At 43.6% G+C, this 72,089-nt stretch overlaps 2 protein-coding genes across 3 annotated transcripts; both read right to left on the bottom strand.

The window, feature by feature from the left end:
• Positions 1-49,497: 49,497 nt before the first annotated feature.
• LOC123401419 (vicilin-like seed storage protein At2g18540) lies at positions 49,498-50,097 on the bottom strand. The gene has a single exon (XM_045095217.1). It carries the CDS (start codon positions 50,095-50,097, stop codon positions 49,669-49,671), a length of 429 nt encoding a protein of 142 aa, XP_044951152.1. The 3' UTR covers positions 49,498-49,668.
• A 2,819-nt stretch (positions 50,098-52,916) lies between these two features.
• Positions 52,917-56,085, bottom strand: LOC123401418 (zinc finger-containing ubiquitin peptidase 1). Of its 2 annotated transcripts, none has more exons than XM_045095215.1 (8): positions 55,879-56,085; positions 55,633-55,725; positions 55,388-55,484; positions 54,316-55,106; positions 54,068-54,182; positions 53,569-53,664; positions 53,389-53,492; positions 52,917-53,297 (listed from the first exon to the last, which is right to left on the bottom strand). In XM_045095215.1, the coding sequence occupies exons 2-7, from the start codon at positions 55,686-55,688 to the stop codon at positions 53,409-53,411; spliced, it is 1,239 nt and encodes a 412-aa protein (XP_044951150.1). In that variant the 5' UTR covers positions 55,689-55,725; positions 55,879-56,085; the 3' UTR covers positions 52,917-53,297; positions 53,389-53,408. The 2 variants fall into 2 exon arrangements, with proteins under 2 accessions (XP_044951150.1, XP_044951151.1); XM_045095216.1 differs by having other exon boundaries at positions 52,917-53,292.
• Positions 56,086-72,089: the final 16,004 nt, after the last annotated feature.

The raw sequence follows: 72,089 nt of genomic DNA, 5'->3' as shown, positions 1-72,089 counted from the left end.
TATAGCCCTCCGGATCGAGCCAAACTTCGGTAAAGAGACGAGGTCTGAAGAGAAGGTTGTGCATGGATGGAAAGTTCACAATCACAGTACTCGCGGCCGATGGCCTACCGATCAAACCAAGCTGACCAAGGACGCATTTTCTGCTCAGTGCGGAGCTATTTTTAGGGACAACATCCCTATCAGCGTAAAGCAATAGAAAAAGCCTAAGGGCGACGACGTCCCTGAAGGTGATTATGCCACCGATAGGCAGAAAGATGATCTTTGGACCGCGCTGAAGGCAAATTTCACCATACTGCCAGAGGAAGATCCGAATAAGCCAGTTATAGAGCCACTTGTCAAGGCGTGTGCTCTTAAGAAGATGGCACATCTATTCGGGAAGTGGAAGAATGACTTGAAATCAATGTTTGTCGACAAAGGGAAGACTACAGAATTTGTTGGCCGATTTGAGAAGATAAGAGATCACTGGCCCGTATTTGTGGCCTACAAGTCATCGGAGAAGAGTAAGAAAATGTCAGAGAGAAACAAGAATAATGCCGCAAAGAAGCAGTATCACCATCACACGGGGTCAGGTGGCTACCTCAAAGCCCGGTCGTTCTGGGACAAAGCTGAGAATGACCTGATTGCTAAAGGGGTCCAACCACAGACATTGAACTGGCAAGACCGTTCAAGGACTTGGTTCTTCGGCGTTGGGGGAACTTTGGACCCTGAAACAGGGAAGTGTCGTTGGATGGACGAGCAACTTGCAATATCCACGATCAAGCTTCAGAAGTACATCGCCGCAGCGCAGGAAGGGACATTCATTCCAGACAGAGAGAATAACGAGCTGACTGAGGCCCTAGGGAATGCTGAGCACCCTGGACGAACACGCGGCACACCAGGCTCCGTTCCGTGGAAGTTTGGGTTTCCTAACACAAGTGGTTACAGAAGTCGAGAGAGAAAGGAAAGCGGAGCTGAGCGACATGCAGCAGATCAAGGCAAGACTGCAAAAGCTAGAGGAACTTGAGAGCCAGCGAGCTGCCGGCCAACCATCTCAGCGGCACAAAGCTACCCTAGAAGGTACCCCACCATCTCGGCGGAGAAGCAGCGTGGCTTTCATGGAGCCCGTTCAACATGACTTCACGGCTCCTAGCTACCCCATGGATACTATTACGGAGGCTCAACGTTGCGAGCTTATGCTGAAATGTCGAAACCTCACTTTCAAGGCGGTTGTCGGCTCTGTTGAACCTCCTCAACCCAACGGAACTTTTCACTGCCTTCCGATTCCATATGGCTATGCTGTTGTGATGGTGGATCAAGTAACGGAGGAATTTGAGCAGCTCGAGCTTGACCACCCTACAGGTGAAGGGGAGATTCAGCTGGTTCACGCTGTGGGAAGTACATGTCTATAGCAGAAGGAGTGCATCAAGCTTCTAAACTGGACAGCTCCGCCTCCTCCACCTCCTCCGACGAGTCAGGGCACTCCACCTCCTCCCCCTCCTCCTCCTCCTCCTCCTCCTCCCCCGGCGAGTGATCAGGGCACTCCGCCTCCTTCTCCAGCTCCTCCGACGTGTGAGGGCACTTCGCCTCCTCCTTCGCCTACTCTGACGCGTCAGAGCAGTCCGCATCCTCCTCCGCCTCGTCGGCAACGTCGGAAGACAACCGCCCCCATTAAAAAAACCCAGCTCCGGCCAGATGCTGACGCGTGGATGCCATGTTGTCCCGGTTGGTATGACCAACCGGGACTAAAGAACCTCCTGCCCGGGCTACCCGCAGAGGCCACGTGAAGACCCTTCGGTCCCAGTTAGTAAGAGAATCGGGACTAACGGTTATGGGATTTAGTTCTGACCCTTCACTAGTGGGTACAGGGCCGATAGCCCCGACCCGTAAGGGGCTTTAGTCCCGGTTCACCAACCGGGACTAAAGGGGCGGGACTAAAGGCCTAACCTTTTCGTCCCGGCCCTCTTACACGCCGGGACTAAAGGTGCTCTACGTGGGCGCCTCGTAGCGCCCCAGGGGCAGGCCCTTTAGTCCCGGCTCGTTACACGGACCGGGACTCACGATTTTCAGATTTTGCTGCTTTTTGGCTTTTTTTTGAATGAAATTATTTTTGGGTTTTAGGGTTTAGGTGTTCAGGAGATTAACGTGATGCCTCGTTTTGTGTTCGGGAATTAGTTTTCATATAATTTAAAATAGAAATAATTATGCATATATATATAAGATTAACTCATCTTACAAGCAATCATATACAATTATATGGAGATCTGAATTATCGGGACTAGAGCCCGTCTATTCGATTACATGGACGAACATCAGTAATGGCCCTTAGCTACACTAAATCGTCCTTTGTCTTCTATAGCTTCCGTCCTCAGAAATCCCGCAAGCTCCTCTGCAACAGCAATCGCGCGTTGCTCTGGTAGGACCTTCGTCCTCATGGCCTCATGCTATATAAGAAGAGGAGATGAATATGAATATCAATCATGATAACAAAGAATGACGGGTAAAAATAGAGGTGTGAATGTTCATTGCTTACGTCGAATCTTTGCTCCTTGAACTCAGAGGTAAACGTGCGAATGGTCTCGCAAACATAGTATCCGCATAGATGCGTTCCCCGTGGCTGCTGGTCGCACTTTACGAGAATGGAATATATATAATCAAAATAATAATCTAGCATCATAAATGTATTGAAAATTAATAGAAGTATATCATACTACTACTTACCTGAGCCGCTCTAAAGGTCAGCTTCTCAGGAAAGTTACCGGGAGTCACGCACTTGAACCGATTCCAAACCCTGCCCGACAAGGATAATGATTTGCTAAGTTTTTCATTAATTGATATATCAGAAAATCATCGAAAGAGACCGATAGAGCGCAAGAATGATTAAAATTACACTTGGAGCATGTCCTGCAGGCTTTGGAACTGTTCCAAGGGTCTCGATAATGGGTCGAAGGCATCAACTATTCCCTTATCAATTTGAATGTCCAACAGAATCCAATGGAAGCTGCACATGTATATATATATGTGTGTGTGTGTGTGTGTGAGTAACTTATCAATTACACTTATAAGTGAATGGACACAACAGAGTAAAGACCCTCACCTGAAGTTGTATGGAAACAGTATGTGGTCACAGAAATTTTGATCTCTTAGAAACCTTAGAAGGTTTTCCTCCGTCTCCTTGGGATAATTAGTTAGCGTCGCTATATGTATTTTATCTGGATCAATAAACCCAATATTTATGATGCGCTTACTTTTCCACTCCAGAATCTTCATTCTGCATAATAGAGTACAAGTTATATATAGACAATGAATTGAAATAACTAAACAAGTTATATGTAGACAACGAATTGAAAAACTTACAGACAATAGCAACTCATAAGCGATTTGTCGAGGGCGTCACCATTGTACATCTGGAAGAGTTCATCAAAGTCGATATGGATTTCTTCGGAGCGGTCGTAGTACTCCTGTGGGACACTCAGCACGATCATCGTTCTCCCATTCTTTGATTCACTTAAGTACCATTTATGCAAGTAACGCTTATTTGTTGGGAGATCATCTTTGCTGACCAAAGGCTCTCCCATGACAAACTGTGGCTTAGGGGCTACCACAGCCTTGGGTATCCTGTCGTCTTGGGAATTAGCCAGCAAATTTTCAACCGAGATACCACATTCATCCGCCAACTCCTTTGCGTTTTCAAAAGCTTGCCCCTGCACCGGAGGGGGAACATTCTCGGTTAACACCTTATGGGGTGGGATCGACTGTTTGTCCTGTTGTCCAAGCTGAGGAACGTCTGATTTTTTCTTGCTTGTAGTTGAACTTGATTTGCTCCCACTTGCACTTGCATGTGACTTGCTCTTTTTCACTTCCTTCTGCAATGTGCGTGTATAGTCATCAGGCTTATAGTGTAAGTCATACTGTGATGGAGTGGTTATGAAGTATTTTGCCCATGCTATGTTCTTCCCGGTGTATTTCGGGCGGGGCTCGGGTTCCTTCCTTTTCATCTGCGCCTCATGTTGTTCCTTTGCTATCCTGGCGTTTTCCTCGGGGGTACAATCATAAGGTCTGATAGGAAGATTAGCATGAGGTACCTTTGGGAGGGGCGACAGTTTGCGCTTTGGGAAGCTCCGTCGCTTAGAAATCATCGACGAAGCGTTCTTGCTGGCACGCTTCCGCTTAGTATCATGTGCGGGCGGCGGCGAAGACGGACGACCCAAGTCCGGCGGCGGTGATCGAGATGGACTCGTGTTGTGCTGGCCGACGTCATGTGGAGGGCTTGGAGGTAATGGAGGTGTAGGTGACCTGCGACGACTCAGAGGCGGTGTTGTCCTTGGGGCCGAGCCTGGAAGCTTGATGTAGTTCTTGTCCCATAGGATGACTCCACCCAGTACTTCTCCGAGTGTCCTCTCATCTTCGGGTCCAGCTATGTCGAGCTCCATATCATTAAACCCCGTCATGATTTCATCTACCCCGACTTTAGCAAAGCCAGCTGGAATCTAACGGCCATGCCAGCGTGCATCAGGGCCAGAAGGTAAAGCTTGTCCGACGGCCACCTTCATGGATATGTTCTTGAATTTCTGATGGAGTGCACATGATGTTGACTCCTTGATTCCATCCACGGGGTAGCCGGGACCGCCCTCTATCATTCTTCGTTCATCGTCGGGCGGGGCATCAGATTCAGCCACGCTGCTTTTCCGCTTAGATGGGGCGCCGGTAATATCAACTGCAGGATCTTCCTGGCGCGGTACTCCTCTAAGCTCATCAATCTGCTTCTGTTGCTCGTTAATCCTGGCAAGCAACTGGTTGAACTTGTCATTCTCCTCATCCTGCTGCCGCTTCTTTGCTCTCTCTCGGCTTCTGTAAGTGTCTTGGTCTCTGGCAAACCCAAGCCACCACGGGTAAGAAGGACCGAAGCCTCGCGTTCGTCCTCCATGTTCGTCATTACCGAGGACCAGTGTGAGCAAATCTTTCTCTCTATCTGCAGTGAACTATCTTCTTCCCTTCTTAATTTCTTTCACTATCCTTTTCCAATTCTCCCTGGGTATCCTAAGATTGTCATTGCAGATGAGGTCCCCTGTTGTTTCGTCGTACGACCCATCATGCGCAAGGAAACAATTTCTTGCTCTCAATTCCCAATCATCACGGAGTGGTTCAGGTACGACGCTTTTATCTATCAGATCTTGCTCTTCCTTATCCCACTTTGGGATGGCAGTCTCATAGCCCCCTAGCCCCAGCTTGTGGTGATATATCTTCTTGTCGGCATTTATCTTGTTCTTTTCTGATAATGCCTGGGCATCTTCAAAATCCTTGTACTCTTGAAATGCCTTCTAGTGATTCGCCTACTTGGCTAGATACCCCTCGAATACTGGCACTTTCTGTGTCTTCAGATAGTTTTTCCATAGCTTCTTCTTCCAGCTACGGAACAGTTCGGCCATCTTCTTCAGAGTCCACTGCTTGACTTTGGCCCTCAGTTTGTCTGCGGCGTCTTCATTCTCACATTCTGGCAGGTTGAAATGTGACATGAGATCATTCCAAAGATTATCTTTGTACCTTTCGGCGACATAGTCACTATCGGCTGCCCCTTTGCGCTTGTTCCACTCCCGAACGTTGATCGGGACGTGATCCCTAACGAGAACTCCGCATTGCTTCTTGAATGTGTCAGCAACATTCTTTGGAAGCTTGGGTTCGCCCGTAGGAAATATCACCTCAAACGTGTAATGCGTCCGTGCATCCAACTTTCTAGTCGGGCCTCGTTTCGTAGTTTTGCTCGATGTGGAGGCCTAAGAGGGAGAAACATTTGTCAAATGAATGTATATGTATACAATATAGAGCTATCTCCAATATTTTTCACATATTACAAGTGATTGTCGAACTTCATATGTATACCTTGCCGGACTTCTCCTCTTCACCGGCTTCTCCATCAGTGGAGCTATCACCTTCTCCGTCATTGGACCTATCTCCTGCCCCATCGGCTTCATCTTCGTGTCTCTCTACCTCCATTCCAACGTCTTGGTTTAGATATAACGACGGAGATTCAGCTGGTTCAACGTCGGGTCCGTCTTTGATTATATCTTCCGGAAGTTCTTCCTCTTCGAGGTTCCTGATATGTGGATCCATAGTTATGCAAAAAATGGATTCTCTTAACCTTTGTACCAAAAACCAAAGTAGGAGTACTTTTCCAATTTGAGACTCCTAGATTTCTGCATAGTATTCAAAGTAGGAGTAAATTTCCAATTTGAGCATTCACTAAGCAAAACCAAATCGTAAAATAAAGCAGTATTCAAATTAGCATGCATTCAATTATAAGCTAATACATCATCACTTTTGTCCGTACATCGTCGAATATTATCATTAATACTCCTCGAATACTATCATACATATAGCATCACTAATACATCTAGAACCGTAGCGCCCGACGGGTATCGGCGCAGGCGGTGGACACCCAAAGAGAAGGAACCATCACAGGATCATAGCTCCAGTGAGAACCCCGAAGAACCTGCCAGGTATGCTCGAACCTGCCCTCCAACGCAACCATGTAGCGATAGACGTGCTCATCCTCCTCGCTGACACGGTGACGTACCACCTCCGCGGTGTCTGGAAGCCTCGGCACCCTCACTGTCCCACGCGACCGCCACCAAACAAGGATCGGGTCAACGACGGGCTGACTCCTCACCAACCTACGCCCTCCGGAAGGTAGCACCTCCCAATACCAGCCGGGCGGAGCCCAGTCCCGGACAGGGCCCCTCTGATCAAGCAGGTGTCCTCCGCCGAGTCGATGACGAGGATGCGGGATAGGCATCGTAAAATGAACTAAAAAAATAAACTAGTTCTATTAATTTTCTTGCTAAAAATAAACTATTAACACTTAAGCATATACAATAGCAAAATTAAACTATTAACACTATAGTAAAATTCCTCCTCTCCTTATACACTATACACTATATACACTATACACTTAAGCATATACACTATACAATATACACTTTTTCTTCTTTTATTCTCCTCCTCTTCTTATTTTCATTTTTCCTAATCTTATTTTCTTATTTTTGTTCATATTTCTTCTTCTTGTAACCCTAACCTAATTCTAAATATTACTAACCCTAATAATCTAGCACAAACCTAATAACAATAGGAATAAAATGACAAAAAAATCTTTTCTTTTTCTTCTTTTCTTCTCCTTTTTCTTCCTTTATTCTTCTTTTTCTTCTTCTCTTCTTCTTTTTCTTATTTTCTTCTATACTGGCCGGAGTGTTGGGGAGGAGGGGGCGGGGCGCTTACTGGCCGGAGTGTTGGCGAGGAGGACGGCGCGACGGCGAGGAGGACGACGCGACGGCGAGGAGGACGGCGCGGTGGCAAGGAGGACGGCGAGGAGGACGGCGCGACGGCGAGGAGGACGGCGCGGTGGCGAGGAGGACGGCCGACGGCGAGCAGGACGGCGGACAGCCTGACGGTGTCGGTTACGTTCGTCGCTGTGCCGCGCCGGGCAGGACAACGAGAGGAATGGACGAATTGGGTTGGAAATTTTTGAAGTCCCGCTTATATAGGTGGATCTATAGACCCGGTGCGTGGCTCGAGCCGGGACTAAAGACCCCCTTAATCCCGGGTGGAGCCACGCCTCGGGACTAAAGGCCTCTTTTCGGGCAGACCAAGAGGCGGGAAGCAGGGGGTCTTTAGTCCCGGTGCGTGGCTCCAGCCGGGACTAAAGGGTGTCTTTAGTCCCAGGGCGTGGCTCCATCCGGGACTAAAGCCCCTCCTCGGCTGCACGATAAATTTAGTCCCACCTCGCCCAGCGAGGGGGACTACCACCTGTTTATAAGCCCCGTCGCACCTTCTCCATCGAGCTCCTCTCTAAAGCAGGCTTACGGGCCTAAACTTACTGAAAATTGAAACTATATTCGAAATTGTGCATAAAATTCAATCTGAATTCAAAGAGAATTCAGGTCGAATTTTGTCCACGATTTCTCATATAGTTTCAATTTTTTTTTCATAATTAATAATTTTGACTATGCAAACTATTATCTATTTTGTTATTTTCAATTAAAAACTATGTTTATTAAAAATTCTTTTTGCATATTTGAGAATTTGACAAAACTATGATAATGAAAAGTGTTTCAAATTGAATAAATAATGCAAAAATATTTTTTATTTTCATAATTAATAATTTTGACTATCCAAACTATTATCTATTTTGTTATTTTGACTTAATTTGTTATATTTCGTGCATTTACTTATTTTTTTTGAGCTAGTTGACCCTGAAATTGAAAAGCACTACAAATGAACTCTACAAATGTTGAAAGTTGGCATGCTATCATAATTTCACCCACATAGCATGTGTTAAAAAGTTGAGAGGGCTACGACAAAGCCTGGATGCAGTTCGTGTACAAAACTGACAATCTCTCTCGAAGTAGCACGGTTTCGAACGAGAACTCATCTCTTATAAAGGGATTCATTTTTTTTAACTTATTTGAACTCCATACTTTTTGTGTGTTCAAAATGCACCATTCAAAGGCACATCACAAAATTTCAAAAATTTCTGACTTAATTTGTTATATTTCGTGCATTTACTTATTTTTTTGAGCTAGTTGACCCTGAAATTGAAAAGCACTACAAATGAACTCTGGAAATGTTGAAAGTTGGCATGCTATCATCGTTTCACCCATATAGCACGTGTTAAAAAGTTGAGAGGGCTACGACAAAGACTGGATGCAGTTCGTGTACAAAACTGACAATCTCTCTCGAAGTAGCAGGGTTTCGAACGAGAACTCATCTCTTACAAAGGGATTTCATTTTTTTAAACTTATTTGAACTCCATACTTTTTGTGTGTTCAAAATGCACCATTCAAAGGCACATCACAAAATTTCAACAATTTCTGACTTCATTTGTTATATTTCGTGCATTTACTTATTTTTTTTGAGCTAGTTGACCCTGAAATTGAAAAGGACTACAAATGAACTCTCAAAATGTTGAGAGTTGGCATGCTATCATCATTTCACCCACATAGCATTTGTTAAAAAGTTGAGAGGGCTACGACAAAGACTGGATGCAGTTCGTGTACAAAACTGACAATCTCTCTCGAAGTAGCAGGGTTTCGATCGAGAACTCATCTCTTACAAGGGATTTCATTTTTTTAAACTTATTTGAACTCCATACTTTTTGTGTGTTCAAAATGCACCATTCAAATGCACATCACAAAATTTCAACAATTTCTGACTTAATTTGTTATATTTCATGCATTTACTTATTTTTTTGAGCTAGTTGACCCTGAAATTGAAAAGCACTACAAATGAACTCTCCAAATGTTGAAAGTTGGCATGCAATCATCATTTCACCCACATAGCATGTGTTAAAAAGTTGAGAGGGCTACGACAAAGACTGGATGCAGTTCGTGTACAAAACTGACAATCTGTCTCGAAGTAGCAGGGTTTCGAACGAGAACTCATCTCTTACAAGGGATTTCATTTTTTTTAAACTTATTTTAACTCCATACTTTTTGTGTGTTCAAAATGCACCATTCAAAGGCACATCACCAAATTTCAACAATTTCTGACTTCATTTGTTATATTTCGTGCATTTACTTATTTTTTTGAGCTAGTTTACGCTGAAATTGAAAAGCACTACAAATGAACTCTCGAAATGTTGAAAGTTGGCATGCTATCACCATTTCACCCACATAGCATTTGTTAAAAAGTTAAGAGGGCTACGACAAAGACTGGATGCAGTTCGTGTACAAAACTGACAATCTCTCTTGAAGTAGCAGGGTTTCGAACGAGAACTCATCTCTTAAAAGGGATTTCATTTTTTCTAAACTTATTTGAACTCCATACTTTTTGTGTGTTCAAAATGCACCATTCAAAGGCACATCACAAAATTTCAACAATTTCTGACTTCATTTGTGATATATCGTGCATTTACTTATTTTTTTGAGCTAGTTGACCCTGAAATTGAAAAGGACTACAAATGCACTCTGGAAATGTTGAAAGTTGGCATGCTATCATAATTTCACCCACATAGCATTTGTTAAAAAGTTGAGAGGGCTACGACAAAGACTAGATGCAGTTCGTGTACAAAATTGACAATCTCTCTCGAAGTAGCACGGTTTCGAACGAGAACTCATCTCTTACAAGGGATTTCATTTTTTTAAACTTATTTGAACTCCATACTTTTTGTATGTTCAAAATGCACCATTCAAAGGCACATCACAAATTTCAACAATTTCTGACTTAATTTGTTATATTTCGTGCATTTACTTTTTTTTTTTGAGCTAGTTGACCCTGAAATTGAAAAGCACTACAAATGAACTCTACAAATGTTGAAAGTTGGCATGCTATCATCATTTCACCCACATAGCATGTGTTAAAAAGTTGAGAGGGCTACGACAAAGACTGGATGCAGTTTTTGTACAAAACAGACAATCTCTCTCGAAGTAGGAGGGTTTCAAACGAGAACTCATCTCTTACAAGGGATTTCATTTTTTTTAAACTTATTTTAACTCCATACTTTTTGTGTGTTCAAAATGCACCATTCAAAGGCACATCACAAAATTTCAACAATTTCTCACTTAATTTGTTATATTTCGTGCATTTACTTATTTTTTTGAGCTAGTTGACCCTGAAATTGAAAAGCACTACAAATGAACTCTGCAAATGTTGAAAGTTGGCATGCTATCATCATTTCACCCACATAGCATGTGTTAAAAAGTTGAGAGGGCTACGACAAAGACTGGATGCAGTTCGGGTACAAAACTGACAATCTCTCTCGAAGTAGCAGGGTTTCGAACGAGAACTCATCTCTTACAAAGGGATTTCATTTTTTTAAAACTTATTTCAACCCCATACTTTTTGTGTGTTCAAAATGCACCATTCAAAGGCACATCACAAAATTAAAACAATTTCTGACTTCATTTGTTATATTTCGTGCATTTACTTATTTTTTTTTAGCTAGTTGACCCTGAAATTGAAAAGCACTACAAATGAACTCTGAAAATGTTGAAAGTTGGCATGCTATCATTATTTCACCCACATAGCATGTGTTAAAAAGTTGAGAGGGCTACGACAAAGACTGGATGCAGTTCGTGTACAAAACTGACAATCTCTCTCGAAGTAGCAGGGTTTCGAACGAGAACTCATCTCTTACAAGGGATTTCATTTTTTTTAAACTTATTTTAACTCCATACTTTTTGTGTGTTGAAAATTCACCATTCAAAGGCACATCACAAAATTTCAAAAATTTCTGACTTAATTTGTTATATTTCGTGCATTTACTTATTTTTTTGAGCTAGTTGACCCTGAAATTGAAAAGCACTACAAATGAACTCTGCAAATGTTGAAAGTTGGCATGCTATCATCATTTCACCCACATAGCATGTGTTAAGAAGTTGAGAGGGCTACGACAAAGAATGGATGCAGTTCGTGTACAAAATTGACAATCTCTCTCGAAGTAGCAGGGTTTCGAACGAGAACTCATCTCTTACAAAGGGATTTCATTTTTTTAAACTTATTTGAACTCCATACTTTTTGTGTGTTCAAAATGCACCATTGAAAGGCACATCACAAAATTTCAACAATTTCTGACTTCATTTGTTATATTTCGTGCATTTACCTTTTTTTTGAGCTAGTTGACCCTGAAATTGAAAAGGACTACAAATGAACTCTGAAAATGTTGAGAGTTGGCATGCTATCATCATTTCACCCACATAGCATTTGTTAAAAAGTTGAGAGGGCTACGACAAAGACTGGATGCAGTTCGTGTACAAAACTGACAATCTCTCTCGAAGTAGCAGGGTTTCGAACGAGAACTCATCTCTTACAACGGATTTCATTTTTTTAAAACTTATTTGAACTCCATACTTTTTGTATGTTCAAAATGCAACATTCAAAGGCACATCACAAAATTTCAACAATTTCTGACTTAATTTGTTATATTTCGTGCATTTACTTATTTTTATGAGCTAGTTGACCCTGAAATTGAAAAGCACTACAAATGAACTCTGAAAATGTTGAAAGTTGGCATGCTATCATAATTTCACCCACATAGCATGTGTTAAAAAGTTGAGAGGGCTACGACAAAGATTGGATGCAGTTCGTGTACAAAACTGACAATCTCTCTCGAAGTAGCACGGTTTCGAACGAGAACTCATCTCTTACAAGGGATTTCATTTTTTTAAACTTATTTTAACTCCATACTTTTTGTGTGTTCAAAATGCACCATTCAAAGGCACATCACAAAATTTCAACAATTTCTCACTTAATTTGTTATATTTCGTGCATTTACTTATTTTTTTTGAGCTAGTTGACCCTGAAATTGAAAAGCACTACAAATGAACTCTGCAAATGTTGAAAGTTGGCATGCTATCCCACATAGCATGTGTTAAAAAGTTGAGAGGGCTACGACAAAGACTGGATGCAGTTCGTGTACAAAACTGACAATCTCTCTCGAAGTAGCAGGGTTTCGAACGAGAACTCATCTCTTACAAAGGGATTTCATTTTTTAAAACTTATTTGAACTCCATACTTTTTGTGTGTTCAAAATGCACGATTCAAAGGCACATCACAAAATTTAAACAATTTCTGACTTCATTTGTTATATTTCGTGCATTTACTTATTTTTTTGAGCTAGTTGACCCTGAAATTGAAAAGAACTACAAATGAACTCTGAAAATTTTGAAAGTTGGCATGCTATCATCATTTCACCCACATAGCATGTGTTAAAAAGTTGAGAGGGCTACGAGAAACACTGGATGCAGTTCGTGTACAAAACTGACAATCTCTCGCGAAGTAGTAGGGTTTCGAACGAGAACTCATCTCTTACAAGGGATTTCATTTTTTTAAAACTTATTTGAACTCCATACTTTTTGTGTGTTCAAAATGCACCATTCAAAGGCACATCACAAAATTTCAAAAAGTTCTGACTTAATTTGTTATATTTCGTGCATTTACTTTTTTTTTGAGCTAGTTGACCCTGAAATTGAAAAGCACTACAAATGAACTCTGGAAATGTTGAAAGTTGGCATGATATCATCATTTCACCCACATAGCATGTGTTAAAAAGTTGAGAGGGCTACTAGAAAGACTGGATGCAGTTCGTGTACAAAACTGACAATCTCTCTCGAAGTAGCAGTGTTTCGAACGAGAACTCATCTCTTACAAAGGGATTTCATTTTTTAAACTTATTTGAACTCCATACTTTTTGTGTGTTCAAAATGCACCATTCAAAGGCACATCACAAAATTTCAACAATTTCTGACTTCATTTGTTATATTTCGTGCATTTACTTTTTTTTTGAGCAAGTTGACCCTGAAATTGAAAAGGACTACTAATGAACTCTGAAAATGTTGAGAGTTGGCATCCTATCATCATTTCACCCACATAGCATTTGTTAAAAAGTTGAGAGGGCTACGACAAAGACTGGATGCAGTTCGTGTACAAAACTGACAATCTCTCTCGAAGTAGCAGGGTTTCGAACGAGAACTCATCTCTTACAAGGGATTTCATTTTTTTAAAACTTATTTGAACTCCATACTTTTTGTGTGTTCAAAATGCACCTTTCAAAGGCACATCACAAAATTTCAACAATTTCTGACTTAATTTGCTATATTTCGTGCATTTACTTAATTTTTTTGAGCTAGTTGACCCTGAAATTGAAAAGCACTACAAATGAACTCTGCAAATGTTGAAAGTTGGCATGCTATCATCATTTCACCCACATAGCATGTCTTAAAAACTTGAGAGGGCTACGACAAAGACTGGATGAAGTTCGTGTACAAAACTGACAATCTCTCTCGAAGTAGCAGGGTTTCGAACGAGAACTCATCTCTTACAAGGGATTTCATTTTTTAAAACTTATTTGAACTCCATACTTTTTGTGTGTTCAAAATGCACCACTCAAAGGCACATCACAAAATTTCAACAATTTCTGACTTCATTTGTTATATTTCGTGCATTTACTTATTATTTTTGAGCTAGTTGACCCTGAAATTGAAAAGGACTACAAATGAACTCTGGAAATGTTGAAAGTTGGCATGCTATCATAATTTCACCCACATAGAATTTGTTAAAAAGTTGAGAGGGCTACGACAAAGACTGGATGCAGTTCGTGTACAAAATTGACAATCTCTCTCGAAGTAGGAGGGTTTCGAACGAGAACTCATCACTTACAAGGGATTTCATTTTTTAAAACTTATTTGAACTCCATACTTTTTGTGTGTTCAAAATGCATCATTCAAAGACACATCACAAAATTTCAACAATTTCTGACTTAATTTGTTATATTTCGTGCATTTACTTATTTTTTTTGAGCTAGTTGACCCTGAAATTGAAAAGCACTACAAATGAACTCTGCAAATGTTGAAAGCTGGCATGCTATCATCATTTCACCCACATAGCATGTGTTAAAAAGTTGAGAGGGCTACGACAAAGACTGGATGCAGTTCATGTACAAAACTGACAATCTCTCTCGAAGTAGCAGGGTTTTGAACGAGAACTCATCTCTTACAAGGGATTTCAAATTTTTTTAAACTTATTTTAACTCCATACTTTTTGTGTGTTCAAAATTTACCATTCAAAGGCACATCACAAAATTTCAACAATTTCTGACTTAATTTGTTATATTTCGTGCATTTACTTGTTTTTTTGAGCTAGTTGACCCTGAAATTGAAAAGTAGTATAAATGAACTCTGCAAATGTTAAAAGTTGGCATGCTATCATCATTTCACCCACATAGCATGTGTTAAAAAGTTGAGAGGGCTACGACAAAGACTGGATGCAGTTCGTGTACAAAACTGACAATCTCTCTCGAAGTAGCAGGGTTTCGAACAAGAACTCATCTCTTACAAAAGGGATTTCATTTTTTTAAACTTATTTGAACTCCATAATTTTTGTGTGTTCAAAATGCACCATTCAAAGGCACATCACAAAATTTCAACAATTTCTGACTTAATTTGTTATATTTCGTGCTTTTCTTAATATTTTTGAGCTAGTTGACCCTGAAATCGAAAAGCACTACAAATGAACTCTGCAAATGTTGAAAGTTGGCATGCTATCATCATTTCACCCACATAGCATGTGTTAAAAAGTTGAGAGGGCTACGACAAAGACTGGATGTAATTCGTGTACAAAACTAACAATCTCTCTCGAAGTAGCAGGGTTTCGAACGAGAACTCATCTCTTACAAAGGGATTTCATTTTTTTTAAACTTATTTGAACTCCATACTTTTTGTGTGTTCAAAATGCACCATTCAAAGGCACATCACAAAATTTAAACAATTTCTGACTTCATTTGTTATATTTCGTGCATTTACTTTTTTTTTGAGCTAGTTGACCCTGAAATTGAAAAGGACTACAAATGAACTCTGAAAATTTCGAAAGTTGGCATGCTATCATCATTTCACCCACATAGCATTTGTTAAAAAGTTGAGAGGGCTACGACAAAGACTGGATGCAGTTCGTGTACAAAACTGACAATCTCTCTCGAAGTAGCAGGGTTTCGAACGAGAACTCATCTCTTACAAGGGATTTCATTTTTTTTAAACTTATTTGAACTCCATACTTTTTGTGTGTTCAAAATGCACCATTCAAAGGCACATCACAAAGGGATTTCTTCTTCTCTCATATATGGTGGACACTAGCTCACCTGATTTTTCAACCGTCGATGATGGTCGCTACTCCTACTTCCCCTAGTGCATAACCAATATCTAGCACAAGGAGAAGAAGGAGAAGTGATTGTTTTAATCAAAAACAGATTTGTTACAAAAGGGATTTCATTTTTTGAACTTATTTGAACTGAAGACTTTTTGTATATATATGTGGTCGAAATGCATGATATCATGAAGTTAGAAAGGGCTAAACCATTCAAAAGTAGCAAATGAAGTTAGAAAGGGCTAAACCATTCAAATTTGGAAACTATAATGGCACAAACAGAAACTAGACATATATAAATTGGTCCAAGAAGTACATGATACTAGTCCAAACTATACATAATAATAGCTAGAATAGATATATATACAAGTGTTCGACGTTAAGAACACTACTCGTCTGAATCATCTGAATCAGAATGTCCACCTTCCTCGAGGGGATATAGGTGACGCTAGCCATAGTTGACGAGTCGAATCCTGCGGTACAACTCGTATGAAACATATGCATCTTTTGTTGCATACTCTATGTTGATATCATCAAGTGGGCCCTTCTCCCAAAGTCTGTGCTGAGACCTTGGGAAACTAGTCTTCATATCAGCATATGAATCGTCGATCAAGGCAACTGCCATACGAGCCATCGAAGTCCTGTCATGTTGAAGCTTGAATATCGTTTGGATATCAACGAGGCAACCAGCTGGTATCTCAATACCGAAGTTGTACCTCATCTTCAGCCTGTCGTTCCTTATGTCAACGGAAGCAAAAGTGACGCCGCTGCGAAGGAACTCCATGAGTCCTGGACAATGCTTGTCACTCCTGCAACAGAAACAAATTAAAATGGACCAAATGTTACATACTGCTGCAATAAGAAAACATGTTTCACTACAACTAAAGAGAAACTTATCTTTAGGATTCATATAGCACATATGCAATGGAACCTAGAGATATATTATGAACCTACTGCTGCAATAAGGAAACATGCTTCACTACAACTATTTGAAGGGAACCAACTATGATAGAAACAAATAAACTTATACGTGGAATTCACTATGATAGATTATGGACATTATGCATAATATGCAAACAAAAGAAAGCTTGTTAACTAGTAAATCCAAACTACAAACTAAGTCTTATCGGATTGACAAAATTCGATCCAATGTGAATTATAAATGAATACAAATAAATCAAATGTACTCCACACATACTACACTACTAAATCAAATGTACTACACTACTAAACTAAATGTACAAATACACAAAATCAAATGTACTACACTACTAAATCAAATGTACTACACTACTAAATCAAATGTATTCCACACATACTACACTACTAAATCAAATGTACAAATACACAAAATCTACTACGCTACTTAATCAGATACACAAATACACAAAATCCATGTGAACGTGGGAGTAGTGACCCTAGGGGAGGGATTATGTTGGATCAAAGAAAGCCTCAAAACTTACTTCGCCCATTGGAAGATCAAGACATGGGTTGCGAAGCATATTTGGATGACGGCGACACCACGTTGATCGGCCGTGTACTCCAGATCAAGCCCGAAGAACTTCTCATGATCCGGTGCGTGGTTAAATCATCGTTCCTTCAACTGTTGAAGGAAAAACGGCACCTCCGTGCTCAGGTTCGTGTACACGACAAGGAGCTTCGTCGCGCCATGCGCGGCCACCTCACGAAAGATAGTTGGCATGGTGGAAGAAGAGAAGGGAAGAAGAGAGGAGAAGAACAGAGAGGGCGACTCGAGAAAGAAGAAGAACAGAGAGGGCGACGCGAGAGAGAAGAAGAACAGAGAGGGCGACGCGAGAGAGAAGAAGAACAGAGAAATGGCGACTGTACGCTTCGGTTCGTGGTTTTCATCGCCCGAAACGACGCGGGATGCAAACCGTTTGGGCCATTAATTCCGGGTTGAGCCACCAACCGGGACTAAAGAGGTATACCAAACGGTTGCCACCACTACGGCAGGCCACGTGTTAGGCTTTTAGTCCCGGGTTCAACCACCAACCGGGACTAAAGAGGTACGCCAACGGTTGCCCCACTACGGCAGGCTACGTGTTAGTCCTTTAGTCCCGGGTTGAGCCACCAACCGAGACTAAAGAGGTATACCAACCGCCGCCACAACCACGGCATGCCACGTGTTAGGCCTTTAGTCCCGGGTTGAGCCATCAACCGGGACTAAAGGGGGATACGAACAGTTGCCATCACCACCGCCCGCCGCGTAGCCCTTTAGTCCCGGTTTGGGACACGAACCGGGACTAAAGGCTCCTTACGGTCCGGGACTAAAGCCTCGAGGGAGGCATTGAGAATTGGGGCGACGTGGCCGGGCCTTTAGTCCCGGCCCAGAGGCACTCCGGGACTAAATGGTCCAGGCCAAAGACCCGTTTTCTACTTGTGCTTTAGGTCCGGTTCCAGAACCGAGGCTAATTAGAAAAGTTTGGAATATAGGTGCATATAATGAGAAATAATGGACAATTCGACTCTCTTTTCAACTTTCCCCATCACACATACACAATACTCTCTCATATATAGTGCAGCTTTTGATGTGGAGTCAGATCCATCGACAGAGATGAATCTTGAGAATCCGTTACGAAGAAGTAGTCGGATTTTCAACCACGTTTCCACATGAGTGTCTGATATATCTTTTTTTGAAAATTTAGTGAGGGATGTTCGATGCTCCACCTCCTCGAGTGCGCTGGCATCCGCGACTGCCTCTCCCAGCTCCACCTCCTCGAGTGCGCCGGCATCCTCCCCACAGACCTCCTCGTCGACCAAGAGCAGCGAGGCCATGTCGCTTCGAGCACCACTGGTACAGCATCGATCCTCCTGCGTCATGATTTTTGTTTGGATTATCCCAAGTAGATTGCTCTCGAAATTGATTAATCACCTTCGGGTCCAGCGGAGCTGAATTTGCTCAACTGTCATTATGATTATATGCGACCAACTGATGCATTATTTCTTCAGAAATACTCGTATGTTCAATGATTGTTATTGTAGTTATGTGCATACATCGTAGTTCATGTATTGTGTTTTTGTGCAGGTGTTTGGTCGAGCCTCTGGTCCAGTTTGTCAGCCCTTGGAGCTTGCTAGAGGACTTGTCAATGAATGCGAGTTGGAGCTTACCTCGCCATCTTCCACTTGCTGCACATTTCTTCTTTCCATCACTAGCAGGGGAGGGCTTTGTGTTTGTGCTGTGCGAAAGGAAGCGTACTTCACTTTCTCTCATATTGGTATCAAGGATGAATTATCAAAACTATATCGCAAGTGCAGCGGCGACCGCTAAGTGACCTCTGTGCTCGACCTTGCCGATGGTTGCAGCCCTCAACCACCATCTCCCCTCCCTGCCGTATCAGGTTTTACAGACCCGGCCCTGCCCCAGCGGTCTCATAACTGGCTGGGCTGGATCATGGGCCTGTTATTCCTCTTGCTTTTGGCAGCAGCTGTGAGTGCTTTTCTCATCCTAGTAAGAAGGCGTAGGGAGGCGTTGCTGAGGCGTAGTCCGAGGCGTCCTATGGTCGGTCGGGGGGTATCATTGGCATGACCAGCATCCCAGTTCAGCAGCATGAAAATGAGCAGAATTCTCTCCTGCATAACAACTTGGCACTGCTACTGCCACCTCCTGCTGCACCGCTTCTACCCAATGCAGGTATAAGTCTTATATTTTCCTTTACACAAAACAAGAGCGCACTAGTTCCTTGTATAATTTCTTTGTCCTGTCGCATTGATTAGATATTCAAATCCTGATTTTCCTTGTTCAGATGGCTTGTCTTGCAGGTACATCCAACGCCGTGCCCGGACCTCATGCTCATGCTGGCCGGACGGATGCCCCTGGCAGCATCTTGCTTCGTCGTCCTGTACCCAATGCAGGTATAAGTCTTATCTCTTCTTTTACACAAAACAAGAGCGCACTAGTTCCTTGTATAATTTCGTTGGCGTGTCGCATTGGTCAGATATTCAAATCCTGATTTTCCTTGTTCGCATGGCTTGTCTTGCAGGTGCATCCAGCGCTGTGCCAGGACCCGAGGCTCGTGCTGGCCAGACAGAGATACATGGCACCACCAGCTGGGCGGCCCATCAGGGACCGGAAGCCCAACCCGCGCGTGACCGGGTCGCCGTGGGTGCAGTGAAACCCAAGCACACCTCGTCACCAGGCTTGATATTTGCTCTTAAACCTCGAGTAAAACAACGCAGGAGATTTTTCAGTCAACATTTGCACTGCTTGATGCACTGTAGTTTCAAAAAATCTATCAGCTACCATATCGCAGAACTGATTCATGTACTGTAGCCTACTGATTACTTTGTGCTTCATGAAGCTGTACTCCAGCTTGATATACTGCTTGAGGATTTCGTGAGTGAGCCACATAGATGTCTGTTTGATCTGGTCTGTTTGATCTGGTTTCTGTTTGTTTGGGGCAGATAATGGGGTTGTGTCCGGGGCTTTATTGGGGTGCGTTGGTCGTGCGGTTGCTAACAGACTACCTGGTTGTGTCCGGTGCCAAGTCTGTTCTCACCGCCACCGCCACTTTTCATATCACGATGCCCGCTCCTCCCAAAGTGGATCCTAGGCGATCTGGACAAGATTTCGGGAGGTTTTTTGTGGTAAAAAGAGGACCTAGGACAACCGTTTGGTGCCCATTCTCTGGTCAACTGAAAGACGGTCTGTTGAAGCAGTTGGGTGGACTCGATATCCCTGAGCTTGAGAGATTTGGGCGTGTGTTAAGGTTGTGCTGTTCATGGATCCAATGGACTAGCCCAGAATGGCTTTAGATGGGAACTCATCTTCCATGCGACAAAGTGGACATGGACCTTTTACGGGCATGCACAACCATCACCATCGGGAATGGGACAAGGCGTTGTTCTAGCACGACAACTGGAGCAGAAAGGGCCCCCTGAATGCCCTGGCACCGGAGCTCTACAAATCGCTTCAAGGAATAACATGAGGTCCAGCAGGCGTTAAAATGCAGCGCGCGCGAGCAGCCGAGCCGGTGCTTGTCATGTGTTGCATTTTTGACCTATTTTAAACACAAAATGAATTTCAAACATCAAAACAAAGACATGTCATAATTTAAATCACACAAACAAGTTCATGATGACACAAAAAGTTCATTGCCACAAAATCATCCAACCAAGTTCATGCCCACTAGTTCAAATTCATGCCCACGTCAAGCCTCGTCCTCGTCTTCATCTTCATCTTCCTCTTCCTCCGATTAATCATCTGAAGCGGATTCTTCCTCCTCCTCTTCATGGGTGTTGGCAAGATCATGCGAAGGTGTTGGCACACCGGAAGACATGCCGTCCATGGCGCCCGAAGGTGCTCCCATGCCTCCCATGAGAGACGCAAAACTCATACCTCCCATGCCGCCAATGCCGCCCGGAGGTGCTCCGAAGCCATCCATGCCTCCCATGCCGCTAATGCCACCGCCTCCCATGCCGCCAATGCCGCCCGGAGGTGCTTCGAAGCCATCCATGCCTCCCATGCCACCCATGCCACCGCCACCCATGCTGCCAATGCCGCCCGGAGGTGCTCCGAAGTGAGCTCGCCGGCACTTCGGGAGCCGCCCCGGCTGTCACACGCCCTGCAGGTCTCTTTGTCGACGGCTTGGAGGAGCCGGAGCCGTCCGCCGCCTTGTTCTTTTTCCCGGAAACCTTACCCTTCTTCGTCCGCTCCACATTTGAGAGCTGCAAGAGGGGGGCACGTGGGTTCACGGCGGACGCCGGCGCGAGGCCACCCGCCGCCAAGGTCATCCCTGGCGGCATGAAAAGGCCGTGCGCGACGCTGACACGAGGCCATCCGCCGCCAAGGTCATCCCTGGTGGCATGAAAAGGCCGTGCGCGACGCCGGTGCTTGGAGGAGCGGTGGCGGCGGCGAAGCCAAAGCTCCCAGCGCTAGGGTTTGTGGCGGCGGTAACGACGACGGCCGCAACGGAGGAGTCGCGGCTGTAGGAAGGGGTCAAGGGGAATCCGCCGGCGGGGGCGTCCATCGGGCAGTTCGCCGCCGGCGGCGCGTGGCGGGGCGAAGGTGACGCAGTGGGGGCGATAGTTGAGAGAGTTGCGCCAGCGCTCGAGTGTGCAGCGCGCCGAAGCGGAAGCACCAAATAAGCGGCGCGTGATGCCGATTCCGACCGCGCGTTGTACTCTTTATGCAGCGCGAACGTTTATCGCGCGACCGTGAAGCAATTTTTTTTGTTGCGCGCGCTAAAAACGTGATTTTTGCAGCGCAACACTATTTTAACGCGGCTGTTCGAGATGCGTGGTGAAAACTGGATCGGTGCGTTAGCTTTTTGAACATGTCGCCCTTTGGGCTAGGATCAGCTAGTTGCACCTCTCGTTGTACTCTTCTGAGTCTGCGTACGTGACCCAATGCCATGGTTCACACCCCAAGCTCGAGACGCCAAAGATCCGGTCCGCTCACGCTTAGCCCAAGTGCAAGTTCTTCGCTTGGCTCGTTTTACATGAGAGAATCCTCACGGCCGATATGTTGGCTATTCATGGCTGGCCACACGACCCAAGATGCTAGCTTTGTCTTTGGGAAACAGTGACCCATCCCTACAAGGACTGCCCCTTTCTAGTCGCCGTCTGGACACACGAGGACTTGCCATTCTCTCCGGCTGATGGGATGATTTGATCGTAAAGGAGGCAAAGAAGGGCCACAATCGTGGCAGCGGTAGGCTAATCTATACCTTGTGGAACATTTGAAAGGAGAGAAACATACGCATTTTTACGATTCCCGCATGACACACTATGAGGTGGTGATGCTGGCCTTCGACGATATCAAGCAAGGAGAGAGGGTGTTTGGCATTGTCACATCCCTAGCTTTAGTATGCACTAGGGTTATATTTGTGCTTGCATCATGTTTAATGTTTTTTTAAACCTGAAATGGGGATGACCAAAACCCTAGCACTATTTTGAATTCGAACTGGTTCAACCAAAATATTTTTTCAATGAACCCAAAGTGGCCTTTGAAAATGTTCATCAACTCAACAAAAATGTGGAAACATCAACCAGTGGCGACGCACATTTTCCCTGTCATTTATGTTTGTTGAAATAAACCAATAAGTATTTGAATTGGAGTGATAAAATACTATAAATAAATTATAGCACCAACAAATTTGAAAGCTGGCCAGGGCCTTTGGAATAATTCTTTAGTGCCCAGAAAAAAGTTTCAGATTTTACAAAATTATTTAGTGCCTAAACTAAATCAAAACAAACTACAGAAAATAGAAAACACAAAGATTTTAAAAGGGAAAAGGCAGAAACCTTATCTGAGGCCTAGGAGTTGGCCCAGCCCATCTGGCCCGTGGCTAGTCATCCCTTATCTCTGCGAGAAGGCAGAGGCGAGGGAGAGCACGACGCAAGGCGCCCGTGGGCGCGTCACGCCACCTCCTGCCTCCTTGCTCGCCGCTAGAGGCGCCCGTGGGCTATGTCCCACATGGGCTGGTTGCACCATTCCCCAAGGCACATGTCGTTTAACTCTAGAGATAAGATCTTATCTCTAAATTTAAAGGGTTGAATCTAGAGATAAGATGTTATCTTCATGTTTAAATGGTTTTCTCCCTTGTGGCCGGCCCTAGGAGGGTTTTGGAAGCCCTCCTCTGCCCTCTAGCCTATATATAGATGGTATAGGTGCATGGGGGCATCCAACCCTTCACCCTTGGCCATTGGCTCTCCCAACTCCTCTCACATTTCTTCGATACGCTCTTGCCGAAGCCCTACCAGAATTCCGCTGACACCACCACCACCACGCCATCGTGTTGGTTCAGATCCCTTCTACCTATTCTCCCTCTCTTGATGGATCAATAAGGAGGATACGTCACCGAGGATGAAGCACCATATTTCATTTCTAAACTTTATAGTCGTACTCACTTGGCAACCCCAGATCCATGTTCCGACTCTTAGTATTTAGTCTAACCAAGTGTGATGCTCGATATATTCTATCAATGAAAATCAGGGTGTGTCTACTAAGTTATAAATAAAAAGTTCAGTTTGACAATTTGCCTTTTCTACACACACCAAACTGAGTAGGTGCAAAAGAGTTTTATCTTTGTGATGATAACTAATTTTTGTGTAAGAGAAGGTACCATCTATAAGCTTGGGTATGATACTGATATCTTCAAGCATGTATGTAGACTCATTAGCTTTTTTGTATTACTAAATAATGGATGTATATTTTTTGAAAGTATAAAAATGCCCAACAAACATACCTGTTTTGTTACTAGCGCTAAAGGCCCATGTTGGTCTGGCCCCAACCAAGTTGTATAAGGGTAGGTAACGTCAATTTGATATCTAGATGTCCACAAGTTCCAAGTGATTGATTCATTCATTATAATGCCCCATGACTTTAAACTAATTTACAATACTGCTAATGTTGGTATATGTGTAGTCTTATATCCTTATACTATCTGGTTAAGATTTTTGTAGGGCACAATTTGCAGGATATTGAAGTAAATGACACCTTATTGCTCCCCGCTACCCTACACACCGCGGATTGCACTGACAACTCATCCCTACGTGAGAGACTCCCTAAGCCGCAAGAAGAACACCCCTCAACACCAAGCGACTCGACAAGGACACGGGCATCCTTTCCTGTGAGCAACCATCAATCTCCCACTATGTGCTTATATTCCACCATTGTGAATGATATAGTTCTACTGATTTCATTGCCTCCCCATGGATGGTTTTTACATGTCAGAGATGAAGAATCATCATGCAGCTGCATCTTCGTAAGGATCATTGGAACATTCCCTGTTTAAAGACCAAATGAGCATAATATATCTAGAGTTAGTTATTTTTTTCTGAAACTTTGCAAAACTTATTGTTGCAAGTTCATTGGCGACAACCAAGGGTTCATGCTCCAGACTGACGGCTTCTTGCTGCGATTCGCCTGCTGAAGTAGGGGAGATCAGGGTGGCTAAATCCTTTTTGCATGGTGTGGAAGGTTGTTGATTATTCCAACATTCATTTTTATGCAAGAGTAAATCATGTGTGGTACTCCCTCCGTTCCTAAATATAAGTCTTTTTAGATATTCCACTACAGACTATATACAGAGCAAAATGAGTGAATCTATACTCTAAAATACATCTATATACATCTGTATGTAGTCTATAGTGAAATCTCTTAAAAGACTTATATTTAGGAACAGAGAGAGTACTTGACTATAATGATTGTTTCCAACATTCTAAGAGTTGAGCACATGCATTTATGTATCTGAATTTTATATATTGGGAAGTTTTTTAAGTGCAGTTACCAATCACCTGTCTCATTTAGCTGTCCAGTTTGTGTCTATGTTCTATTATACTCAAGACACTATGTCAGCGCGTGCATTTCTAGCTCTACTTGAAGGCATCTCACTACAACCATCTCATTTTCCATTCAAGCTGTATTAATAGTTCAACATGTCACCAAACAAAATCTTTCCGTGGTCACAATATATACTTACATTTTAAATTATGTTTTGAACAAAGTTAGTTCAGTCAGGATGACAAATATGCAATGGCGGTGACGCATGGCTCTTGGCTGATATTGCTTGGTTGTGGCGTGATGTAGTGGGTACACTAGGGATGCCAGAAAACGCTCTCTACAGGCATTGCACTCCATATATATGTCCGGCAAGATGTTCACACCAAAGATAGATTGCAATAAAAAGGAAAATATTGCCACATGGACATGACCCGATCAAAACCACGTTGAGTCACCATGATTCTGCTTCAATTTACTGCAACGTGCAAGTTGCACGGATTTGAAGTTGAGGACTAACAATAGACTTTTCTCTTCATTTTCATACGAGCGTGATCCAATTTTGGTTGATTTTGAAGTTCGTCGGAAGGAAGTCAGAGGGATGGAAGGGTCTCACCGGAGGGCTACCACACTATCTATCGTTGAGAATTGGGGGGGGGGGGCATGATGGTGGTGCAACTTTGCCGGAAAAAATCTTCGTCCGGGGTTAGAGGTATGGCCGGGGGAGTATGACAGTGGACCGCGGTTGGGGGGAGGACGATGCGGCGAGGTTACAAGGGAGCACCACCGGCCGCGGTGGCGGAAGCAGGAAGCTAGGACCACGGCGACGCGGCGGATCAAAAGAAGAAGAGGAGGGGCTGGAGGTTTAGGAAGATGATCATGTCGTCCATTTCTCCTCAAATGGCCTAAACCAAATTGACTAACCATAAAAATATATTCAGGTGTTTGTCATCTAGCTACACCTATTCTTAATGGACCAACATTTGACGTGCAATATTTGACGTGCAACGTGCAAGCTTACTAGTAACTAGAAGGGACCAGAACATTCTTAAACTGGGTGAGCGACCTTATTGACCCCAATAGAAATCATTGGGATGTGAATCTAGTAAGGTAGAACTTTTGGCAAGTGGATGTTCAAAGGATTCTTGCTACCCCTTTATCGTCTTCTAACATGCAAGACTTCATTGCTTGAGACCTGACTCGTACGAATACCTTCTCTGTGTGTTCAGCATATTATGCAGAATCGGAGGGCCAATATGGCCAAATGCTAAACATAGGCCATCAAGCATTTGGTGTCAAACCACATTCAATTTGGGTTAAAATCTGGGGTCTCAAAGTGCCCGCAAAGGTTAAAATATTTCTTTGAAGAACTATGCATAATATTATTCCTTGTCGGGCTGCCCTGGCAAACCGTCATACCAAAGTGAGTAGGCAATGCCCAGTCTGTAAGATTGAAGCGAAAGACATTAAGCATCTCCTCTTCAAGTGTAGCCGAGCTAAGCCCGTTTGACAAGCACTGGCATACATGACTTAGGCCCTATTTGTTTCATAAGTCTTAGGACTTTTTTAAGTCCCAACTTATAAGTCATAAGTCCCTACCTGTTTGTTTACAGGGACTTATAAATCCCGAGTCCCTACATGTTTGTTTACACGGACTTATAAGTCCATGTTGCACCTAATAATACACTTGTTCACGTAACCCTTGTTCATACAAATGAATTGCAGAATTAAGAGAAAAAGGGCATCTGCTCCTCCTCATCGTCAGCCATGGCGGGACAGTACACACGCAGGCGAGGCGGGCAGAGGCGAGTGGCACAGGCGGCCGATGCGGGCCAGAACACATGTGGCCGAGGCGAGGTGGGAAAGGAGACAGGCAGGGCGGCGGCTACTCCAGCAAACACACGCGGCGGGCGAGGCGAGGCAGAGCCGGGGGAAGAAGACACGCAGCCGAGGCGACGCGGGAAAGGAGCGAGCGGGGCGGCGGCTACTCCAGCGATGCGGGGCGGTGGGGCGGCGGCGACTGGAGCCTGGGAGCGACGCGGGTAGGGCGGTGGGGCGGCGGCCAGTTGGAGCGATGCGGGCGAACGAGCCTGGAGCGACGCGGGGTAGGTCCGGCCCGGAATAAGTCCCAATAAGCTCCTCCTTGAGAGTCTTATTTGATAAGTCCCAAATCACCACAATAAGTCCCAATAAGTCCCTCGTGTTTGGTTTAGATGGGACTTATAGAGACTTTTTTAAGTCCCTAAACCAATAAGTCCCTAGAAACAAACACCCTCTTAATTGAGAAATCGTGTTTCGTCCATCGTCCAGGGGCAAAATTGACAAAAATGACCCCTGGGGGGAAAGAACTCACGGAGTGACCCCTCGGGGAAAATATGTCACCCGGCTGACCCTTTTGTGTGGCGCCCGACACCTAGGCGCCACACTACACTGTGTGACGCCTAGCCGTTCGGCACCACACCCCCCGACTGTTGGGGAACGTCGCATGGGAAACAAAAAATTTCCTACGCGCACGAAGACCTATCATGGTGATGTCCATCTACGAGAGGGGATGTGTGATCTACGTACCCTTGTAGACCGTACAGCAGAAGCGTTAGTGAACGCGGTTGATGTAGTGTAACGTCCTCATGTCCCTCGATCCGCCCCGCGAACCGTCCCGCGATCAGTCCCACGATCTAGTGCCGAACGGACGGCACCTCCGCGTTCAGCACACGTACAGCCCGACGATGATCTCGGCCTTCTTGATCCATCAAGAGAGACGGAGAGGTAGAAGAGTTCTCCGGCAGCGTGACGGTGCTCCGGAGGTTGGTGATGATCTTGTCTCAGCAGGGCTCCGCCCGAGCTCCGCAGAAACGCGATCTAGAGGTAAAACCGTGAAGATATGTGGTCGGGCTGCCGTGGCAAAGTTGTCTCAAATCAGCCCTAAAACCCCACTATATATAGGAGGGAGGGAGGGGAGGAGGCAGCCTCAAAACCTAAAGGTTTGGCCGAAATTGGAGGTGGAGGAGTCCTACTCCTATCCTACTTGGAGTAGGATTCCACCTTCCCACTTGGAAACTCCTTCCACCTTGTGTTTTTTCCTTCTCAAACCTTATGGGCCTTAGTGGGAACTTATTCCAGCCCACCAGGGGCTGTTTTATCTCTTACCATAGCCCATGAGACCCCTTGGAGCGTGACACCCCTCCTGATGGTCCCCGTCACCCCTCCCGGCACTCCCGGTACACTACCGATGAGCCCGAAACTTTTCGGGTAATGCCCGAAAACTTTCCGGTAACCAAATGAGGTCATCCTATATATCAATCTTCGTTTCCGGACCATTCCGGAAACCCTCGTGACGTCCGTGATCTCATCCGGGACTCCGAACAACATTCGGTAACCAACCATATAACTCAAATACGCATAAAACAACGTCGATACTTAAGTGTGCAGACCCTGCGGGTTCGAGAACTATGTAGACATGACCCGAGAGACTCCTCGGTCAATATCCAATAGCGGGACCTGGATGCCCATATTGGATCCTACATATTCTGCGAAGATCTTATCGTTTGAACCTCAGTGCCACGGATTCATATAATCCCGTATGTCATTCCCTTTGTCCTTCGGTATGTTACTTGCCCGAGATTCGATCGTCAGTATCCGCATACCTATTTCAATCTCGTTTACCGGCAAGTCTCTTTACTCGTTGTGTAATACAAGATCCCGCAACTTACACTAAGTCACATTGCTTGCAAGGCTTGTGTGTGATGTTGTATTACCGAGTGGGCCCTGAGATACCTCTCCGTCACACGGAGTGACAAATCCTAGTATCGATCCATACTAACTCAACGAACACCTTCGGAGATACCTGTAGAGCATCTTTATAGTCACCCAGTTACATTGCGACGTTTGATACACACAAAGCATTCCTCCGGTGTCCGTGAGTTATATGATCTCATGGTCATAGGAACAAATACTTGACACGCAGAAAACAGTAGCAACAAAATGACACGATCAACATGCTACGTCTATTAGTTTGGGTCTAGTCCATCACATGATTCTCCTAATGATGTGATCCCGTTATCAAGTGACAACACTTGCCTATGGCCAGGAAACCTTGACCATGTTTGATCAACGAGCTAGTCAACTAGAGGCTTACTAGGGACAGTGTTTTGTCTATGTATCCACACAAGTATTGTGTTTCCAATCAATACAATTATAGCATGGATAATAAACGATTATCATGAACTAAGAAATATAATAATAACTAATTTATTATTGCCTCTAGGGCATATTTCCAACAGTCTCCCACTTGCACTAGAGTCAATAATCTAGTTCACATCACCATGTGATTCCAATGAATCCAACACCCATATAGTTATGGGGTCTGATCACGTCTTGTTCGTGAGAGAGGTTTTAGTCAACGGTTCTGAAACTTTCAGATCCGTGTGTTCTTTACAAATCTTTATGTCATCTTATAGATGCTGCTACTACGTGCTATTCGGAAATGCTCCAAATATCTACTCTACTATACGAATCCGTTTCACTACTCATAGTTATTCGGATTAGTGTCAAAGCTTGCATCGACGTAACCTTTTACGACGAACTCTTTAACCACCTCCATAATCGAGAAAAAATTCCTTAGTCCATTAGTTACTAAGGATAAATTTTGACCGCTGCTAGTGATTCAATCATGGATCACTCTCTGTACCTCTCAACAGACTTTGAGTCAAGGCACACATCAGGTGCGGTACACAACATGGCAGACTTTAGATTCTACGGCTAAGGCATAGAAGACGACCTTCGTCTATTCTCTTTATTCTGCCGTGGTCGGGTTTTGAGTCTTACTCAAATTCATACCTTACAACGCAACCAAGAACTCCTTCTTTGCTGATCTATTTTGAACTCTTTCAAAAACTTGTCAAGGCATGCATCTTGTTGAAAATTCCATTAAGCGTTTTTTTGATCTATCTCCATAGATCTTTGATGCTCAACGTTCAAGTAGCTCAATCCGGGTATTCCTTTGAAAAACTCCTTTCAAACAACCTTGTATGCTTTACAGAAATTCTACATTACTTCTGATCCATAATATGTCAACCACATATACTTATCAGAAATTCTATAGTGCTCCCACTCACTTCTTTGGAAATACAAGTTTCTCATAAACCTTGTACAAACCCAAAATCTTTGATCATCTCATAAAAGTGTATATTCCAACTCCGAGATGCTTGCACCAGTCCATTGAAGGATCACTGGAGCTTGCATACTTGCTAGTATCTTTAGGATCGACAAAACCTTCTGGTTGTATCACATACAATGTTTGCTCAAGGAAACCATCGATAAAACAATGTTTGGACATCCTACGTGCAATATTTCATAAATAATGCATCAACAACTAACATAATTCTAACAGACCTTTAGCATCGCTACGAGTGAGAAAGTCTCATCATAGTCAACTGTTTGATCTTGTCGAAAACATCTTTGCGACAAGTCGAGCCTTTGTTAATAGTGACTTATCACCATCATCGTATGTCTTCTTTTAAAGATCCATCTTTACTCAATAGTCCTCTGACCATCAAGTAGTTCTTCCAAAGTCTACACTTTGTTTTCATACATGGATCCTCTCTCGGATTTCATGGCCTCCAGCCATTTGTCGGAATCCGGGCCCACAATTGCTTCCATAACTCGTAGGTTCACTGTTGCTCAACAACATGACCTCCAGGACAGGGTTACCGTACCACTCTGTAGTAGTACGCGACCTTGTCAACCTACGAGGCTTGTAGTAACTTGATCCGATGCTCGATGATCACCATCATCAGCTTTCACTTCAATTGGTGTAGGCGCCACAGGAACAACTTCCTGTGCCCTGCTACACACTGGTCGAAGTGATGGTTCAATAACCTCATCAAGTTCTACCACCCTCCCACTCAATTCTTTCGAGAGAAACCTTTCCTCGAGAAAGGATCCGTTTCTAGAAACAAACACTTTGCTTTCGGATCTGAGATAGGAGATGTACCAAACTGTTTTGGATATCCTATGAAGATGCATTTATCCGCTCTGGGTTCGAGCTTATCAGACTGAAACTTTTTCACATAAGTGTCGAAGACCCAAACTTTCAAGAAACGACAGTTTAGATTTCTCTAAACCTCAGTCTATACTGTGTCATCTCAACGGAAATACGTGGTGCCCTATTTAGAGTGAATGCGGTTGTCTCTAATGCTTAACCCATAAACGATAGTGGTATTTCGATAAGAGACATCATGGTATGCACCATACCAAATAGTGTGTGGCTATGACGTCCAGACACATCATCACACTATGATGTTCGAGGTGGCATGAACTGCGAAACAATTTCCACATTGTCTTAACTGCGTACCAAAACTCGTAACTCAGATATTCATTTCTATGATCATATCGTAGACCGTTTGTCCTCTTGTTACGACGAACTTCACTCCGAAACAGAATTGAACTTTTCAATATTTCAGACTTGTGATTCATTAAGTAAATACTCCTGTATCTACTCAAATCGTCAGTGAAGTAAGAACATAATGATATCCACTGCGTGCCTCGGCACCCATTGGACTGCATACATCAAAATGTATCACTTCCAACAAGTTACTATCTTGTTTCATCTCAATAAAAACAAGGCCTTGCTCATGTAGTATGATTTGCATGTCACTAGTGATTCAAAATCAAGTGAGTATAAATATCCATCAGCATGGAGCCTCTTCATGCAATTTATACCAACATGACTCAAGCGACAGTGCCATAAGTAAGTGGTACTATCATCATTACCTCGTATCTTTTGGCACCAGTATCATGAACATGTGTAACACTACGATCGAGATTCAATAAACCATTGAAGGTGATTATTCAAGAAAATAGAGTAACCATTATTCTCTTTAAATGAATAATCGTATTGCAATAAACACGATCCAATCAAGTTCATGCTTAACGCAAGCACCAAATAACAATTATTTAGGTTTAACACCAATCCCGATGGTAGAGGGAGCGTGCGAAGTTTGATCATATCAACCTTGGAAACACTTCCAACACGTATCGTCACCTCGCCTTTAGCTAGTCTCCATTTATGCCGTAGCTTTCATTTCGTGTTACTAATCACTTAGCAATCGAACCGGTATCCAATACCCTCATGCTACTAGGAGTACTAGTAAAGTACACATCAACATCATGTATATCAAATATACTTCTTTCGACTTTTGCCAGCCTTCTTATCTACCAAGTATCTAGAGTTGCTCCGCCTCAGTGACTATTCCCCTCATTACAGAAGCACTTAGTCTCGGGTTTGGGTTTAATCTTGGGTCTCTTCATTAGTGCAGCAACTGTTTTGCCGTTTCACGAAGTATCTCTTCTAGCCCTTGCCTTTCTTGAAACTTAGTGGTTTTACAAACCATCAACTATTGATGCTCCTTCTTGATTTCTACTTTCGCAATGTCAAACATCGCGAATCGCTCAAGGATCATTGTATCTATCCTTGATATGTTATAGTTCACCACGAAGCTCTCACAGCTTGGTGGCAGTGACTTTGGAGAACCATCACTATCTCATCTGGAAGATTAACTCCCACTTGATTCAAGTGATTATCGTACTCAGACAATCTGAGCACACGCTCAACGATTGAGCTTTTCTCCTTTACTTTGTGGACAAAGAATCTTGTTGGAGGTCTTGTACCTCTTAACAAGGGCACAAGCATGAAATCACAATTTCATCTCTTTAGAACATCACTTATGTTCCGCGACGTTTCAAAACGTTTTCGGCGCCTTGCTTCTAAGCCATTAAGTACTTTGTACTGAACTATCGTGCAGTCATCAGAAACGTGTATGTCGGATGATCACAGCATCCACAGACGACGCTCGAGGTGCAGCACACCGAGTGGTGCATTAAGGACATAAGTCTTCTGCGCAGCAACGAGGACAATCCTCGGTTTTACAGACTTAGTCTGCAAAGTTTGCTACTATCAACTTTCAACTAAATTTTCTCTAGAAACATATAAAAACAGTAGAGCTATAGCGCAAGCTACATCGTAGTTCGCAAAGACCATTAGACTATGTTCATGACAATTAGTTCAATTAATCATATTACTTAAGAACTCCCACTCAAAAAGTACATCTCTCTAGTCATTTGAGTGGTACATGATCCAAATCCACTATCTCAAGTCCGATCATCACGTGGGTCGAGAATAGTTTCAGTGGTAAGCATCTCTATGCTAATCATATCAACTATATGATTCATGCTCGACCTTTCGGTCTCATGTGTTCCGAGGCCATGTCTGCACATGCTAGGCTCGTCAAGCTTAACCCGAGTGTTCTGCGTGCGCAACTGTTTTGCACCCGTTGTATGTGAACGTTGAGTCTATCACACCCGATCATCACGTGGTGTCTCGAAACGAAGAACTGTCGCAACGGTGCACAGTCGGGGAGAACACAATTTCGTCTTGAAATTTTAGTGAGAGATCACCTCATAATGCTACCGTCGTTCTAAGCAAAATAAGGTGCATAAAAGGATTAACATCACATGCAATTCATAAGTGACATAATATGGCCATCATCATGTGCTTCTTGATCTCCATCACCAAAGCACCGGCACAATCTTCTTGTCACCGGCGCCACACCATGATCTCCATCAACGTGTCGCCATCGGGGTTGTCGTGCTACTCATGCTATTACTACTAAAGCTACATCCTAGCAAAATAGTAAACGCATCTGCAAGCACAAACGTTAGTTTAAAGACAACCCTATGGCTCCTGCCGGTTGCCGTACCATCGACGTGCAAGTCGATATTAACTATTACAACATGATCATCTCATACATCCAATATATCACATCACATCGTTGGCCATATCACATCACAAGCATACCCTGCAAAAACAAGTTAGACGTCCTCTAATTTTGTTGTTGCATGTTTTACGTGGTGACCATGGGTATCTAGTAGGATCGCATCTTACTTACGCAAACACCACAACGGAGATATATGAGTTGCTATTTAACCTCATCCAAGGACCTCCTCGGTCAAATCCGATTCAACTAAAGTTGGAGAAACTGACACCAGCCAGTCATCTTTGAGCAACGGAGTTACTCGTAGCGATGAAACCAGTCTCTCGTAAGCGTACGAGTAATGTCGGTCCGAGCCGCTTCGATCCAACAATACCGCGGAATCAAGAAAAGACTAAGGAGGGCAGCAAAACGCATATCACCGCCCACAAAAACTTTTGTGTTCTACTCGAGAAGACATCTACGCATGAACCTAGCTCATGATGCCACTGTTGGGGAACGTCGCATGGGAAACAAAAATTTTCCTACGCGCACGAAGACCTATCATGGTGATGTCCATCTACGAGAGGGGATGTGTGATCTACGTACCCTGGTAGACCGTACAGCAGAAGCGTTAGTGAACGCGATTGATGTAGTGGAACGTCCTCACGTCCCTCGATCCGTCCCGCGAACCGTCCCGCGATCAGTCCCACGATCTAGTGCCGAACGGACGGCACCTCCGTGTTCAGCACACGTACAGCCTGACGATGATCTCGGCCTTGTCAACCTTCAGATCTGGTGATTTCTTCCTTGGATTGACCCCCCAAGGTTGGCTACTAGGTAATCTCTTCTGTTTCCCATCCTTCTATCCAAGTGGAATAGGTTTTTGTTGAGTAGATTGATTTGAGTAGTTAGGATATGAATTCTTAGGATTTGACTAGTTAGGATATGAGTTCTTAGGATTTGAGTAGTTAGGATATGAGTAGATTCATATTAGTAGTTAGTATTAATAGTTAGTATATGACTAGATTGATATGAGTAGTTAGGATATTAGTTCTTAGGATTTTAGTAGTTAGTATATGAGTAGATTCATATGAGTTCTTAGGATTTGAGTAGTTAGGATATGAGTAGATTCATATGAGTTCTTAGGATTTGAGTAGTTAGGATATGAGTAGATTCATATGAGTTCTTAGGATTTGAATAATATGTAGATGAGTGGATTAGTAGATGAGTAATTTTTTGAATATGAGTATTTTGGTGATTTGTAGGATGGTGTGGCTTCTGAATAATGTTTATCACGTTGAACACCGGGCCTATTTCATGTCGGAGAAGAAAATGGTAAGTAGATCATATGATAAAAAAACATGTATTTAATAAGCACTTGAAAATGTAATAAGCACTTGATATCACTTACTCCTATCTGTTTGCAGGAGCTTACGCCCTTGAAGATCCGGTCTCATGGGGCATCGTCTGTAATGCAGTACGATGAGCGGTACACCCCATACATCGAGATGACAGGACTCCTTCCATTCATTCAGCTTGTGAGTCGGTCAACGCCCAATCTGAACGCTGCAGCAGTCACAACACTTATTGATCGTTGGAGGCCGGAGACACATAGTTTTCACCTCCGGATCGGAGAGATGACAGTTACTCTTGAAGATGTTTCCATGATCACCGCACTTCCGATCGAGGGGAAGCCTCTTTGTATGAGCACTGATTCCGAGGGATGGTGGCAACAAATGGAGGCCCTTATTGGTATGTCGCCGCAGGAGCCGGAGGTACAAGATGGAGGGAAGAAAGATAGAGTCCCGGCCGGCGCTCCTTTCACTTGGATTGCCGCGAACTTTGCTCATTGTCCTGAGGACGCAGATGACGAGGTGATCCAGAGGTATGCTCGCGTGTACATGTGGTACGTCATCTCTAGGACTATCTTTGCTGACGGCACTGGCAAGAATGCTCCATGGATGTGGCTGAAGGCGTTGACTGTTTTCGACAACAAGTTCAGTTGGGGCTCGGCCGCACTCGCTTACTTGTATCGGGAGGTAATAAATTGTTAATATTAAGTACTCTCTGTTATCTTTTTCTGCTAAACTGATGCATGTTTGTTGTTACTTGTAGTTGGACGATGCTTGTCGCAGGACCACAAAGGACGGTGGAGTTGGTGGTTGTATGCTCCTACTTTCAGTATGGAGCTGGGAACGCCTACCTGTTGGACGCCCTAAAAGCTCAAAGTGGAATACCTGAGATGACCACGGCAACCCTGTACGGCTTCCTACATGGGCTTACAAGTGGGACTTGGTATCGGAGGTGGCAAGCGAAGTGAACCTATTGTACAAGCAATACACCAACGAGATGGATTCGCTTACCCCCGAGCAGGTAAGATGGTTTCAGAGTTGACTTCCAGCTTTTATGTTGTGAGTAAAATGAATTGTGCCTTTTATGTTGTGTTGTAGGTGGAATGGCAGCCATATGGTGTCGGGCCAAACTTTGGTGATGCACACACGTTCGAGCTCAATCCACTATGCCTGCAGGAAAAACATATTTGGCTAATGTGTTGTCCCCTTATATGCAATTGGGCGGTTGAGTTTCATCTCCCGCATCGTGTGATGCATCAATTTGGGTTGTTTCAGCCACACCCGCAGGAGTGGGTGGACACGGACACACAACTTCACAGGTAACAAAATCATGCACAATAAAGAAGTACTGATTAGTTTTGTTCTTAGTGTTGAGCGAGCTACTGATGGGTTTTGTTAAAAGCACACTAGTAGAAAACGGGCCTTTGGCCTGGACCATTTAGTCCCGGAGTGCCTTTGGGCCGGGACTAAAGGCCCGGCCACGTCGCCCCAATTCTCAATGCCTCCCTCGAGGCTTTAGTCCCGGGCCGTAAGGAGCCTTTAGTCCCGGTTCGTGTCCCAAACCGGGACTAAAGGGCTACGCGGCGGGCGGTGGTGGTGGCAACCGTTCGTATCCCCCTTTAGTCCCGGTTGGTGGCTCAACCCGGGACTAAAGGCCTAACACGTGGCATGCCGTGGTTGTAGTGGCGGTTGGTATACCTCTTTAGTCCCGGTTGGTGGCTCAACCCGGGACTAAAGGACTAACACGTGGCCTGCCGTAGTGGGGCGACCGTTGGCGTGCCTCTTTAGTCCCGGTTGGTGGTTGAACCCGGGACTAAAAGCCTAACGCGTGGCCTGCCGTAGTGCTGGCAACCGTTTGGTATACCTTTATAGTCCCGGTTGTTGGCTCAACCCGGGATTAATGTCCCAAACGGTTTGCATCTCGCGTCGTTTCGGGCGATGAAAAGCACGAACCGAAGCGTACAGTCGCCATTTCTCTGTTCTTCTTCTCTCTCGCGTCGCCCTCTCTGTTCTTCTTCTCTCTCGCGTTGCCCTCTCTATTCTTCTCCTCTCTTCTTCCCTTCTCTTCTTCCATCATGCCAACTATCTTTCGTGAGGTGGCCGCGCATGGCGCGACGAAGCTCCTTGTCGTGTACATGAACCTGAGCACGGAGGTGCCGTTTTTCCTTCAACAGTTGAAGGAACGATGGTTTAACCACGCACCGGATCATGAGAAGTTCTTCAGGCTTGATCTGGAGTACACGGCCGATCAACGTGGTGTCGCCGTCATCCAAATATGCTTCGCAACCCATGTCTTGATCTTCCAATGGGCGAAGTAAGTTTTGAGGCTTTCTTTGATCCAAGATAATCCCTCCCCTAGGGTCACTACTCCCACGTTCACATGGATTTTGTGTAATTGTGTATCTGATTAAGTAGCGTAGTAGATTTTGTGTATTTGTACATTTGATTTAGTAGTGTAGTATGTGTGGAATACATTTGATTTAGTAGTGTAGTACATTTGATTTAGTAGTGTAGTACATTTGATTTAGTAGTGGAATACATTTGATTTAGTAGTGTAGTACATTTGATTTTGTGTATAATTCACATTGGATCGAATTTTGTCAATCCGATAAGACTTAGTTTGTAGTTTGGATTTACTAGTTAACAAGCTTTCTTTTGTTTGCATATTATGCATAATGTCCATAATCTATCATAGTGAATTCCACGTATAAGTTTATTTGTTTCTATCATAGTTGGTTCCCTTCAAATAGTTGTAGTGAAGCATGTTTCCTTATGCAGCAGTAGGTTCATAATCTATCTCTAGGTTCCATTGCATATGTGTTATATGAATCCTAAAGATAAGTTTCTCTTTAGTTGTAGTGAAACATGTTTTCTTATTGCAGCAGTATGTAACATTTGGTCCATTTTAATTTGTTTCTGTTGCAGGAGTGACAAGCATTGTCCAGGACTCATGGAGTTCCTTTGCAGCGGCGTCACTTTTGCTTCCGTTGACATAAGGAACGACAGGCTGAAGATGAGGCACAACTTCGGTATTGAGATACCAGCTGGTTGCCTGGTTGATATCCAAACGATATTCAAGCTTCAACATGACAGGACTTCGATGGCTCGTATGGCAGTTGCCTTGATCGACGATTCATATGCTGATATGAAGATCAGTTTCCCAAGGTCTCAGCACAGACTTTGGGAGAAGGGCCCACTTGATGATATCAACATTGAGTATGCAGCAAAAGATGCATATGTTTCATACGAGTTGTACCGTAGGATTCGACTCGTCAACTATGGCCAGCGTCACCTATATCCCCTCGAGGAAGGTGGACATTCTGATTCAGATGATTCAGACGAGTAGTGTTCTTAACGTCGAACACTTGTATATATATCTATTGTAGCTATTATTATGTACTGTTTGGACTAGTATCATGTACTTCTTGGACCAATTTATATATGTCTAGTTTCTGTTTGTGCCATTATAGTTTCCAAATTTGAATGGTTTAGCCCTTTCTAACTTCATTTGCTACCTTTGACTGGTTTAGCCCTTTCCAACTTCATGGTATCATGCATTTCGACCACATATATATACAAAAAGTCTTCAGTTCAAATAAGTTCAAAAAATGAAATTCCTTTTGTAACAGATCTGTTTTTGATTAAAACAATCACTTCTCCTTCTTCTCCTTGTGCTAGATATTGGTTATGCACTAGGGGAAGTAGGAGTAGCGACCATCATCGACGGTTGAAAAATCAGGTGAGCTAGTGTCCACCATATATGAGAGAAGAAGAAATCCCTTTGTGATGTGCCTTTGAATGGTGCATTTTGAACACACAAAAAGTATGGAGTTCAAATAAGTTTTAAAAAAAGAAATCCCTTGTAAGAGATGAGTTCTCGTTCGAAACCCTGCTACTTCGAGACAGCTTATCAGTTTTGTACACGAACTGCATTCAGTCTTTGTCGTAGCCCTCTCAACTTTTTAACAAATGCTATGTGGGTGAAATGATAATAGCATGCCAACTTTCAACATTTTCAGAGTTCATTTGTAGTCCTTTTCAATTTCAGGGTCAACTAGCTCAAAAAAATAAGTAAATGCACGAAATATAAGAAATGAAGTCAGAAATTGTTGAAATTTTGTGATGTGCCTTTGAATGGTGCATTTTGAACACACAAAAAGTATGGAGTTCAAATAAGTTTAAAAAAATGAAATCCCTTTGTAAGAGATGAGTTCTCGTTCGAAACCCTGCTACTTCGAGAGAGATTGTCAGTTTTGTACACGAACTGCATCCAGTCTTTGTCGTAGCCCTCTCAACTTTTTAACACATGCTATCTGGGTGAAATGATGATAGCATGCCAAATTTCAACATATCCAGAGTTCATTTGTAGTGCTTTTCAATTTCAGGGTCAACTAGCTCAAAAACAATAAGTAAATGCACGAAATATAACAAATTATGTCAGAAATTGTTGAACTTTTGTGATGTGCTTTGAATGGTGCATTTTGAACACACAAAAAGTATGGAGTTTAAATAAGTTTAAAAAAATGAAATCCCTTTGTAAGAGATGAGTTCTCGTTCGAAACCCTGCTACTTTGAGATTGTCAGTTTTGTACACGAACTGCATCCAGTCTTTTTCGTAGCCCTCTCAACTTTTTAACACATGCTATGTGGGTGAAATGATGATAGCATGCCAACTTTCAACATTTTCAGAGTTCATTTGTAGTGCTTTTCAATTTCAGGGTCAACTAGCTCAAAAAAATAAGTAAATGCACGAAATATAACAAATTAAGTCAAAATAACAAAATAGATAATAGTTTGGATAGTCAAAATTATTAATTATGAAAATAAAAAATAGTTTTGCATTATTTATTCAATTTGAAACACTTTTCATTATCATAGTTTTGTCAAATTCTCAAATATGCAAAAAGAATTTTTAATAAACATAGTTTTTAATTGAAAATAACAAAATAGATAATGGTTTGGATAGTCAAAATTATTAATTATGAAAATAAAAAATAGTTTTGCATTATTTATTCAATTTGAAACACTTTTCATTATCATAGTTTTGTCAAATTCTCAAATATGCAAAAAGAATTTTTAATAAACATAGTTTTTAATTGAAAATAACAAAATAGATAATAGTTTGGATAGTCAAAATTATTAATTCTGAAAATAAAAAAAATTGAAACTATATGAGAAATCGTGGACAAAATTCGACCTGAATTCTCTTTGAATTCAGATTGAATTTTATCCACAATTTCGAATATAGTTTCAATTTTCAGTAAGTTTAGGCCCGTAAGCCTGCTTTAGAGAGGAGCTCGATGGAGAAGCTGCGACGGGGCTTATAAACAGGTGTTAGTCCCCCTCGCTGGGCGAGGTGGGACTAAATTTATCGTGCAGCCGAGGTGGGGCTTTAGCCCCGGATGGAGCCACGTCCCGGGAGTAAAGACACCCTTTAGTCCCGGCTGGAGCCACGCACCGGGACTAAAGACCCCCTGCTTCCCGCCTCTTGGTCTGCCCGAAAAGAGGCCTTTAGTCCCGGGGTGTGGCTCCACCCGGGACTAAAGGGGGTCTTTAGTCCCGGCTCGAGCCACGCACCGGGACTATAGATCCACCTATATAAGCGGGACTTTGAAAATTTCCAACCCAATTCGTCCATTCCTCTCGTTCTCCTGCCCGGCGCGGCACAGCGACGAACGTAACCGACGCCGTCAGGCTGCCCGCCGTCCTGCTCGTCGTCGACCATCCTCCTCGCCGCCGCGCCGTCCTCCTCGCCGCCGCGCCGTCCTCCTCGCCGCCGCGCCGTCCTCCTCGCCACCGCGCCGTCCTCCTAGCCGTCGCGCCATGCTCCTTGCCGTCGCGCCGTCCTCCTCGCCCACACTCCGGCTAGTAAGCCCCCCGCCCCCTCCTCCACAACACTCCGGCCAGTATAGAAGAAAAGAAGAAAAAGGAGAAGAGAAGAAGAAAAAGAAGAAGAATGGAAGAAAAAGGAGAAGAAAAGAAGAAAAAGAAAAGATTTTTTTGTCATTTAATTCCTATTGTTATTAGGTTTGTGCTAGATTATTAGGGTTAGTAATATTTAGAATTAGGTTAGGGTTACAAGAAGAAGAAATATGAACAAAAATAAGAAAATAAGATTAGGAAAAATGAAAATAAGAAGAGGAGGAGAAGAAAAGAAGAAAAAGTGTATATTGTATAGTGTATATGCTTAAGTGTATAGTGTATATAGTGTATAGTGTATAAGGAGAGGAGGAATTTTGCTATAGTGTTAATAGTTTAATTTTGATATTGTATATGCTTAAGTGTTAATAGTTTATTTTTAGCAAGAAAATTAATAGAACTAGTTTATTTTTTTAGTTCATTTTACGATGCCTATCCCGCATCCTCGTCATCGACTCGGCGGAGGACACCTGCTTGATCAGAGGGGCCCTGTCCGGGACTGGGCTCCGCCCGGCTGGTATTGGGAGGTGCTACCTTCCGGGGGGCGTAGGTTGGTGAGGAGCCAGCCCGTCGTTGACCCGATCCTTGTTTGGTGGCGGTCGCGTGTGCCAGTGAGGGTGCCGAGGCTTTCGGACACCGCGGAGGTGGTACGTCACCGTGTCAGCGAGGAGGATGAGCACGTCCGTCGCTACATGGTTGAGTTGGAGGGCAGGTTCGAGCATACCTGGCAGGTTCTTCGGGGATCTCACTAGAGCTATGATCCTATGATGGTTCCTTCTCTTTGGGTGTCCACCGCCCGCGCCGATACCCGTCGGGCGCTACGGTTCTAGATGTATTAGTGATGCTATATGTATGATAGTATTCGAGGAGTATTAGTGATAATATTCGACGATGTACGGACAAAAGTGATGATGTATTAGCTTATAATTGAATGCATGCTAATTTGAATACTACTTTATTTTACGATTTGGTTTTGCTTATTGAATGCTCCTACTTTGAATACTCCACATATCAGGAACCTCGAAGAGGAAGAACTTCTCAAAGATATAATCAAAGACGGCCCCGACGTTGAACCAGCTGAATCTCTGTCGTCATATCTAAACCAGGACGTTGGAATGGAGGTCGAGCGACACGAAGATGAAGCCGATGGGGCAGGAGATAGGTCCAATGACGGAGAAGGTGATAGCTCCACTGATGGAGAAGCCGGTGAAGAGGAGAAGTCCGGCGAGGTATACATATGAAGTTCGACAATCACTTGTAATATGTGAAAAATATTGGAGATAGCTCTATATTGTATACATATACATTCATTTGACGAATGTTTCTCCCTCTTAGGCCTCCACATCGAGCAAAACTACGAAACGAGGCCCGACTAGAAAGTTGGATGCACGGACGCATTACACATTTGAGGTGATATTTCCTACGGGCGAACCCAAGCTTCCTAAGAATGCTGCTCACACATTCAAGAAGCAATGCGGAGTTCTCGTTAGGGATCACGTCTCGATCAGCGTTCGGGAGTGGAACAAGCGCAAAGGGGCAGCCGATAGTGACTATGTCGCCGAAAGGTACAAAGATAATCTTTGGAATGATCTCATGTCACATTTCAACCTGCCAGAATGTGAGAATGAAGACGCCGCAGACAAACTGAGGGCCAAAGTCAAGCAGTGGACTCTGAAGAAGATGGCCGAACTGTTCCGTAGCTGGAAGAAGAAGCTATGGAAAAACTATCTGAAGACACAGAAAGTGCCAGTATTCGAGGGGTATCTAGCCAAGCAGGCGAATCACTGGAAGGCATTTCAAGAGTACAAGGAGTCAGAAGATGCCCAGGCATTATCAGAAAAGAACAAGATAAATGCCGACAAGAAGAAATATCACCACAAGCTCGGGCCAGGGGGCTATGAGACTGCCATCCCAAAGTGGGATAAGAAAGAGCAAGATCTGATAGATAAAGGCGTCGTACCTGAACCACTCCGTGATGATTGGGAATTGAGAGCAAGAAATTGGTTCCTTGCGCATGATGGGTCATACGATGAAACAACAGGGGACCTCATCTGCAATGACAATCTTAAGATACCCAGGGAGAATTGGAAAAGGATAGTGAAAGAAATTAAGGAGGGAAGAAGAAAGTTCACTGCAGATAGAGAGAAAGATTTGCTCACACTGGTCCTCGGCAATGACGAACATGGAGGACGAACGCGAGGCTTCGGTCCTTCTTACCCGTGGTGGCTTGGGTTTGCCAGAGACCAAGACACTTACAGAAGCCGAGAGAGAGCAAAGAAGCGGCAGCAGGATGAGGAGAATGACAAGTTCAACCAGTTGCTTGCCAGGATTAACGAGCAACAGAAGCAGATTGATGAGCTTAGAGGAGTACCGCGCCAGGAAGATCCTGCAGTTGATATTACCGGCGCCCCATCTAAGCGGAAAAGCAGCGTGGCTGAATCTGAGGCCCCGCCCGACGATGAACGAAGAATGATAGAGGGCGGTCCCGGCTACCCCGTGGATGGAATCAAGGAGTCAACATCATGTGAACTCCATCAGAAATTCAAGAACATATCCATGAAGGTGGCCGTCGGACAAGCTTTACCTTCTGGCCCTGATGCACGCTGGCATGGCCGTTAGATTCCAGCTGGCTTTGCTAAAGTCGAGGTGGACGAAATCATGACGGGGTTTAATGATATGGAGCTCGACATAGCTGGACCCGAAGATGAGAGGACACTCGGAGAAGTACTAGGTGGAGTCATCCTATGGGACAAGAACTACATCAAGCTTCCAGGCTCGGCCCCAAGGACAACACCGCCTCCGAGTCGTCGCAGGTCACCCACACATCCATTACCTCCAAGCCCTCCACATGACGTCGGCCAGCACAACACGAGTCCATCTCGATCACCGCCGCCGGACTTGGGTCGTCCGTCTTCGCCGCCGCCCGCACATGATACTAAGCGGAAGCGTGCCAGCAAGAACGCTTCGTCGATGATTTCTAAGCGACGGAGCTCCCCAAAGCGCAAATTGTCGCCCCTCCCAAAGGTACCTCATGCTAATCTTCCTATCAGACCTTATGATCGTACCCCCGAGGAAAACGCCAGGATAGCAAAGGAACAACATGAGGCGCAGATGAAAAGGAAGGAACCCGAGCCCCGCCCGAAATACACCGAGAAGAACATAGCATGGGCAAAAGACTTCATAACCACTCCATCACAGTATGACTTACACTATAAGCCTGATGACTATACACGCACATTGCAGAAGGAAGTGAAAAAGAGCAAGTCACATGCAAGTGCAAGTGGGAGCAAATCAAGTTCAACTACAAGCAAGAAAAAATCAGACGTTCCTCAGCTTGGACAATAGGCCAAACAGTCGATCCCACCCCTCAAGGTGTTAACCGAGAATGTTTCCCCTCCGGTGCAGGGGCAAGCTTTTGAAAACGCAAAGGAGTTGGCGGATGAATGTGGTATCTCGGTTGAAAATTTGCTGGCTAATTCCCAAGACGACAGGATACCCAAGGCTGTGGTAGCCCCTAAGCCACAGTTTTTCATGGGAGAGCCTTTGGTCAACAAAGATGATCTCCCAACAAATATGCGTTACTTGCATAAATGGTACTTAAGTGAATCAAAGAATGGGAGAACGATGATCGTGCTGAGTGTCCCACAGGAGTACTACGGCCGCTCCGAAGAAATCCATATCGACTTTGATGAACTCTTCCAGATGTACAATGGCGACGCCCTCGACAAATTGCTTATGAGTTGCTATTGTCTGTAAGTTTTTCAATTCGTTGTCTACATATAACTTGTTTAGTTATTTCAATTCATTGTCTATATATAACTTGTACTCTATTATGCAGAATGAAGATTCTGGAGTGTAAAAGTAAGCGCATCATAAATATTGGATTTATTGATCCAGATAAAATACATATAGCGACGCTAACTAATTATCCCAAGGAGACGGAGGAAAACCTTCTAAGGTTTCTAAGAGATCAAAATTTCTGTGAGCACATACTGTTTCCATACAACTTCAGGTGAGGGTCTTTACTCTGTTGTGTCCATTCATTTATAAGTGTAATTGATAAGTTACTCACACATATATATATATATACATGTGCAGCTTTCATTGGATTCTGTTGGACATTCAAATTGATAAGGGAATAGTTGATGCCTTCGACCCATTATCGAGACCCTTGGAACAGTTCCAAAGCCTGCAGGACATGCTCCAAGTGTAATTTTAATCATTCTTGCGGTCTATCGGTCTCTTTCGATGATTTTCTGATATATCAATTAATGAAAAACTTAGCAAATCATTATCCTTGTCGGGCAGGGTTTGGAATCGGTTCAAGTGCGTGACTCCCGGTAACTTTCCTGAGAAGCTGACCTTTAGAGCGGCTCAGGTAAGTAGTAGTATGATATACTTCTATTAATTTTCAATACATTTATGATGCTAGATTATTATTTTAATTATATATATTCCATTCTCGTAAAGTGCGACCAGCAGCCACGGGGAACACATCTATGCGGATACTATGTTTGCGGGACCATTCGCACGTTTACCTCTGAGTTCAAGGAGCAAAGATTCGACGTAAGCAATGAACATTCACACCTCTATTTTTACCCGTCATTCTTTGTTATCATGATTGATATTCATATTCATCTCCTCTTCTTATATAGCACGAGGCCATGAGGACGAAGGTCCTACCAGAGCAACGCGCGATTGCTGTTGCAGAGGAGCTTGCGGGATTTCTGAGGACGGAAGCTATAGAAGACAAAGGACGATTTAGTGTAGATAAGGACCATTACTGATGTTCGTCCATGCTATCGAATAGACGGGCTCTAGTCCCGATAATTCAGATCTCCATATAATTGTATATGATCGCTTGTAAGATGAGTTAATCTTATATATATATGCATAATTATTTCTATTTTAAATTATATGAAAACTAATTCCCGAACACAAAACGAGGCATCACGTTAATCTCCTGAACACCTAAACCCTAAAACCCAAAAATAATTTCATTCAAAAAAAAGCCAAAAAGCAGCAAAATCTGAAAATCTTGAGTCCCGGTCCGTGTAACGAGCCGGGACTAAAGGGCCTGCCCCTGGGGCGCTACGAGGCGCCCACGTGGAGCACCTTTAGTCCCGGCGTGTAAGAGGGCCGGGACAAAAAGGTTAGGCCTTTAGTCCCGCCCCTTTAGTCCCGGTTGGTGAACCGGGACTAAAGCCCCTTACGGACCGGGGCTATAGGCCCTATCCCCACTAGTGGCAGGTTGGATAGGAGGAGGCAGCGAAAGATCAAGGATTGGCATAAGCATCATAAGAACTATGTCATTATGTTCGAGCAAAGTGTGCAGGCAGCTTCGAGTGCGCAACGAACCCAGCAGCGCCAGCATTGTCCGCTTGCGTTCAACAACTACCTAGGATGGTTTCAGGAGAGTACTCGTGTCGAGATTTGTCCGCCGGCTTACGAGGAGGACATATTGGAAGAACCCACTGAGTACGATGCACTTGCCCAAGGCGATTACAACAAGTTAATTCGCGAAGGGTACCAAACTTCCTTCGCCCCTGTCCTGAACTTTGTGGTAAGTATGCTCACCTATGTTAAGTATGAATGCTAGTACACCTATTCACTTGCATGCCATTGTCTTGTGATCATAGCGCAAAGAGGTCAAGAAACAAGTTGATGAGTCCGAAGATATTCTAGAGAAGACACGTGGAGGAAAAAAGGGAGAATCTGCACTTCGTCTTTTCATAAAGGTGTTGTGTCATCATTATTATTTTGCCCACGAATGCAACATACGGTACCTTATATATGTCATTTATATTTGAATCTAACAGGAACAGGGCAAGAAGTTACGGCGCCTATCCAACATTTTAGGTTGTCGTGATCCTGAATATGTTTCACCTTCGAGATCCGGTTCATCCGAAAGAAATACTCTAGACGATTCAGCTTCTTCGGGCGCTCGTATGGACGATGGTGGCATTACCTCAGAAGCTAATACCCAAAGAAATACTGTAGAGGATGATGTTGACACTCCAGAGGTATGACATAGCCATAAAACATTGTGCACTTTGAACCTTCAACTTTGAACTTTCAACCTTCATATGTATTAGGTTGCAGATGGGATGACGTTGAAGGCTTTCCAACGCTCCGCTTACATGTTGAAGCCTATAAAGGAATTTAGGCGGTACTCACCGGATGATTATGCGAAAGGAAAGAACCCGGTCGCCGGGGCTCTCGTTTGTCAAGGATGAGAAGCATGGAGGATGAGGATGAGGATGACGATGACGATGAGTCGGATGACCCGAAGCAATTTGTAGTTTCGAGAAGAAAGAAGCTAGTTTCTAAGAGGGGACGAGGCGCCAAGATGTGAACCGGAGCCATTTGGAGTTTTCAATCATTTGCACTTGTTGGTGTTGCACTTGTGTTGTGAACCATTTTACTTTTGTTGTGAACCATTTGGAGTTGTGAACTTGTGTTGTTGGTGTTGATGTTGCACTTGTGAACAATCATTTGCACTTGTTGGTGTTGCACTTCTGTTGTTTGTGTTGCACATATGTTTTAAATTTCTGTCAAAATATATGCTATCAAAATGTTGTATTGCTGTCAAAATTCAGCTTCCAGCAGGTTTTCACATGTGTGGCGCCTAAGCCTTAGGCGCCACACATGTGCAACGTCTAAGCCTTAGGCGCCACACATGTGAAAACCTGCTAGAACCTTTGAGCACACTCTTTCCCGCCACCTTTCCCTCCTCCGTTCCCCCCAAATTTTGAGCACACCCTTTCCCGCCACCTTTCCCTCCTCCGTTCCCGCCAAAATTTCCACGTCTTCTTTCTCGCCACCTTTCCCTCCTCCGTTCCCGCCAAATTTCCACGTCTTCTTTCCCTCCACCTTTCCCTCCTCCGTTCCCGCCAATATTTGCACGTCTTCTTTCCCGCCACCTTTCCCTCCTCCGTTCCCGCCAATATTTGCACGTATCCTTTCCCGCCACCTTTCCCTCCTCCGTTCCCGCCAATATTTCCACGTCTTCTTTCCCGCCACCTTTCCCTCCTCCGTTCCCGCCAATATTTCCACGTCTCCTTTCCCGCCACCTTTCCCTCCTCCGTTCCCGCCAATATTTCGACGTCTCCTTTCCGGTCTATAAAAGGAGGCATTGGACTGCCTTCCTCCGTCATCCAGCCTCACTTGAGAACACTACCACCGCTTTAGTCAATATGAGTTTGCCTTGCTCGGATCAAAGCATCATGCCTAAGAAAATGAAGAGTGCGAGTTTGCCTCGGGGGGTGGAAGCAGTTCGATGTTGGTGCGGTGATCTCTGCAAGGTGAAGGAGGTGGAGGATTTTCAGATTGGTTGGGCATGGAGTTTTTCATGTGCGCCTATTATGAATCTGATCCACCCGAATCTATTTCTGCGTACATCAGGCCTCCGGTATGCTCAAGTCATCCAGATTATTGTTTACTTGATATTATTGTTTACTTGAATCTGATCCATCCGGTAGTCTCCTCCTCCTCTATGCATGTACTATCGTTGGATTGACACGAAAATGCCGGACTGGGCGGTGACCGAGATTCGTGAAAGAGGTCGCCGTGCATGGGCTAGCTGGGACTTGGAAGAGCGCCGCGAGAAGGCTGAAGAAGAGGAGAAAGCAGCGCAGAAGAAAGAGTGGGAAGAGTACTGTGTGGAGCAGAGGGCTTTTTTTGATGAGATGATAAGGAAAAACCAAGAAGAGAAACTACGACTGGAGGAGGTTTACAGACAGCGGGAACAAGCCCGTGAAGCTGAGAGGGGGAGGAAGAGAGAAAGAGCTCGTGCGGCCAAGGCAGCAGAAGAAGCCAGTAATGGAAAAGGAAAATATCCACGTTGGACTCGGTAGATTTCACGAAGTTGTATGAGCAAGTTGTATCTTAATTTCAGCAAGTTGTATCTTCATTTCAGCAAGTTGTATCTTAATTTCACCAAGTTGTATCTTAATTTCAGCAAGTTGTATCAGCACGTTGTATCTTACTTTGTTTGTAATCTTAAGATAGGCTCAACCTAAATAATGTGTGTGAGTCATGGCAAAGCACTTGAGAAGACTAAGATAAGGATAAGGATCAACATAGTCTTGATGAAATGAGAAACATAGTCTTGATGAAATGAGAAACAAAGTGCAAGACATATCCTCATGAACATAGTCTTGATGAAATGAGAAACATAGTCTTGATGAAATGAGAACAAAGTGAAACTAAGAGAAGGATGAGCATTACTCATCAAAAGAGTAGCCAAGTTCTCTGGTACTCTGTTTCACTTGTGTGGCGCCTAAGCCTTAGGCGCCACACATGTGAAACAGAGTAACAGAAAGTCCACATTTGAGATGCCAGTAGGTTTTCACTTGTGTGGCACCCAAGCCTTGAGCGTTGCACATGTGTGGCGCCTAAACCTTAGGCGCCACACATGTGAAAACCTACTGGCATCTCAGATGTGGACTTTCTGTTACTCTGTTTCACATGTGTGCCGCCTAAGCCTTAGGCGCCACACATGTGCAACGCCCAAGGCTTAGGCGCCACACATTCTGGCATGCTGAAAACTGCAGCACATAGTGCTTGAGAGGAGTTCAAATATACATCACAAATAGTGCTTGAGGAGTTCAAATATACAACACAAAGAGGGTGGAGTTCAAACATACATAGGGTTCTTAAAGAACATACGTCCAAAAGTGCATACATAGTGGAGTTTCATAGTAAGAAAGCGCGCAAGAGAACAAGGTTCAACAACAAATAGGGTTCAACAACACATAGGGTTCGAAGATGAAAGCGCGCATGAGAATAGAAGCATCCGGCTCTATTGGGTCGAGCAAGGCCCCTTTCCCTTCTTCTTCTTCCTCTCTTCTTCCTCTTCCTCTTCCCTTTTGCGCATTTTTGAAGCCTCTTCCTTAACCCTCTCCGTGAAGCGTTGATGCTCCCGCTCTCTCTTTGCTGCGCCCTCTGCCATCATCTTCTTAAAGTTAGCTTCATATTCTTTTTTACGTTTCTCTAGCGTCTTCTTGTCATTCTCCTTTATCCTAGCCTCATATCTCATGCGTTGAAGTTCCATTTGCCACTCCTCATCCATCCTTGACTTATGCTCCTCATCCTTCTTCTTTCGCGCTTCGGATGCATCCTCCTCTCTCAACTTCTTTGCAGCCCTCTCCATCAACCGCTGCTCCTCACTGGCTGCATCCTTCTCCTCCTCCCACTCCGCTTTTGCCTTGTTGGGTTGAGAAGCGGCCATACCTACAAAACAGGCATCAAAGCTCATAGTTAGTAAAATAACACACAAAGGAGCATGAAAAACAACATGATAAAGATAAGTCAGATATGTGACATACGGAAATGGTCCTCGTAGGTATCCACGCATACCAATCCTAGTAAGTCCACCACCTATCCCACCACTGCCTCTAGCAGCACCACCACCTATCCCACCCCTGCCTCTAGCACCACCACGACCTATCCCACCCTGCCTCTAGCACCACCCCTGCCTCTTGCCTCGACACATGTGAGGCATACAACTGACAATGTTCCATCCTGGCCCTCCTTTCCATGGCCTTGCACGGACAATCCAAGGACACCCTCTATCCTCACATGCAACCGTGTAACGCGGCTTCATGTTTGAATGAACAACTTTGTGTGGCCTATAATGCGTAACAGAATATTCATCCAACCACATCTTCAGTTCAAAGAATGTTTCGAACTTTGACCCCGGCAAAATAATATTCTTCCCATGTGTGTCCCGATGAGAAGGTGACCTAACTCCAAACAATATGCCTTCGCCTCCGTCAACCACGGCTTCATCCGCAAGGCTAAGATCCTCGAACAATGGTGTCCGGTGATCATGCTTTAATACCTTCGTGAAAGCTTCAGCCTCCTTTGCCGTGAACCCTTCCTCATCAACTTCTTCATCGGGACCCTCATTGTCAGACTCAGAGGCATAGCCACGTGAGTACGGAATAGAATGGTCCATTGTCTCTTGCAAATTATATTTGTCCAAATCACCAAGATTGTTGTCAGGAAGAACATTACCATCATTCTCATCATCATCGTGCTCATCATTAGCCTCTACCAATGGTTCATGTTCAATGTTGACCTCTTCGTTGGCCTCATCGACACAAGAAAGAGGTTCAATGTTGGCCTCTTCGTTGATGGGTGCAGGAATAGCTTCAACAATCGGAGAGGCAACCCGGTTCAAATCCAACAAGTTAGGAACATTTGTTTTGATGGAAAGTAACTCTAGAGCCTTGTATAGTGATTCGGCCACCGTATCCTTGTATGCAAGCCAACGTTGCTCGGAGTTGACACACATGGTCTTTCAACGAATGTGCATTCCGAATCCCACATTATGCCTACCATCAAACTCAACTACATCACTAGGGTCTATCCAATTCAAATCCTTTCGGACTTGTTCCAACAATTCACCATAGCTAGGACACAAATCGAACACCATGTCAAGCTCATCCGGGTCCGGATCAATATTTCCTTTTAAAAAGGCATCCTTGTCCACGTGATGAACATAAACACATGTTCTTCCCATCCCTAAACAACAAAGCATAGAACTTTTTTATAAGCAATCATACAATTACAATAACCCTAGCCTAACTTCCAAACAACCATAACCCTAACCCCATCATAACCCTAACACAACCAAACATCCCTAACCCTAGCCTAACCATAGCCTAACCCTAAAACAACCATAATGCAAACATCCAAACAACCCTAATCCTAACCCCATCATACCCCTTATCCTAACATACAAACAAATACAACAATATCATATACATCCCACATTTCATGAAAAACTAGGGTTTCCTCAAATTTGCAAAAAAAATACCACAAAAGATTTTTCTTTGGATGAGAATGAGGGAGAGGTGGGGATTACCTTAGGGGAGTGATTGGACAACAAATGCCCGGTCCAAACCTTCAGATTTGGTGATTTAGAGAAGGATTTGAAGAGGGGCCCGTGGCTGGGAGGGGGGCTGGGGGAGGGGAATGAGGAGGTGGTGGGGAGGGGGGCTGGCCCGTGCCTGTTAAGTCATTGTGTGGCGCCTAAGCGCTCGGCGCCACACATTACAATGTGTGACACCTGAGGCTTAGGCGTCACACGCCCTGGGGGGTGGGCCCTCTCTGCCAGGTGGTCGGGGGGTGTGGCGCCGAACGGCTAGGCGTCACACAGTGTAGCGTGGCGCCTAGGTGTCGGGCGCCACGCAAAAGGGTTAACCGGGTGACATATTTTCCCTGAGGGATCACTCCGTGAGTTCTTTCCCCCCAGGGATCATTTTTGTCAATTTTGCCTAGTCCAGGACAGTCTGTTGTAAAAGAATTGTTGTACTCAAGCCTTGATCATTCACTGATTTTGGGACAAGCCCAAGTGCCAGAGCTTGTTGCGGTAGACAATTGGTTTTTGTGGTGGGGAAGGAGACAGATTAGTCGTGATATTTAGGTGCAGTCCCCAGAAAGATCTGCAATGGCAATCAAAGTGTTATCCTCAAATTTCAGGTCTGCTCAAGTTCCCAATGCAAGGTTGAGAAAGGAGATATGGGCTCCACCAACAGATGATTGTGTTAAGATAAACATTGATGCTTCTTTCCATTCAGATATGTTGAGGGGAACTACAGGTGCAGTCATTCATGATAAAAAAGGGGTAGTTCATCGTCACGACTTGGCATCCGATGTGTGTACGACACACATATGCATGCAGATTCAGAACAAGAGAGGAATCAACAAACCATGTTATTCGTCATACAAGGATCAGATCAGAACAAGAGAGGAATCAACAAACCATGTTATTCGTCATACAAGGATCAGACATAATTTGTCATGTATAGATGTTATATGGAAATCCAACAAACAAAATTTCCCATTGATGAAATTATTTGAGAAAACAGTGCGCTCCTCGACATCTACCGCAGCTCAATTGATGCAACGAATACAGATCCCAAGAGCCCGCAGGATAGCAGCCCAACAAATTCAAGTGGATGTGCGAAAACATGCATGTAAAACCAACACAGGACTGTCACTGTTACATCCCAGAAAATTTTGAGTTGGGGATACAGCAGGTAATGGGAGCTATAGGGCAAGCCAAATCGTCACTCTAATTTTTTGCGCGAACTGCGGCACGCCACATTGAAGCAGGGTTTCTTTCTAGAGGAACCAAGGGACGGACCCCGTGCAATACATCGAAGAACAAGATGATCGAGGGCTAGTTGAACAATATAGACATCTTTCAAGACAAACCTGTTGGTGCTCTTCCGAAATACCCAGAGCGAGAGGGGAGCTAAGGCGTCCCTTTGAGCACCGGGGAGGTTGCCACGGAGCCATCAGAAGTGACAAGCAAACGCCTTCAAGCCAGAACACCAATCCAACAGGTCACCAGCAGATTCATAACACATGGGGCAAAAGCTTTTTGTCAAGTATATCGTCGATTCTGATCCACCTACTCTGTTGTTTGATGAGTGGATAGACATCAGCAAGGATTCAGATTACAAAACTGTATATAGTACATGTTAAAGAAGATAGACGTGATGATTACCCGTTGCACATAGGAGCGTCCTAAAACCTGATCAAGATACTGTCAATAGTCTTGAGCCGCTCTATTTCTTCTGAACTAGCAATTCCAGGCTCCACATAGCACAACTGAAAATACGAAAGGCGTAAGAGATGGCATATAAAAATGTGTTAAAATTCATATTTTCGCCAGCCATTGACGTACCTGATATTGTGGTTTCCTGAGAGTGTGAACACCTCTTTTCAAATGCCTCTGCCATCCTTTTTTCGTTGTAAGAGATGTCTCCAAATCAGCTGTTCTCTGTAAGAATTAAAGAGAAAAATATATCATACTTCTGTATTTCACAGAGAGATGCAATATTAATTTTTATGGAGTAAAAATAGTTCAAACGACTTATGCGATTATCAGGATCAATTTCATCAGTCATCATCTCGAACAACATAAATTCTATTGAGACAATGTGCAGAAAGAGATATTTGCAGTTGCAGAACTGAAAATTGGGCACCCGAATGCCTATATACACATAAAGGAACCTTATAGCTACATAACTTGCTAATTTTTTCAACAAGTAAAACAAATGCCAAAACTTCCAAGTGGAAGTGAATTTCAAAATAACAGATGTACATAACTGGTGAGTTAAAACTATATTAGGAATGTTAGGAATGTAGCATACAGCTATATAAAAACAATAATCACTGCTTACATGGCCAGGGTCTAAAACCAGAAGGTTATATTGGTCTTGAGATCCACGATTACCCTTTTGCTTTTGAATCCCAATTATAGTCCTCGAATGACCTTGATGTTGGAAATACAACGGGCTGTGAAGGGCACCTAGTTAGTAAGTTTACAGCAATCTTAACACTTAACAACTTGTAACATGCTTTGTCAAAGCTGCAGGTATTGATATGGTGATAGGGCATTTCCATAAACAGGAGATATAAATTCTCTTACGTTTTATCACTGACGATGACATTCTTTGAATTGTGCAACATATCAGCACGCTTGCTTGAAAAGTAGTTCCATACCCAATCGACAAGGACCTGCTGCCCTCTCATGTTTTCAGCATCCTCTTGACTAAGTTCACAAGGCGATGATCTTGGAGGAGGATTAGTCTTGACCAAATACTTATCCATCGGCCCACATACCCGTTTCCCGCTCTTACCTTGCAGGCTCGATGATTCTGTGCTATCAAAATCTACAATCCTTGCACGCACACCAAAAGAGCGCAAGAGGGTAACACATTCCGATGTCCCTATCCACTTCTTGACACCATAAATTTTGTTATCGAAATGACTTGCACCAAGAGTATCAAAACCTTTATCCCAAGCAATCTCAAGCCATCTCTGAAGTGAAGGGATGTCAGGAACAAACCCACAGCCGCCAAACAGAGCCTCTCTCGTTTCTGCTCTTTGCTTCAACAAATGAGAGCTCATCATCTGGATATTTCTCCACCCACATCCCCATCCCTTGTCTTCTGATGAAAGACTCTGATGATGGTCAACGTAGCCCGATATTATACTTGTTGACGAACCGCCTTCAGATTCAAGGCAGCTCCTCAACAAGTTCATAACGCCACCTTCGATTCGTTGAATTTCGCTTCTAACCTGTGCCCCTACCAAGCAAGAAATTTGTTCATCCAGTAATTTTCCATAAGAAGACGGGCCTCTGATAATGCTTGATGATGCCCCTGGAGAAAGATAATCATCATCAGGGAATGGTCTCTTGCTATGTTCATGTACATCCTGCAAATCAAACTCGTATGGGTGGGTATATCTTCGACAAGAAAGCATTGAAAAGATAAAAAGGCATACAGTCCTCTACGAAGCCAAATTCAGACCTATCAGAACAACCTTCCACTAGGACTTATCCCATGAATTGACTAGCAATAGGTAAACAAAGATATATCAGCAAGTACATGTGCCACATATTATATGAGCAATCCTGAATTAGTAATGGATAGTGGGTTACATCTTCTTTTCTTAAAAGTAACAACATAGTGAAACGAGTCCGAGCAACATCTTACCACGACAGTACTAGTGCTCAATTCTGCGGCCATGGCGAGCTGCGCCAACTCCATGTCCCTCTGAACCTCGTCATCCTCGAAGTGGCTGTTGGCGTGCCTAGAACAATGACCAGCAACGACATGAGCCAAGCCACACAATGGGGAACAAATTACAAGTTCAGTATCATGTGCTAGCTAGTACTGAAGAAAGGGGGAGCTCCATCCATCCAACCGGAGGGCCGAAGGACACGAGAATCGGCCATTACCGCTCGAGCTCGGCCGTCAGGACTTGGTGGCCGCAGATGGGGCAAGACGAGATCATCTCCGCATCAATCAAGATTCAAGAACCATCGCTGTCCCTGCAGGGCGCACAGGAGGCGAAATCTTGTGTAAGGACAGAACTATGACGGGAATCCGATGCGCACACGGCGCCGCCGCCCGTCTATCGTGGTGTGGTGTGGCTGGAATCGAGATGTCGGATTGCGAGGGAGAGGATCGGGCTGGTTGCGTACCGGCCGGAGAAGATGGGAGGCGGCGGGCTGCTCCGGCCTGCGGCCGGGAGTGGGGAGGCGGGTCGGTGCGCCTGGCGAGCCGTGCGGGGAGAAGGGGACCGGAGGCTCGGCGAGGGGCGGAGGAGGCGTACCGGCGTCGTCGTCGGCGGCGGCGGCGGCGGCGGCGACGTTCACCCTTTGACGGAATCCAAATTCTGGGTTGGGGGACACTGCGGATTAAAATAAGGAAGAGGACTATGGGCTCTAGGCCCGTGAAGGCTATAGTAGGATTGAAACAAGTCCATATTTCATGAGGCATGAGGGCAGCGTTTCAGTGCCCAGCTCATCCGCAGCCGTTTAGTAAACAAAATTAAAATAAATACATACTAAATTAATTTATAAAAGTTCAAAAAACAAATGGGTGATAGATAGTTTGGCGTGTGAGATCCGCTTTGATTTTATATCATCTGAACATCTGAGCAGCTCTCGGCATCAAATTATCTATCATCCAAAAAACATTTGGAAATTAAGAAAAATGTATTTGTTTTGATTTTTTTTACTTAGCAGGGGCGCAGATGAGTCTGGGCTTAGAAACGGGTTTTCGATATTTCGATGTTTCATCCTTAGATATTGTATTGATTTTTTTCTTTTTCATTTCTCTCATTTGAAAATGTTATAGAATACATATAGATGTATGAAGTCGTATTTTAGAGTCTAAATTCACTTATTTTATTTCGTATCTAATTTATAGTGAAATTTTTAAAAGGTTTTATATTTAGAAACGAAGGAAGTAGCTTATGCTACATTCTAGCGCCGATCTTATCTTCTCGTTCCTCTGCCTTATACGGTTACGTACGAGTGCTTGCCTTCCAAACATGGGCACTGAATTATGAGCTTTCCATACATGAGCGAACTGCCTTTCTTCTGAGAGAACACGAGTGAAGAGCCTGCAGATGTGTTCTACTTCCATATAGTTCTGTGTTTGACCACCTGAATTTATTTTCTTGGTTGAAGAGCCTGTAGATATGTTTCAGGTACACTCTAGCTACATTAATTAACCTCTTATGTTTTAGGATTTTTAAGGGTCTCTAATCAACCTCTTCTATTTAATCCTGGAACAGTATGGTTATTAGTCAGCAACAACAATACACCTAAAAAACGCCAAATAACATGGGCACGGCGGCAAACCCTATTAAGCCCCACGGGCGCCGGTTAAAGGCAAAATGTGCTAACCGGCGCCTGCAGCGCTCCGCAATGGACCGACCCATCTCATAATTTTTATGAAATTTTTAACCCGTGAACTGTTTTAGCCTGTAAACTTTTTTTGAAATCGGTGAACTTTTTGAAAAATTGTTAAACTTTTTTTGAAATCGATAAGGTTTTTTGAAAATTTATGAACATAATTTCAAATTCTTGAACTTTTTTCGAAATCAGTGAACTTTCTTAAAAAATTGATGAACTTTTTTTCAACATCGATGATATTTTTTTTGAATTCTGTAGACTTCTAAAAATTTCATGAACATGTTTCCAAATTTCGGTGAACTTTTTTTTCATAATCATTGAATTTTTTTAGCACGTCTGAAATTTTTAGAAAATTATGTGAACTTTTTTCGATTTTGTAATAATAAACGAATTTAATATGGGCGGGCCCACGAAGAGGGCCGCTGCAGGCGCCCGTTTCCCTAGTGGCACCTGAAGCGCCACAGAGGAGGTCCTGGGCACGGCTATGTCTCGACTCAAGTAATCGTTATATTGGTCCGGCCTAGTTTGATTTGTTTAGTTTCATTCTGTAGTTTGTTGACTTTTGTTCTTTTTCTTTTTTCTCATTTGAAAATATTGTAAATACATATAATTCAAAATCAGTTTCTTTATTATTTTAAAAGTGTTCATCACATATTTTGAAAGAAATGTGTATAACATTTAAAAAATGTTCAGGCGTTTTAGAAAAACAAATCATGACATATTAAAAATAAAATATAAAAAATGTTCACATAATTTAGGAACAATGGCTTGTAACACTTTAAAAAATATGTTCATGCCATTTATAGAAAGAATAACAGTTTTTTAAAAAATGTAAAAGCAATGTTTGTCTAGTTTTAAAAAATCACACATTTATAAAAATAATGCATATTTAATTGGAAATATCAATATCAATATCAGTACCTAATCTATATATATATCTATATATATACCTATTAATAAAGTACAAAGTGTTTCTGTCCATCCCTTATACATCTTACAAAAAAACTGATTTTTCCTGTAAATAACCCGCAGTCCAACATCAAGTCCCTTTTCAGCTGGGCCTCGACCCATCTGCGTTCACCGCTATCCTGCACAGCAGGGTGCTGGTTTGTATTCCTGGTATGTCCGGTTTGCTTTGTTTTCGGTTCGTTTTGTTCCCTGGCCTTTTATTATATTAAAACATATGTTAAACATGACCATGCTATTACTTTGCAACTGTAACTCGGATTAAAATAATCTGTATATCTAAACATATGTTAAGGTGCTTTCGATGGTCTTGGGCCTAGGCTGGTAAGGTATGAGGTGCTTTCGATGGTCTTGGGCCTAGGCTGGTTGGGTACGAGGCGCTTTTGATTATCTTGGACATAGACTCGTTGGGTTAGAGGTGCTTTCGATAGTCTTGGTAGCTAGAAGGGAAAAGTCCCGCCATCGAAGCGAGAGAAGGAGGTCAAGCCTTTTTTTATTTCGAGAGTGTATATGCCATATTGAGCTTTATGAAAAGGTAAACACAAAAAGGAAAGGGTGAAACACAATATGAAATCCCTAAACCACTCCTTTCTCAAAAAAACAGCGTCTGGCGGTTGCTGACGCGTGGCCGCCTGTTACCAACCGGGACTAAATGTCCTTTTGCCCTCGAGCCCCACAGCGGCCACGTGGAGCACCATTAGTCCCGATTCGTAAAACAACCACGACTAAAAGTTTCAACCTTTTGTCCCGATTGTTTAGTCCCGGTTGAAGAACCGGCACTAAAGGTCCTCTGGAACCGGGACTAATGGCTCATTTTCCACTAGTGCAACCACTTCAATTCACACCAGCATGTCAATCTTCTTTGAGAACCACCCCAGGAGACGGATTGCCATGAGCTCAAAGATGACAATGGTAGATAGCATGGCGCACAACAACTTTACCAAGGTGCTTGGTGATATTGTCGATTGTTGGCTGGTCGTTCTCTTGGAAAAAATGCTTGTCCAATAGGGGCATACACCAAGATAGATGATCCGGAATGCTGCTGCGGGACAGCCATATCCATCGACAATGTCATGGATCTTGGTCGCCAATACGTGAATGGGAATGGCGGGGTTGTTTCCTTAGTTGGTGAAAATCCTCATGGCAACACGAAATAATTGGAGGAGCTCCATGATGGCATGGTATTTAGTGACCTCTCGGTTGAGAAAGAACGAATGTCGTCTGCGTAGAATGAAGCGTGTGAGAGTAGCACCTTTTTGCCAATGGGTGTAGGCACACCATGCGCTGCCGCACAGTCCAACATCATTGTCAAGGTGTCCTTGGTGACCACGAATAACATGGGCACAATGGGTTCCCCTACCACAATCCTCCATTGTTGATGATCAGCTTAGTTAGATCCCCATTTACAAGAGCACAAGTGGAGGTTCTTGCCAACAGACCCACGATCCAGCTGGCCTACTGCATCCCAAAGCCCCTTTGCTGCAACAACTATATGTTGAATTGTCAAGTAACATCAAAGGCATTGTCAATGTTGACTTTGAGCAGCATCGCCGGCCACTTTGAAACTTTGGCTGGATGAGGTCCTACACAAACATGATTCTAGGAAATTGTGTTTCTTGATGAACGCACTCTGTCATGTTGACACCAGCCAGCCCATCTTGGGTTGTAGACACCGAGCTAGCATCTTGGCGATCAATTTTATAGTGGTATGCACCAAGCTAATTTTGGCTTAAAATCAGTGTGCTTGGAAGCCTAAAGTCAGTGTGCTTGTAGGACCAAAGTCTCTTAGTAGTTGTGTTTAAACACTAAAAGTTAGAGAAAATTCAGTCCTGGAACTAACTCAGTGTTGCTATAACCTCGACCTTGAATGTGCTCCGACAAGTGCAGAAGAATAGCATGGTGTAGTCGTCCCCTTGGGCTTTGTCAATAGCCATGTCAATGGGTGCAGCTAGGACCTCCCCCTCATATAAAGGAGCCTGAAGGTTGCCTAGGAACACTTGCATGGGTGAGCAACCAAGAAACGTAAGTTTTAGTGCAGTGGCACGTTGTCTCGATGAGACAAGTAGCTGATTGTAGAGCTCCCATGCCAGCTCCAACTTGTCCTCCTGCTCTATGAAGAACTGCTCGTTATGCTCACTCTTATAGATGTAATTCTTCCTCCTAGTTGTGGCCTTGATGTGGAAAAAATTAGTTCAGACACCTCCTTCCTCAATCCATTGCACATAGGATCATTGCCTCCACGTTGCAGCATGACAACTTCCATAGTATCTTCCCGATACACATCGCTTTCGTCTATGCACCATCTATGCATCGTTAACTCTCCCCAGCACAGCCTGCCTCCTCCCAAATCCGCTGGCAGCTACTACAGGGCTACTCACGGTTTAGGGGCTTAGGTAGAGGAAAGTGCAATCACCCCCCCCCCCCCCCTAGCATTCATATTTTATCTTCAACCCCTCTGATAAGTTGGGCTAGCTCCCCCACTGGCTGGTGCAAGGGTTGTTGCTTACTCCCTCTCTTTCTGCACCCAACCTTGTCAATGGGCTTCTACACATGTGCAATCGGTGCCGGCGGAGTTGTGACCATGTTCGCAATGTTTACCGAATTAAACACGACGATACTACTAGGGAAAAACCTATAGGTGAAGGTTTAGAAGTAGCGAGGGGTATAAACCCGTGCTACCACTAATTAGTACTAGTGAGGGTTATAAACCCGCGCTACTACTAAGTTGGCAGTAGTAGTGAGGGGTGTATAGCCCTCACTACTACTCAGTACAAGGTAGGTTAATAGCCATGAAGTCCCCATATCCTCCCCTCGAATCCCTCCTCTCTCCCGTCACTCCCCCTCTCTCCATAGGCTCTCCCATGGTTCTCCTGCCCAAGCACACCTCCTCCTCCACGGTGCACAACGAGGTCATCGCCCCGCGTCACTGGTGTCCAGGAGCGCGTTGGTCTCCCCTCGCGCCTCCATGCCACCACGATGGATCACCTCATCACCGGCCACCAACCCCAATGCTCCCTCCATCTCCTTCCTCTCTCCCTCGTTTCTCTTTTTGCCTCTCTCTCCCTTTGGTTTTACTCACACACAAGCTCATGCCTGCGCAGGTCATCCACATGGATGATCGGAACCTCTCTGCCTTGACGGCGAAGAGGATCCCACACCGCCGTCTTGCTCTTGCTCTGCCCTGGGTCCGACAGCCGTCGCCGGATCTGGTCTGTCGTTTCCCGTCCACTCCTCCGGCCAACCCTGTTGTCTCTGGATCAAACCATTGACACCATTGACAACATGCACAGGATCAAGATTTTTTAAAAGAAGTTCATAGTAGTAGCGTGAGTCACACACATACAATACAGACAGTTAGTACTAGTGTGGGTGACATCCGCGCTACTACTACCAGTTAGCTGCAACGCCCTTTAATCTGTTCTACCACAAGGCTTTTCCCTAGTAGCGCGCTCCCACTCATCTGTTAAACGCTTGAATGAGAAAGACTGGTTGTGGCATGTAGACTCACCCAAAATCTAAACTAAACCCTGGTCAATTTCATGATGGTTCCACCCAAAATTCTCCATAACCCTCCACGTAATCCTATTAGGGAATGTTGTGCATAGAATTGTCGAAACACAACCTGTCAAAAAGCAAGTCCGCAGGCATGTGTGCTGAGTTAGCCTCTCCCATATAGATATAGATGTAGATATAGATAGGGATGCAAGCAAACACATCCCCGTATGTCTACGGCCAAAAGTAATGAACTAACATGATGTTGTTTTTAATAATACTCATGTAAAAGAACATTGACGCATGGATGTCGTCCGTCTACATCCCTAGATATAGATAAAGATATTGGTAGGGATATAAATTGATAGATATAGAAACACTGCTAGTACAATTGTTAGATCAAGTATATATAAGCAAGTGGTCAAAACTAAAGTTACGTTGTCATTGTAGTATACTTTAGGTTAAAGGCCCATGTAAAGCCTAGAGATATGGGAAATAGTACAATTTTAGTCATATCATGCATTGAATTTGAGGTGCCAACGAACATTCATGAAATTATTGCCAACAAGTAATAACTGATTCAAAAAGGCCAATACTATTTTTCTTTAAAAAATACAGTCATGTAGCTGAGCTGCCGCACAATACAACCTCAAAGCAGAAAACTGAACAATAATAAAAAAAAATCCGATGTACTGCATATGCCTTAACACAAATAAAAATGTTGATATGGTTTGCATGAACTAAAAACTAATGATAGTGGATGGTGATGTGACACTTGGTGAGGTGTGGGGCTTGCATGATAAGAGAATTAGAGATAATAAGATATACTTTGCGTGGGCTGAAAAACAGTGTTAGCGGATGCTGACGTGACACACTTGGTGATGTGAAAGGCTTGCATGCTGAGAGAATTAGTAGTGGCAGGGATCTACTATTTAGGTATATAGGATATGAGTGACATATCAGCTTCACCCAAGCGACATCTTACTTGCTAAAATGGAGTTTCTACTTTGGAAGCACAAACTTTATGTTTATGTCGGAAAAACTTCTATTTAACTAAAAGATCATGAACATTAGAAGTAGATAATATCTTCCTGTGATCCAATATAGACTTTCTACTTACAAACACAAAGAAATTAGAAAAAATATTATATACAAAAACATTAAGGTTTTGACTGAGATGATACCTTTTTACCACACAATATAGAAATTCCATTTTTTAATTACAAGTTTTCTACTAGAATGGTAAAACCTTCTACTCAGAAGCAAATGGTTGGCTTACATAGTACATTCTATTTGGCAGTATAGACTTTCTAATATAGGAATATAAACTTTCTACCAAACCCACATATATTTGTACTAAAATCAAATATCTTCATTTAGGTGATCGCACTTCCTACTCAGAAAATATGAAGTTTCCAGTAAGAAACAATAAACTTTTTGCGTTGGAAAATAAACCACGAAAATATTTTTAATAATTCCATGGTCATTTGTTTTACTTTGAAAATTGTCAATGGCCACCGCTAACAGACACAAATAGCATAACAAATTGTGCTCTTTTTATTTGAAGGGGAGCACGTTCATGTGATGAGCTACTTAGAATGGGTGAGCACCTGAACACCGCACTGGACCGATGTTGGGATCTCAAAGGCAAGCAACACACAAAACCACAATAAAAGGGAAAATAAAAATGGGTAGCCCTCAGTCGCCGCATGCTGCATTCATTACCATTTTTTGGTTTAAGTGGCCAGGCCAGGCTGGTCATTTTTCTTTGGGGTAGGTGCCAGAAGCTGTTTCTTCACTTCCCTGAAACTACGCAATTAAAGGATGAGGGTCGCAATTTCGTCGATGACTTGATCCATCCCCGGCATCGACCTACACTTCTTCTCCCCTAACCCCAATTTGACCAACGTTCCACAACATCAATGGCGGCGGTATCCAAGGTGCTTGAGGACGACGACCTCCTCACTGAGATCCTCCTCCACACCATCTTCCCCACCACCCTTGTCAACAGTGTCATCGTCTGCACACGCTGGCTCGCCCATGCCTCTGACCGCGCCTTCCTCAGTCGATTTCGTGAGATACACCCGCCCCGCCTTCTTGGCTTCTACATCAACAAAGGTCGGAGCACTCCACAATTCATCCCAATATTGTCTCAGCCCCTTGAGCTCGCTAGTGTCATCCTCGTGCAACCTCTAGTTTGGGCACCTAGCAGAAAGTATCGCCGGTACCAACCTACATCCTTGGCTGCCGAAGCGACAATGTCTTGATTAGGCAACATGATAAGATCGGAACCACGTTCGCAATGCACAAGGTGGTGTGTCCTGAGAGAGGCATGGACATCCTCCTACCATTTCCACGCCCCCAATTTCAGTACTTATTTGACACCACTTACTCTAGAATCCTGTCCAAGAAACAAGGTAATGACTTGTCTTACTTGTATGTGTTGATGCACCAAACAAGGGACGGAAAACAAAGGGTATACATATATATCTTGAGACATGGCATATGGTGCATGAATCATATCTTGACCATAGAGCAGCCCCCTCGTCCATGGTGAGTACTTAAATATGTGTTGTCCGACAATAAAAATCTATGTGCCAGCTGGCTGGAGCACCATTATTGTCTTGGATTTGGCAGCCTCAAGTTTCTCCATGATTGAGGTCCTAGAAGGGATGGAGTATGGTGAGAGAAACACCATATTGTCACAGGCTGATGATGTTGGTGGTGTATACCTAATCCATGTCAAGAAGTTTCAACTTCGTATCTGGCTCCACAATGAGTACACATGGTTGCTAATGGACACCATTTATTTGCGCGAGATGTGTGCTGATTTGAGTATGGCATATGGCAATGCTTCTCTCCTGATAAACCAGGCGGGAGACAATGCAGAGTTTGTGTTCTTGGACACGGGTCGTGCACATTTTTCTTGGACATCAAGCGCGGAACAATGCATAAGGTGTATGAGAAGGAAGACGGTGATAAAATTTTATGTGAAATCCATCCTCTTATGATGATCTAGCCTCCTGTATTTCCTGCTCACAAGGGTGATCCTACAAGGTTTGTTTTTTGGCCTTCATATAATATATAGCTTGTGTTGAGGTTATAGTGGTTTTGCATTGTACAATCTATTAAACTGTTTTCTATTCTATTGCTTTGTCATGTCGTGTGCTTTAAAGCGGAAATCTGTAGCTAGATCAATACACCATCATATACGATGTAGTTGCGGAATGAATGGCATTGTCAAATTATTAGTCCTCCATTATTTTAGTTAATGGTTCATCAATCATCCTTGTGTAGTACATTCATGAATGGCGTAGGTAAATTAATGATTCCTTGGGACATTTTAGGAATACTAGCACACAACATTTGAGATGTTCTCTATACATGTAAGATGATTTATAAACACTACAGTTTATTTTTTGTCTATGTGGTGATGACCGATGTTGTCGTCTTGGGTTATATATCCATAAATTAGAGGGGGGGGGGGGGGTTAGGAGTTGAAGAATGGGAGTTCATGTAGTGCATCTTCATTTCTCATATATTGATATCATATTATATGAACTCTTATAACGAGTAAGCTGACCTTGAACTATGAACCTGACTCATGTTACTCTGGATGTAGGTACTTGCAGTTTTTTAGAATATTGTAGTGTTTTTTCTCCAGAAAGAATGATTTAGTGTTATGGGATAAAATTTCCATATATGTCTAATTAAGCATGCCATTATTCACCTATGGATAACATAATTTACATTGGCACACTTGTGTTGTTGAATGTTTTTCAATTTAGATATACCACCGTGATATTCTTGTCCTACTTGTGAAGTGTATAATCGAGTCTGAAAACTCCCCCTTGGAGACTTTTATCCTCGTTCACTATTGTTTGTTTTAATTTTCATGGAGTAGAAGGAAGAATACTCTATGTTTGGGTGTGAAAGCATCAAGTCATCATTGCTTGACCAATTATATTATTTTGCGTTTTGAGTGACACACAACATTTGACTATTGTTGCACAATTACTTGCTTTGTCAATTTGTCTTGGTCCACTTGTGCTTAGTCGTCTTCATTGCTCATCCTTGTTCTGTTTTCCTTTTTTGTCTGGAACAGAAATGCCATGTGAAGTTTGAAGAACAAGCATCTTGATGGATGCTATCTCCGCCACCGATAAACTAGAGCTCCATCTTAGATGAGTTGAAAATAAAATGTGGCTTTCAAAGTTTGTTTTTAGTTGTGATGGATGACATGTGGCAAACTTTATGAGCACCTGCTTTTAATTACTAGAGCTATCTGGTTTCAATCCTTTATGGAGTTTAAGACCAATTAGTATTATGCTTGATTATCGTGATGATATATCTTTTGCATGATATTCTTCACCAAGTTATTACCTCTCATAGCCCCTAGTCTTGTACTATAACTTATTCTTACTGTCTAATTTGTTGTATGTGGAAAGCAAGCAATGTGGGAAGACCGGAGAGAGATAAAAGATGACGACTTAAATTATGTTTTACACCCAATTGTTGTTCGTCCCAAATCATCTGCATGCTGCCAGATGGCGGCAAACCTGATCGTGTAAACCTGCTCAACAACAGAGCCCATGAATTTGTTGTAATTTGTTGTACTATATGGTCCTACATCACTCTCAACCATCATTGGGACCAGTTGCCCTCGCGTCCTCTTCCTCTCGGCTGCAACCACGGGATGGAGCCACGGGGAGAGGCAGTAGTGTAGCCAGCTCAATAATCCAGGATGGTGCAATAGGAGAACTTTCATTTGTATTTAATTAATAGCATTATATATTAGTCATTTTTTTATAATATATAGGTTGTAGAGAAATCGCAGGGTGGTCCATGGACCACCCGGACCACCCCCTAGCTACGCCACTAGGGAGAGGGGTTGCATCACCTACAGTGATCGCCCCCACGTCGTGTTGTGTGGCCTCCTCTTCCTCCCGGCGAGCACACCCAGGTGTTCAACGGTGTTGCAGCGGCCATGAGTTGGGAGCACCTCCAAATCTCACAAACCAGCAATGTGTCAAGAGATTGGGCACCGGGTAGGTCGACTCCAACTCCCGGAGAATACCGAAGCACGCATGGACAACGGGCACGAGGAGGTGATGGGGTCACGGGAGAGGGAACTCGGGACGGGGAATCTGTGAGGAATGCATGAGAGGGGGAGAGGGAGATGAAGAAATGACCAGAAGAAGAGCTAAAAGAGGGATCTTGTGCTAGGAACGAAAACGTTCGCTCGCGAAGGGGGCCATTTGAGCGAAGTGCCTTTCTTCGGCGAGAAAACGAGTGAAGAGCCTGCACATGTGTTGTACTTCAATCGTTCTGTGTTTGACCACCTGAATTTATTTTCTTGGTTGAAGAGCTTGCAGATATGTTTCAGGTACACTCTAGCTATGTTTTAGGATTTTTAAGGGGGTCTAATCAACCTCTTCTATTTAAGCCTGAAACCGTATGGTTATTAGTCAGCAACAACAATCTCTCCCTAATAATAAAGCGCGGAATGCTTTTGACGTCCGTCGCGGTCATTTTGCAAAAAAACACCCCTTGCTTTTTCAGTATTCAACCCGCAGTCCGTTTCTGAGTCAAAAAAAAAAATCGTTTTTTGTATTTTTTAGAAAACCCCCTCATGTCTCACCTTATCCACCCCGTCCTCCATCCCGGGATCTCCTCTCCGGCGATCCGCTGCGCAGCTGCTTGCCGTCAACGTCCACGCCGCAGGAACAAAGGAATGGAAGGCGTCGCTGCACCTCTTCCCGTCGGCGTCCTGCCGCAGCAGCCAAGCAAATGGTGAGGTGGCACGGACGGCCTCCTCCATCCCAAGCGACCCTCTCCGGCGAGCTGAGCCTAGGAATGGGTCGAAGAAGGCGGCCACGAGCACGCTCCTCCGCAGCCAGTCCTCTCCCACCTCCACCGACGTAACCTTCTCAACCTCTCCATCATCTCCCGGTTCTGATTTGGATAGATAATAAAGCAACGGCGCCACCGTAGTCGTCGCCTACAACGATTTTCGTCCGTGCACCCCCACCTGATCGAGGACGAGGAGGAGGTTGTTCCACGCGAAATCCGGAGAGGAAGGGTGGGATACTGCAGCGAAAAAGCACTCCCCCGACCAGGCCGACCAGGGCGAGGAAGGGTTGTCCCACAAGATCCGACGAGGAAGCGCTGGTCGACCGCCTCCGCCAGGGAAGTTATACCTTCCACGACAAAAAAGAGGTCGGCCATGGCATGGTTCATCCTCCCCTGCCCCAACAAGGAGGAGGCTATTTCTCGTGAGATCCAAAGAAGGGGAACTGACTATTGGTTTAAAATAATTGGGGGGGCATAGAGATGTGAGAGATTACGGGGTTCGGCTGTGGAATATTATACAAAGAGATGCAGGTGTTCGGTTGGGGATTTGTACTGTATCATGTCGTTGTGTGTTCCATTCTTTATTCTTTGCTCTCCTTGGGGCAATTTTGGTGTACATGGAGCTATGATTTAGATCAACTATATACTTATGTGTGATGTTCTTTCATGCTTTTGGTGCTCCTGCCCAAGAGATATTATTTTTAGCTATTTTTACTAATTATTTCTACTGATGTTCATTGCATTTATTTTTGCTAGCATATGCAGATTGCCGTGATTGTATGAGAGATTAATACCATTTGTCCCGTGTGTGCTAGCTTTAAACAGATGGGTGATGCTTGGTGTATTTTTTTGTGACAATCTGAACAAACATGGAGGGAGGAGCAGGCTCCAGTTCATTGTGACTCCATTAACGGAGTTCAACCTCTCTGGAAAAGGTCATGCTCTGTAGTAAGTTCATTTATGGTTGTCTGTGTTTCTATTGATGTATTTGAAATGTCTATTCATTGCATATTCAGTTGTTCGAAAAAGGGGTGGCATTTGTGCCATGTTAATCAACTAGGGAAAGTAACACTTGATCACAAGGGTAATAAAGTTAGTAGGTGTATGTAAAGCTATGTAGCTTCGTCAAAAAGATGTGAGCTTAGTTGTTGGTCAGTTGTGTAGCTGCTCTCCAATGACCTTTTGAATTCAACATGTCATGAGTCACATACACAAGGAGGACATGGAACAAATCAGAAAGATCCTGATCCAATCGGGACCAGGACAACGACGGCGAGCACAAGAAGGGCATGGGTCGTGAGAGGAGGAGCACGAGGGGAGTCGCGATGGGTCATGAGGTCGTCGCCGCTTGCCACCGCACGACGCTCGACCAAACCAGCTACTGCAGCCCCATTGCGGAGTCGCCGTGGAACACCCGGTTCCACCCGGACACGATCCAACCTCTACAATGGCCGCTCCTACAAGTTCTCAGTTCCAAAGCTCTTTCCACTTGCACTGTTCTTGGTCGGCCCTAAGTTGTTTACGATTTCCTCTGCAAGGTGCTAACTTGCGGTGGTCTGGTGTGGTTTTTCAGACTTACTGAACAGCAAGACCGTGACGGGTCCATCCATCAGCGGGAGAGGACAAGGATGGTGTCTATCCACGAGCAGGACCAAGCAGGACACCCCTACCAAGCTGCAGCTCAAGCCTCTAATGCGCAAGTAGTTCGGCAAGATGGCCAAGCCTGTCAAGAACTAGGTACTAACGCCACAAAAATTCTACTTGAAAAGTTGGAATGCACATGTTATGCTTGGTTTCTATGCTGCAACTCATTTGTTTGTGCACCTGCTCTTATAGTCATTAAACTTTTTTATGGATTGTACTGTTAACATTTAAGAAGTTTTCCTGTCATTGGAGATTTTGTTTTGGTCTTTGTTTTTAAATGGTGACCAAAGGTATATTGATGTAATTAGCCGTAACAACAAGGATATGAAGTGGTCAATTGGTTATTCAGTGAAATGTTTTTTACGCTTGGCATCTATATTCAACCGGTTAAGAAAATTGTTTTTTATAAAATTAGATTCACGTTAGTGAGCGTATATTAAATTATTTTTATCCGTTGCAACGCACGGGTATTTTTGCTAGTACACCTAAAAACGCCAAATAACATGGGCACGGCGGCAAACCCTATTTAGCGCCACCGGCACCGTTGAAACATAAAATGTGCTAACCGGCGCCTGCAGCGCTCCGCAATGGGCCGGACCATCTCATAAATTTTTATGAACTTTTTTAACCCATGAACTGTTTTAGCCTGTGAACTTTCTTTTGAAATCGGTGAACTTTATTAAAAAATGTTAATCTTTTATTGAAATCGATGAAGTTTTTCGAAAATTTATGAATATAATTTAAAATTCTTGAATTTTTTTCAAAATCAGTGAACTATTTTTAAAAATTGATGAACTTTTTTTCAAAATTGATGATATCTTTTTCGAATTCTGTGGACTTTTTGAAATTTCATGAACATATTTCCAAAAATCGGTGAACTTTTTTTCATAATCATTGATATTTTCGCAAATCTGAACTTTTTGAAAATATGTTCCCAGGCACGGCTATGTCTCGCCTCAAGTAATCGTTATATTGGGCCGGCCAAGTTTGATTTGTTTAGTTTCATTCTTTAGTTTGTTGACTTTTGTTCTTTTTCTTTTTTCTCATTTCAAAATATGATAAATACATATAATTCAAAATCAGTTTCCTTATTATTTTAAAAGTGTTCATTACATATTTTGAAAGAAATGTTTATGACATTTAAAAAATGTTCAGGGATTTTAGAAAAACTAATCGTGGCATTTGAAAAATATAAAAAATGTTCACACAATTCAGAAACAATGGCTTGTAACACTTAAAAAAATATGTTCATGCCATTTATAGAAATAATAACACTCTTTGAAAAAATGTAAAAGCAATATTTGTCTAGTTTTAAAAAATCACACATTTTTAAAACTAATGCACATTGAATTGGAAATACCAATATCAATATCAGTACCTAATATATATCTATATCTATATATATACCTATTAATAAAGTACGAAGTGTTTCTGTCCGTCCGTTATACATCTTACAAAAAAAAACTGATTTTTCCTTTAAATAACCTGCCGTACAACCTCAAGTCCCTTTTCGGCTGGGCTTCGGCCCATCTGCGTTCGCCGCTATCCTGCACAGCTAGGTCCTAGTTAGTATTCCTCGTATGTCCAGTTTGCTTTGTTTTCGGTCCGTTTTGTTCCCGGGCCTTTTATTATTTTAAAACATATGTTAAACATGACCATGCAATTACTTTGCAACTGTAACTCAGATTAAAATAATTTGTATATGTAATTTGATAAAAAATGCATAGTTTTCAATCCTGCTATTATTTGTTTTCGTTAACTACATTAAGATTTTATTTACTGTATAACCTTAATTAATTGAATTAATTGCAATGATTTATTGTGAAAAATACTAACACAAAATATAATTTTGTTGTATAACCTTTATAAACACCAAGTATATTAGAAGGGTCTATATGGATCAAAGTATGAATGATCGATTTCAGTGGGCATATAGTAGTAATAAAGAAAGGAAAGAATAAAGGGTGTGAGGGTAAATAAAAATGGAAGATCTAAAAAAATATGAAGCAGCGAATAACAAAAAGGAATTTATATTAATATTAAGAGCGTGGAATGCATGCAATGCAATAATGAAAAGGAAATAATACCGCTGAACATGGAAGGTGCACACATATATGCATTGTTGCACAATATGCGGTCGTTATGTGCAACAAAAATAACGGACCCATCAAGGTGAGAGGCGCTTTGTGAGCGTCGAGTTGGATGCAAAGAACTAGGATGATTTCACTTAGAGTAGAGAAGTTTTTTTATTAATCTTCAAGCGTATGCGTATACGGAGATGGCCTAAAACTCATTTAGTAGAATCCTTTTATTGAGTTTTTTTCATGACTTGATGTAAATTTCGAATATTTCTTCAACTTACAAATAATGCCTTGGTACTATATTAAGCGGCAGACAAGTGGGGGTGCCATGCTTGGCCCCCGCCCTTCGCAACGAGCGAATGCCCAAGGATTTTAAAGGACCAAGAAAGGTGCCTAACTACACTCCGGACCTTGAGCCGGCGTCATGGGTCGAGAGTTACGAAATCACCATGGACATGCTCGATGTAAGCGAAGCAGTCTGCGCCAGATACTTCACAATGATGCTCGAAGGGACGGTGCGTACTTGGTTAAAGAACTTGCCTCCCAACTCCATCCAGTCTTGGGCCGAATTAAAAGAGCGTTTCGTAAAAAATTTCCGAGGGACCTGCAAGCGCCCGATGACAATAGTCGATCTACAGCAGTGCGTTCAATGCCTGGATGAGTCGGCCCATCGCTGGACGGGGCGGGTCACGGAAATCATTCATTCATCAGATGGTATCAGGGCAGCTCAAGTTGTGGTAATCCTGGAGCAGAAATGCCACTATGAGCCCTTGGTGCAGAAGTTGGGACGACTCAAGCGAAAGGTGCAAGATATGGGGGAGCTAATGGACACCCTCACTAGGTACGCTGAGGCGGACGACAACAAAGATCCAGGAGAAGATGGTGGTAAGGCCAACTCGCCTAGGAAAGGCGAGTCATCCAAAAACCACACCCGGTTCCACGGACGCGCCCGCC

This window comes from Hordeum vulgare, chromosome 6H (genome assembly GCF_904849725.1).
Source record: "Hordeum vulgare subsp. vulgare chromosome 6H, MorexV3_pseudomolecules_assembly, whole genome shotgun sequence".
In the NCBI taxonomy this organism is placed as follows: Eukaryota; Viridiplantae; Streptophyta; class Magnoliopsida; order Poales; family Poaceae; genus Hordeum; species Hordeum vulgare.
Note: the sequence above shows the minus strand (reverse complement) of the source record. Positions and strands in the feature narration are given on the sequence as shown.

Coding starts and splice junctions, on each gene's coding strand:
- LOC123401419 (XM_045095217.1), bottom strand. CDS start 50,097: ATGGCCGCTTCTCAACCCAACAAGGCAAAAGCGGAGTGGGAGGAGGAG.
- LOC123401418 (XM_045095215.1), bottom strand. CDS start 55,688: ATGATCTCGTCTTGCCCCATCTGCGGCCACCAAGTCCTGACGGCCGAG. Junction 55,107..55,387: donor TGAGCACTAGTACTGTCGTG/GTAAGATGTTGC, acceptor TTTGATTTGCAG/GATGTACATGAACATAGCAA. Junction 54,183..54,315: donor GTCATCGTCAGTGATAAAAC/GTAAGAGAATTT, acceptor TGCCCTTCACAG/CCCGTTGTATTTCCAACATC.